This window comes from Thermobia domestica, chromosome 1 (assembly GCF_964235325.1).
Source record: "Thermobia domestica chromosome 1, izTheDome1.hap1.1, whole genome shotgun sequence".
In the NCBI taxonomy this organism is placed as follows: domain Eukaryota; kingdom Metazoa; phylum Arthropoda; class Insecta; order Zygentoma; family Lepismatidae; genus Thermobia; species Thermobia domestica.
This window is the reverse complement of record NC_137454.1, coordinates 319,681,363-319,734,844: the sequence shown is the minus strand read 5'-3', so window position 1 is coordinate 319,734,844 and position 53,482 is coordinate 319,681,363. Positions and strand designations below refer to the sequence as shown.

At 34.8% G+C, this 53,482-nt stretch overlaps 3 long non-coding RNA genes across 3 annotated transcripts in view; 1 reads left to right on the top strand and 2 right to left on the bottom strand.

The window, feature by feature from the left end:
- LOC145662766 (uncharacterized) overlaps positions 1 to 7,402 on the bottom strand; it is an 8,151-nt gene extending 749 nt beyond the window's left edge. Inside the window, exons 1-2 of the long non-coding RNA XR_014127099.1 lie at positions 7,247 to 7,402; positions 4,202 to 4,351 (exon numbers count right to left, since the gene is read on the bottom strand). This is a non-coding gene — a long non-coding RNA (uncharacterized LOC145662766). The remainder of the gene's footprint in view (positions 1 to 4,201; positions 4,352 to 7,246) is intronic.
- Positions 7,403 to 16,838: 9,436 nt separating this feature from the next.
- On the bottom strand, positions 16,839 to 24,883 carry LOC145667903 (uncharacterized). The gene is made up of 3 exons (XR_014127924.1): positions 24,758 to 24,883; positions 20,865 to 21,020; positions 16,839 to 16,987 (listed from the first exon to the last, which is right to left on the bottom strand). It is a non-coding gene; the product is annotated as an uncharacterized LOC145667903 (long non-coding RNA).
- Positions 24,884 to 29,280: 4,397 nt separating this feature from the next.
- Positions 29,281 to 34,078, top strand: LOC145667898 (uncharacterized). Its single transcript, XR_014127923.1, has 3 exons — positions 29,281 to 29,374; positions 32,195 to 32,352; positions 33,929 to 34,078. It is a non-coding gene; the product is annotated as an uncharacterized LOC145667898 (long non-coding RNA).
- Positions 34,079 to 53,482: the final 19,404 nt, after the last annotated feature.

Below are 53,482 nucleotides of genomic sequence, written 5' to 3'. Positions count from 1 at the left end.
GTTAAAAGTAATGGAATTTAAAGAATGAACGCCGGTTTGCAATTTGCCAATTTTCAAATCGTTATTGATATATCTTAGTAGGAATGTTTGTTTAAAAAAAAATCTCGGTGTGTTTGTTTTATAATTATTTAATGCACATCTATCAGTTATTTGCACATTAAAAAAACAAAAAAAAATGTGCATTATAAAATTATAGTATATTCATCAATTATTGCAAAAGCATTATCGTATATAGTATTAAGGCTTATATTATCGTATATCACAATAAATTATTGTATGGTTGGCAAGCCTGGTTTGAATATCTACTGCATCTTTACTCTTTAATCGATTGATTTATACGGGGAAGTATTTTCCTCTTTTCTTTGAAATTAACTGGAATTTTAATGATCTGATCTTCCAGATTTCTTCTTCAAATTGATGTAAATGCCCCTTGCTTTGTGGTAATAGAATTCCATGTTATGTAATTTTAATATTTATACACGTAATTATATAAATATAGAGATAGATATAGACATAGATATAAATAAAGGTGCATATATAGATACAGATATAAATATAGGTACAAATATATCAGGTAGATATAGATATAAGTACATATATAGATATAGATATATAATGCAAAGTAATTCTGACAAAGCAAGGAACATGTAACTAGAACTTGAAGAAGAAACAAGTGAATTAAAATCATTAAAATTCACGTTCTTTCCAAAGAAAAAAAAAACTTTTTCGACATAAATCAATGGTCTAGAACTCAAAACCGGCATAAGCTTAGATGTTCAATAACATTAACCCATCTTTACTATTTTTTTTTTGTTGTCTTTGATGCAGTTTATCATGTTATTGAATGCTAATTCCCATTCTGATTGATTGGAAATTAACGTCTCTTTATAACACCGAGGCTATATGAAACAGGGTTTCCATTCTGGAACCATCTATTTTCATGCACCTTGTCTTCACATCATAAGAAGTAAGAGTGTTTTTTTTTTTTAAAAAAAAACGGAATATTAATTGGCAAATGTAAATGAATATATATATTCTCTTTCATATATACATATATGTATGTATTCTAGAGCATAATTCTGGAACACCTGAAGCAACTTCAATGGAACTTGGTATAAATATGGCTTACAATCTGAAAGAGAAACATTTGAGGGTAAGATACCGCTATAGGAAGAAGTAGAAATGAAGTTACGTCTTTTATAAATTTAAACAGCAGCCCCTAACTTATTAGGCAACACTTCATAACCTTCAGCATTATTAGTTGCCTACTCAACGGGGAAACAAATTCATGAAATGTGTATCGTACCGGGTAGGTAGAGGGGGTTCAAATGCTTTCCAGCAGCCTATTATCGAAGAACGGACATTTCAGACAGTGGTAACGCAGAAGGCATTGCTCTTAGTTATTTATTCTGTATTCTACTCTGTTCTTTATTTTCAAATATTTTGAGTAATATTATCCTCCCCATGCGAAGAATGGTCATTTGAGGTATTAAATCTATAAATAGTTATTTTATAGATTATATTTCTAAGCATAATAGCCACAGCTACATTATTCATTCACACTTTATCTTTTTAATTTTCATTTTGCTTATATCCCCATTCGAACGACAGACGAAAGAAAACTAGTCACCCCCCCCCCACTCTGCTTCACCGGTTTACTAGATCGCTCAACAATATTAGTAAAAAGGAGTTAAACCCTTACTCCCTTCCAGTAGAACACTCAGACAAGTAAAGTATACGAAGCAAATTCAAGTTCCTGTAAATGAAGTTTCCTATAATGTATATTTAAAGTAGTATATGTGTCATTTTAGAAGTATATGTGTCACTACTAGGACTATGGTGTCACTGTTAGGAGTGACACCATTAGAAAAAGATAAACATCAGTAGACACAACCTGATATTTAACTAAGTGTTTTTTTTTACATATGATGTTAATAAATAAATAAAACTTTCGGTCTAGGGGAATAGAAAGTATTTACTTTTATTGATAACGAACGATATACCGTTTAGCCCCACAAAATTAGTTTTTTCTCGATTTTCACGGAAGAGTGCGCCTGGGAATTCACTCTGAAGCATATTCTTTGCTCAGTTTGTTCGGTAATACCTATTGATTGGCATATGTCTTATCTTGAACATTTTGTTTTCATTAAAAGCAAATAATATTGAAATAAAATATTTCCGTTTAACGTACCACGATTATGCACTTTAGGCTAACAGAGAGACGGATGATTCATGGAAGAATTCGTGAAATTAGAATGTGGAAGGAAATGGGAGTACCCCGGGAAAACCCACATATGCGATGTTATCCACTACAAATTTACTTGGCCGGGAATTGAAAGAGGGCACCAGAGGTAAAAGCTCTACCATTGAGCTACCATGTCTCCCTAGCTAATAATATTATTGAATGTTATATATAGGGTCATGCACCACCTATAATATAATATACAGGGGCTGTTATCTTTCAACCTACGTTAATCCATCAAAGGAGAACCATGTGAGATAAAGCAAACCATTACATTGGACGTCGTTCACCAATCGTTGTGAAGTAGCCAGCTTGAAAACATATCGAATACAATCGAAGTACTTGTCCCGTCGCCAAGTGTAAAACAGGTAATATAAATTGATTTCTCTAGCGTTAAGGGTATAATACAGGTACAAATGAGTAACAAATATAATTGGAACTTTATAAGTGATGGCTGTGTGCAAGAAAGAAAGACTTACCGACATACACTACGGAAGCGACCAAGGAAGATTTTTTTTTCCTGCGGCAGACAAACTTGCTGAATATGTGATTCGTGAAAGACGTAGATTACGATCTATGAACTGTGTGTTGAGTCTTCAAATTTGGAAGTCGGCGTCTGGAGAAATCGAATTGGTGCTTCGATTGTAATCCGTATATTTTCCAGCTCGCTCATCCAGAACGATTGAACTGCTGAATTTTTCTAACAGTTTGGGACTCAACGATGTCGAATGACGAGCTTTGTCTTATACCCCCTTTCGTTATTTCACGTTGCACTCCTCTGATGGTTTAGCGGAGGTTAAAAAATAAAATAGTTCTCACATATGCCTTTAATTTTCATATATGGGAATTTTTACTTGTTTCTATTAAAAATATTTATAAATACTTGTCGAAGTCGTGCTTTACGCTAATTGTAAAAGTCCTCAGTTTATGGGTTGTGGAGAAAACTTGATTTGGTTTGAAAACTCGGACACCAATTGTCGTCAAACGTTTAATTGAGAGATAATCATGAACATGAGTGATTGAATGTTAATATCTGAACGTTATGCAACCTGCGTTACATAATTGTGTTTCAAGTTGTATAATTTCGTGAACAATTTAAAATATCGTAAATGCTTTTTTGACTTTTTGTTTAACATCCCATGATTATACTCTACGTTTAAAGAAAACGAAATGATAATAATGAGCAAAATCATCGAATGAAGGGAGTAGGAGTAAACAAGAGAACCCCGAAAAAAAATAAAAAACGATATTTGTTCACCACAGTGCTCACTTGGAGAGATCGGGGATCCAGCTACGGATCCCATGCATAAGATATGAACGCTCTACTATTGAGGTCATTCGCAGCCCATCGTAGATGCAGTGTACAGGAAAGATTCTCAAGCGGTGTGACAAACGAGACTATATGTGACTTTTTAAATTCGAGAAAAGTCACGAGTTTTGTGGGCAATACTAGTTCACCCAAGTCTTAGACCTCAAACATCTTTTTTTTTTTTTTTTTTTTTTTAGTATTACGTGTTTCATAATACAAAAACTATAAATTGATGAAGTAATTGTACGAACACAATGATCAACGTTTAAAAATTTGTAAGTCATTGCACAATATACCCCAATAATAAATAAAGTTTAAATGTAGTTATGTCACACCCTTCATGACTCTCTGGTAACACAGAAAGCTTCTTATTTCGTCAAGATAAAATTAATTAAATAATCCAGGGATTAAATTTTGTACTTAAATTTAAGAGACGAAATTAGATAAGATTGAATTCTTCCACAATCAACTCACTTCTTGTCTCGTCTCGTGGAGAACAGTATTCTCGAGTTCACAAAATGGTTTAATAGTACCTATATATGAAAGACACATTCTCTGAAGTTTGTCCCAGTAGAAGTTCAACACTCTGTCATATCTAGAACGAAAAAAAGCATGGCATATGCATGTTTTATTATCATAATTTCACTTACCCATCATCAGCGTCTTCCATAATAGAAACCAGCATAAGGATAGCCGTAATACCCAGAGTACGCAATACCTCCATAGTAAGGATAACCGCTGTAGATGAACTGGCCGGTGGAGGCAGCGATCAAAGCCAAGATGGCCAAAACAAGAAGGATCTGTAATTTAGAACAATAGAATTCAGACTAGTACCAAAATTTTAAACCACAATAAGGATAGCTTGAAAATCTGAAATCAATATGAAAAGTTGTTAAAAACAATTAGCTTTCTTTATATAGTACCTGGGCTACAGCGCCGCTGTATGTGCCTCCGCCACGGGAGATCCAGGTCCAATTCCCGGTGGAGGTTCATGTGGTTTGTGTCCTAAATTAAGTAGTAGATCAACTATAAATGTCTCTAGAAAGACGGAAGTTTATATTCTAGACAGTAGATAGATTTAGATTTTGCAATTTTTCTAGATTTAAAAAATGATGAAGAAATGAGTTAAAATATTCCCTATTTTATTATATTTCTGTTGATGTACTGGGCGCGTAGACACGAATCTAAGGATATGGAAAATTTCTTATACACAAAATATGAACATTTTAATCGCATGCATGATTTTTGGAACATATAGTCTGTTCGTTTGAACCGTTAGACGTAGAGGATGTTAAATGTTTCTGTAAATGTTCTACCCTTATCAATTATGAATGTTAGAAAACATTCATAATTTACAATAATGTGACATCAATTTTGATAGGCCCACTTTGTCCCTCAGCTGTTCAAATATAGGCAAAAGTATCCTCTGTACTTTACTATAATTGTTGTTTTAACTCGAAATTTCTTGAAGTCTTAAAATTTTCAAATTATCAGTAACAAAAGTAGTTTCACTTTTAATCATATTATTATTATTATTATTATTATTATTATTATTATTATTATTATTATTATTATTATTATTATTATTATTATTATTATTATTATTATTAATAATAATAATAATAATAATAATAATAATAATAATAATAATAATAATAATAATAATAATAATAATAGTAAACATCTGCCAAAATAGTGCACATAGAGTTATGACAAGCGAGAAAACACATATTCAACTGGGCGATACGTGATCAACATTGTTTAAGGTTACTTACGACTTTTCAATCCCGAATTCATTCATGGCTCTGTGGATAGCGTACGTGCCATCGACATGGGAGATCCGAGTTCGACTCTCTGTGGGAGCTCAAGAGGATCGGATCCCACTTTAAGTTGTAGGTCTGTGTCTCATATACTTTCACTTAAAACTCTTAAGTTTGAATGTGTTTTATATACAAAGTATTGTCCCTTCTAAGAAAAATTGACTAACCAATGGAAACTAGTGGATAACTTACAAGTTAGTTTAACAAAATTACTACATTAAACAAGTAACATTTTAAGAAAAGTAGCCTAATTTGTATGTTCAGTTGTAGTGAACGCTGTACCCTTGTGAACGACATGTTTTGTTCACACTATAAGTCTTTTATCTCTGAAATATTTGATGAGTGCAAGCGAATATTTTGAAAAGTAGCTATAACTGTTCAATTTTTGTAATCATACTATTGCTATCCTAATTGTCAGCTTTCTTATATATCTTTTTAAATCACACGGCAAAGAACTGGCCGAACTATCTTACTCCATGAACTAAACTGCGGGCTCTACTACCTCCGTAAGTAGCTGGACTATAATTTGGCTTCGGGTTGCACCGAAAGATAAGACAGGAATATAATGTCCAATTTTAAACAACGATTGGTCTTTAAGAAGAGGTGAAGGTCTTAAGAAGAAGAGTTGCTTTGATAAAGTTGGTCAAGTACTATATATGGAGTTGAGTTAATTTTGAGTTTAACGTTCCTTTCAGCAGCGAGGCTGTATGAGACGGAACCTACTAATTAACGTGGAATCCGAACCACATAAGCTGTCTCCGGGAATCTAACCCGGGTCTCCCATTCGAAAGGCGCGTACGCTAACCGCTTAGCTACGAAGGAGCTCTACTACATATGGAGTATTAGACTGTGTACTTCAGAGACTTGAACATTACGGAAGTTACAGAAGAAATATTTAGAGAGTTTCGAAATGTGGTGACGGAGGAAGATGGAGAAGATAAAATGGACAGAGAGAGAGCAACAAACGAAGATGTTTCAAATCGTATAGGAGAAAAGAGGATTTTTTTTTTTTTTTTTTTAGCCAGCATCCTTTGTAGGAAGGCTAATTGGATTTGACACATCTTGCGGAAAGAAATTGTTTTCTTCATAACGTCGTAGAAGGAAAGTAAGGAATAGGAAGAAGAAGAACATAACTGATTGATGATTTGAAGAATAGAAGAAAATGTTGAGAGATAAAAGAGGAAGCTGAAGATCGAGGACTACGGAAGAAACATTACCAAGCCCAAACCTTAAAAAAAAAACAAAAAAAAACTCATTAGTCCCAGTGCATGCCAAAAGGCTGCTAAAACAAAAATAATAGGTGCAGAAAAGACTGATAAAAAACATTTTTATGGAGTGTGGCGTTGAATGGATGTGAGACATGGACCCTAGAAGAATAGGAAAAACGAAGAACAGAAACCACTGAAATGTGGTGCTATAGAAGAATGTTGAAAACTAGTTGGATGGTTAAGATATCAAATGAAAGAGTATTGGAAATAGTACAAGAAGAAGTAGAATGTACTAAAGAATATTTAGAAAAGTAGAAATGGGATATTTGAACACATTATCAGACATGAAGGAATCACGCTATTAATAATGTAGGAAATGATAGAAGGAGAAATGCTTAGAGGAAAGCCGCGATTGAAATAAACGAACCAAATAACACAAAACGTAATTAAGAAAATTTATCGGTATTTAGAAATGAAGCTTAGGATTGAAATGAGTGAAAAACTGTGGCAAATCCATCGAAACAATGTTAACCTGAGAAGAATTTGTTAAATACAAATATCATTATTTTCTTGTAGGTCGAGAGTTAAAATTCTAAAGCAGAAGTCGGACTTGATTGTAGACTAGAAAACAGTGCTGCTATACAGTACTGGAAATAGATCTACTCACCAATTTGTACATGGTGATGATAACCTTCTGAATCTGCAGCAGAAGAACTATACCGTGCACTTTATCTGATGCTCATTATATACCTGTCGCCAACAAGGAAAAAAAAAGTGCTTGTCCTTGCAAAGGAGGCTGGACAGGTGAAGAAGACCCACAGAGTTCCTTCCTAGGGAATCTGTTTTCCCTCGCACATCCCCTCCCGCACCTGTAAAGCGTCCATCAAAACACTCTCACAATTTCAGTAGAGCGTTAAAAAAGATAGCTTTCTACGTCACACGTTGTGTGCTGTTAGTAGATTTTTTTTGGATGGACTTTCCTGCCATTCTGGCTAGTGGAGGAGGGATACCACGCCCCCATGTCTGGGTAGCCCCAAGTAATAATAATAATAGTAATAATATTAACAATATGTCTTCATTGTAAATGCAAGTCTCACACGCAAGCTACACGCAAAGGTATGTCTCTAGCGATAATCGCTTCCTTGACTTTGTTACGTAATCGAAAAGCAAAAAACCAAAACAAACTCTTTTTTTCTCTTTCTTTTTGGAAATAAAACCTTAAATTTATTTTACTGCTTTTACTGTTACTTATATTTTTCAGCGTCCATGTTTTTAACACCTTTACTCCTAGCTACTGGACAGTTTTTACTGCCATGTTTTCTTTTGTTCTTTCTTAACCATCATGTTGGTCATTACACATGTATCTTGCTATAGTATTAACCTTGAGAAAAAGTTTTTGGTTCATTATGTGTGTGCGTCATAGAAGTAAATAGATTCGCTACATAAACATCCATGCATCACATACTAAATTGAGGCTTTCGGTTTCCTTAATTTGGAGTCCATTTTTGCAAATTCCGAACTGACATAACCAGGAAACAGATTAATTTATACTACAAGTAATATTAGCAAATTACTACACGTGCCACTGCGTGTAATTTTTAAAGCGTTTTCCCTTCTGCTTCTTTCATCCAAAATTTATCTGAACTCGAAGTAAAAAAAATACACTTTTTTAGTTTAACGTCCAACGTTTATACCCTTTAGGATAAAGGACACATATCATAAATGAAATAAATGATTGTGAAATTAAATTCTTGGTGCTCTCCCATGAATCGAACCCGGGACTGGACCTCGAAATCTTTGCAAGGAAATTTGAGCGTCCTGCATGAGCATCTTATTGAATTGCGCCCATCCCATTTCTTCCATTTCACGACAAACATCAGAAAGAGCTAAAACATGTTGTTAATTATTTAAAATGAAAAGTCCACATACCAAAGTTCATGTCTCCAACTTTAAGAAATTTCAAAATATTTGCATCTTATTATAATCACAAGTTCCATTGACCCATCCGATGTTCATTTTCCAAAAATTCTTCCTTAGCAGCTACCTTGCACTTCAAATTCCATGTGTTGTCCAATTTTTAAGTTTCTAACCTAAGCTGTGAGTTTCTAACAATGCAAGATTGAGGCTTATGGAAAATATTGAAAGACTAAATTTCGGCTATTTAAAGACTTTGCCCCCAAACCCCTGCATTTGCTCGGTCTACGGCATCGCACCTCGTATTTCAAGCTTTGGTTCTGTTCTTCCCACGGCAAGAATAGGGAGGGGGGGGGGCGAAAATTGTAAATCCTCAGCTCCCCTTAGAATATGCATTTCAACCAAATTGAAATGATAAAATAACTCATGTTGGCCCAAGTGCTGCCTGTGTTCAAAAATTCATTTCAAATGGTTTACTCGTTTTCCCCTGATTATGAGACTGATAAACTCGAAGTCATTTTTCTATATTGAGATAAACAATAGAAACTGCACCCTTAAAAGCAGAATTTCCGAAAACACTGTAGCATATGCCCACTTGTTTTGAATAAGGAATATATATAGCAAGTTTCATGCCCTTAACACGTACCTAATGTTAAGAAATTACGAGATATGGTCATCATATTATATCAATCGTAGCCCCATTCTTTCTTGTTCCCTTCTAAGGGAAACATCATGTCAAAGATCCATTTAGAATTATTTAGTGGGTCCTTGAATGAAGAATTTTGAAATAAAGGCTCATACTCCTTATAAAGTATTGCGCAATATTTGGGGCAGAATCATTACTCAAAAGCGATGGAAAAGGGCTGAAAGCTTTCGAAATGTTGGTGTGGAGAAGAATGAAGAGAATAATCAGCATGGAATGGAATGAGAAAATGTTAGAAATGGTAGGAAGAAAGAACAATTTTAGATGTAATCAAAAAGAGGAAGAGAAACTGCTTGGGGCATTCGTTGAGATGAAAGTTTATTGTGAGGTACTTGGCAGAGGCTATGGTAACAAGAAAAAAAAAGGAGAGAGAGAGGGTGAAAGAGGCCACCTTGGCGGATGGTATCAAAACAGAAGAATTGTAAATGAAGATGAAGAGATCAGCTGAAGATCGTGAAACATGGAAACTTCTCTGTTTCCCCCCATGATGATTAGACAGAAAACATTGATTTCAGTCTGGCAAAAAAAAAAAAAAAAAAAAAAAAATTTAGAATTTGCCTCCCTTTCCCTAAAAATGGAATCTTAGTAAACATCTTAAGACGCTTTTTTCGCTTATTTTTAATGAGAAGTTTATATACCGGATTACATCTCATTAATTTAAGGGACTCATGAGACACTGTTTTCGGCATAAAGTTTGAAACTCTTTCTCTTTCCTCTTTAATATATTCATTTTAATCAAAGCGACATTACATAAACAAGGGACTATATTCAACAATTCATTTCAAACGTTCAGCCGTTTTTCCGTGATGCGGTTACAAACAAAATGACCTCCGTTTTCATTTAGGCCTATATAGATGAATGTCTATGAATTTAGATTATAATTCTCTTTTTTTCACTTTATGTAATTTTACCTTATTCACAATTTGAGAACTATAGACAAGCAAGTTTACTTTATCTACATAAAGCTAGAAAAGCAAGAAGGAAAATTGTTTTTAGACGGAAGTGTGTCATACGATGAAGGATTACCGCATCAGTAAAAAGTATCAAAACACCGTTCCAAGTCTACAGTTTTAAATATACTTTTCCGAAGATTTTCCGCTTTTCCACTGGGAAATTGATGACTTCATACAAAACGCAAACTTCAGAATATGCATCTCAACTTCAGATTCATATTAAGTAGCTATAGAGGAGTAAATTTGTACGACTAGATTTGCTTTCAGAAATGGTTTCTTTCTTAAATATGACCTTATCAAACAACAAATGTTTACTACCGTTAAAAATGTTCTGGTGTTGAAGAAACGCCTACACTAATAAACAGTAATTCATCTTCTTCAAAGTTTGAAATGCCCTGCACATAACAATGTTAGATGCCGACAAAAGGGAACTGTAAACTATAAATTGACCTGTATTTACCGGTATTGTGTCTAACCAGGGATGCTTCCAAAGTTGAACTTTCAAACTGGGAACAACCTATATATTTCCTGAAATGGTTTTTTCGAGCAAGTTCCAAAACAGGTTTGAATTTCTTGACTGGAAGTGACCCCGCCTTTTCAGGGGTCGAAATATAAATAGAACAGCTTCACCTATAAATCCTAGGTTTCAAAGTGCTCCGCATGACTAGTAGATTAAGAATATAATATGCACTAGCAATTAAATCCTATATCAAGGTAATAAAACAAAAAATGATTATTTCAATATAAATATTCTATATTAGTGGAAATCTATAAAGTTGAGAAAAATCTATCCATAATATCCAGTCAACAGCAAGTCATTTGATATCACAATTAATGTGAATCATTGTTATGGCTAAATGTGATACATTCAGTGTATTTCAATTTCTAAATTTTCCTCAATTGCACCTATATACGTTGTCAGATCCCTACGTTCATTATATATTCGTCAACTGCTCATCTAGACGAGTTGTTTAATAGGTCACACGATACAAAAACGTTCAACAGATTTTGAGTTACTAATTAGGGAAAACTAGTCGTGGTGGTAATTTGAGCTCATTTACTCGATCCGAAAAGCTCTTTCTTTATAACTATGTAAACCCGATTGGTCTCCCTTCAGGGTTTAAGCCCTCCCGCAACAAACAAGGCTCCGGTAATGAGAAGGAAGAAAGCTCCGGGTGGATGATTCTTTGGCGGAGGTTGTCTTTTGTTTTTGGCTATGTGTGAGAGCCATGTAACTCTGACGTCACGGTCCTGGTAAGATGGTGCTGCCAGGACTTGGCTTTTGTTTTTAAGGTGTGAGGGCCACGTAACCCTATTTCGTTTTTTAAAAAAATATACGAAGATATGATCAAGTTTGAAATCTTTCAATTATAATATCAAACAGGGTGCTAAATTGATAAATTATATTTTACGTATATATACTAAAATTTGGTATTCAGTTTACAACGCTGTTGTGCATATGTCCTCAATGAAAATTTTTCGTGCGTGTGCTTTGGGTGCATGTGGCCTGGTACGATTCCCGTTGGGAGAACACAAAAAGTACTTTCACAATCACCTCTCTTTTAGCTCTAAAGAGCATAACCGTGCGATTTTAAACTAAAAAGAAAAGAACAGTTTGTGTCAGGCATTACTTCTTTTAGATGATGGTAATCTGCCCCTTCTCCCGTATATAACAAAGTTATACTTTCCCACGTTTGAAAAAATAGGATTGAATTTATGAAAGAAACTTGAACAAACTTCAAGTTATTCTATTGAAGTAAAAAGTTTCAAGGTATTTCTATGAGTATTTGAAACGTACACACCGATTTTAACCCCCGAAAAATATTCACTTCAAAATCCATTTAGCCTTGTTTATCTGCCTCTGCTTTTTCTGAAATCAGCTGGAGAAACATTTTCAAACATGAGAACTCCTAAAATACACCTATTCCTAGCTTTGTGTGGATCATCAAAACTAAACAATAATGTTTAAATTTTTAGACCAAAAAAGGGTCATATTTTAAGTAAACAAGCACTATGATATTTTGTTGATAATAAAATCATATTCTACAATAGTCATTTAACAAAATGTAGCTATATAAATTCAACATTGTTTCTACCAAAAGCGCAAAAACAAAACAAAGCAAAAAAGTCAAGCAGAAGCGGTTCTTCCAGATCGGAACAGTTCTCTTCGGCACTGTATGAAGCAAATTGGAAGTAATGTCATAAATAATACTGCATCATAAAATAATGGAAATTAATAACAACAATAAAATTTAAACATGATTTCTAAGGAGCAAACGCAATTTGAATAAATATTATGTTACAGGTGGATGTAACAACATTTAAAGTTTAAACCTAAAATACTGTTAAATTTCTCTGAACGTTGATATATTATTTCAATTCTACAATAGTATTAAGTTTAAGAAAAAAAATGTTCAAAATAATATATATATATATATGCTATTCTATAGATCTGATTGGGTTGAACAAAATTATGCGGTGAATGTAAATCTTGATCCTGCAGTTTTCCAGAAAATCGAGAAATGAATCTTTTGAAACCTAAAACTTGATACTGAACGATAACAGCGCCACCTTCAAGGATGAAACTGATACTTAAATATGATACGTACTTAAGTACGTATAAAAATCAAGATTTTCATTGTGGCATTGATAATAAATGACAGTACGCAATCTGGTTAATGAGTTTACAAAATTGAAAGTGACCATATTTGTGACTCCTTATCTCTTGAACCACCCGACTGATCTCGATCGAATTTTCAGTATTCATGAAGTTCGGGCCTGAGATGTTTTTTTATCATTTCACTTTGACGGTAAACTCTAGGGAAAGTGGAGGGGAGGGGGAGATACATAAAAATAAATAAAACAATAGCTTAATATATCTCGATCAAATTTTCAACTTAAGTTCGGACCTTAGATTTTTTTGTCATATCTCTTTGACGGTGAAACTTAAGGGACTGGGAGGGGGAGAGACATTTAAAAATGATCGAAAATGATCGATATTAGTGTCGAATATATAGTTTTTGGGGTCGCTGAGATGAACAGTGACCTTCCGATGCTGTTTAAATCTAAATTTAGCTCCTTAGCTTAAGAGAGGAGGAGGGAGAGATATAAAAATGATCTAAAATGACCGATATTAGTGTCCAATATGTAGATTTCCAGGTCGCTGAGATGAACAATGACACTACCGATGCCGTGGCTTGCAATATTGCGAGAGGAGGAGGATATATACGAGGCGCATCTAGAAAGTAAGTTTCCCACGCGTCCCAAGCTAGGAAACCGTATGTTGCGTGAAGCGACTGCGTGTACGTGAGAGAGTAAGGTCCTAACATGGCGCATGCGCCAGCAGAACTTCAAAAATTCTCTCAGTAGCGTCGTGGCAGTGATTGAAGATTGGCGTTCCTATTCCAGCTCCCACCGCGTATGAAGTGCGAGCAGTGATAAAGATTTTGAATGCACAGGGCTTAGCACCAATTGAAATCCTTCGTCAGCTGTGCCAGGTCCATGGCCTAACGGCATAAGCAAGCAGTTCCGCTCCTTATTGCACACCACTGTCACGGCGTGCCTGTTGATCAAGAAGTTTTGTGTTGAAGCAACTGACCCTAGAGCACAAAGCAAAGCGCGCAGGGTCAGCATTGACATTTTTGCAACGATACAGCTGACGATGGATTTCAATCGGTGCTATGACCTGTACATTCAAAAACTTTATCACTGCTCGCACTTCACACGCAGCGGGAGCTGGAATAGGAACGTCAATCTTCAATCACTACCACGAAACTACTGAGAGAATTAGGGAAGTTATGATGGCGCATGCGCCATGTTAGGACCTTATTCTCTCACGTACATGCAGTCGCTTCGCGCAACATACGGTTTCCTAGCTATGGGACGCGTGGAAACTTACTTTCTGGATGCGCCTCGTAGAAATAATCGAAAATGACCGATATCAAAGAGCGCTTTACTAATAGTAAAGAGTGACTAACTAATGGAACGTATTAGTATTTTTTTTCTTAATTTAACCCAGCGAAGCGGGTAATTGATGCTAGTTAACGCTAATTCTGATTCTTATGTGTTATTTTTTCTTTAATTATAACAGTGCCCGAAGATAAGACATATACCAATCCGTAGATCTCATTGACCTGAATAAAATGTTATAGGTAAGAGCAGTGGTGTATTTAGGGGCATGGCTATCGGGCTCAAGCCCCTTTCCCCTGAAATAAATTTGTTATATGCAAAACTTTATTAAAATTTGTTCCTTATTCACGTGTTGTGCATAGCCCTTCCCGAAACCAAATCCTAAATATGCCAGTGGGTGAAAGTAAAATTTCAAGCGTAGATTGTGAGAAGCTCGAGGAAAACGAATTTGTTTGTCAAAAAAAAAAAAAAAAAATCGATGCTTTACAAGAACCACGCCATCTATCATCGTGAAACTGAAACTTCAGTAAATTCTCGACTTACGGACATAAGTAAGATGATTACATAATGTGATTCATGGGATACACTTCTATAGCCCCAAAAAAACTATGATTAATTGTTAAAATTTAATTCCTGTTAAAATTTAACGAAAACAATGTCCAAGGTTAATATGTATCTGGTGTATGAAAACTCCGGGCCATAGAGTAACTCCCTTATGAGTAACGATACGAAGAAATAAAAACAGAGAAAATTTATTAGAAATAATTGGTTTTCAATACAAAATGGTGGATTTTTTTTTTAGTTACATCAGCCATTTGAACTTCACACTGGTAAGGCTCTCCATGTTAAATGAAAAAAAGTAACGTTGTCATTGATCAGGCTATTTCATTGGGTTCACACTAACCAACAATATATCATTGCCATGAAACTCATTCTACACGTTCTACGTTCCCTCATACAATAATGTTCATTCTTTGTGTCATTTTTGCGTGCATTTTACGTTCCTGTTGAACAGTTTGCTGAACTAGATATGTTCCTTTTTCATTAATTGTTGTTGCATTTGTATTTTCCTCGTATTTCAATATGCAGTTCTCATTACTTTCATTTAGTATATTTATTCTCATTAATTATATTTATTTCCTCCGTTTATCTTCGCTACCCCTAAGGGTCGCTATCTCCATGTTGAAAAACCCGGTGTATTATGTAAGTAAAACAATACGCTGTTAACTAGCAGATTATTTCCATTGTTTCGTTCCCCTAACAGTGACACACCTACTCCTAATGACACCCATATTCCTACTAGGAATGTAATGGATGTACCCGATTGCAATGAAATGAGCTGAGCGAGCTTAAACTACGTAATCATTCCTGGCCATTATGCAATAATAAATGCCATTTTTAATTGTTGACAAAAAAAATCGCGTGAAAACTTTTTCCCCATGTTAAGTCTATGCAAGCGTTTTTCGGTGATTATTCCTCGATGGTACATCGGATTTTTTATTTCAACCTATGTTGTCACTCACGTGCTAAGTTTGGTTGAGATCGGCCAAACGGTCTAGGAGGAGTTCGCGGACAACCAAACGGCTAACCCGAGTATAAGAGCTTCGCTTCGCTCAGCTCAATTAATGAAACAGGTATTCCCAATAGTTAAGAACTTACTACTTTTGTAATATTTTGCACAAAATGTTTTCAATCGAGATATACACGGTGCTGTACATTAAAAATGCAATACTAAAAAGAACAGGCAGCAGCCCCAAATGCGACAGGACATAAAAATGTGTACAGATTGTATATGCGTATGTATGTATACACGTATATGCATATGTATGTGCATGTATGTGTGTACTTAGGTGTACGTATATTGATATGCATATGAATATTTCTTTGTAGTATATGCTACTGCACAAATACATGTGGACTATCAGTTCTCTATTGAAGTTTAGTATACTATGAAGTACTTATTTTCATTTAATTTTTGTATTTTATGTTTTCAACATTTATTTATCTTTCTTAACATGTAACTAAAAATATGCTAAGAAAGAATAATAGATAATAAACTATGTAAACTTTCAGTAGATGGATTTTTTCTGTTGTAGGAAATAAATAAATGGGGCGCTCAGAACACAAAGGAATCTAGTCCACTTTTGGTCAAAGATCTTTACCTAATGCCCTTTCAGTGCTTAAAACAATAATGTGCAGATTTTTTAAAAAGCTCTTATAATGTATTTAAACAGAACGTACTTTTTTCTTTTACAACTTTGCTAACTGTACTTGAATCCCTTATGCTCTGAACACCCCAAATAATATTGGATCTTTTAGAGACAAAAAAGTAGTGTTTTTTTTGGGGGGGGGGATATTGTAGATTAGTCCACGTCATCCGAATTGGCATGTGGCATCAGGCAATAAGTTCGCAATGCCCTGTTACTAAATCTTCCTGGAGGAATCTAATCATTCATAACTGTCCACAAATATGACCAAAAACAATTATGAATGATTAGATTCCTCCCTGAAGGTTTAGTAACGGGACACTGCGAGCTTATTGGCTGATGCCACACGCCAATTCGGATGACGCAGACTATAGTGTCCCGAGAATAGGTTCCATCTCCACCCTTCTTTGTATATTGAAACCGGAAATAGTAAATCTACCCTTTCCGGTTTCAATATTGAATCACCATAATTTGCAAACTTTATCGCAGTTATTGGAAAGCTTCGTTGTTAACCTGAAGTGAATAACAGGGATATAGTGTTGAAATCATCTAATGAGGAAGAAAACTGTCAGATTTATCGAATATAATATTTATTTGCGATTCATATTTTAAATGTCAGGAACTGCAGTGTACAAGGAAACAAATACATTTATTTGAGGACAGGGTCTAGATGAGCGGTTCATTCAGTCGAGTATCCGGATCCAGTAGATTCGAAGGAATACCTAAAAAAGAATGAAAAGATGAAAAAATAATAAGAAAAAACACCTTTCTAATAAACTTAAACCTTAAATTACTGCTAATTAAGTATGTACTATACGGTTAAGGAAGGTGGTGTTTGACAATTGAACAGAATACGTGGTGTTTTAATGGCGCAGTTGCCAACGGCTGCGCAATAATAGAGACAGCAGCACTGTTGACAATCTTACGACCAACTCACGTAGACCGTTTAAGAAGCCGTAGTTCTGTGATCGTAGTAATATGACAGGGTGGTTTGTAACGCTTGTTTTCCATATAACAAATATGGTAGTACTTGGAATATTTGACGATGGATTCAGCATTCAACTACTAGCAACAGAGCAGTCAGTGACTTTGGTTGTCTAGAATAGGGAGAAAGAATACTGCAGCGATTGGCGAACAACCCTTTATACAGCATGTATAACTACTTGTCAAATATTAGCTTTCCTTAATCGCAAAATAAAGAAAGCAATGTCTTGCAGAATATCAGAATATATATATATATATATATATATATATATATATATATATATATATACAGTAAAGTCTCGTTAATTCGAACAGAAGTCCATTCCTCTTGAAAACTGTATTGAAAACAATAGTAAAAAATCGTGAATAAATCGAACTTTTGAACCTATGTTTTGGATAATTCGAAGTAAATACAGTTCAGAATTTTTAATGTTGGACAGATATAAACAGAGAAATAGAGTTTTAACGTGTGTTCAGTTATCCAGATGCAGCCATAGGGAAGAGTAATACAAAAGATAAATAGAAAATCTATGTAATGATAAAGATGAAGGTGAGTTGGGAAAGAAGTAAAGATAGAGAGCGTGTGCCAATCTTATCTTGTTTCAGAATTGGTTGAAAGTTTAAGATGAATTATTGATAAAGTCAACTAAATGTTATTAATATCGTATTCCACTCAATACATGAAATTCAAGATTTATTGACCGTACAAAAACAATCAAATTTAAACAAATGAGATTTACGACTTCTTAAAAGTGAGAACAGAATATTCAAATTGTTACTGGTGTTTAATTGCCTGGGCTATTCAATGTGTGTTGTAGTGTTGTACGTAAATATATTTTCCATTGTACATGTAGTTTGAATTATGTGGAATCGATATCATTTGTTAGTTTGCGGTATTCGATCACGCAAATAATAAGCTGCTTTAAAGGTAAAGTCTACACTATATGGATATGTTTTTGATGCACAGTACTTTGGTTTGTTTGTTGTTATATATGTGAAAATGAATGTTGTTGAATAATTCGAATTTTGGATAATTCGAAGTTTTTTCGTGTCCCCTTGGACTTCGAATTAAAAAGAGTTTACTGTATATATATATATATATATAGATAGATAGATAGATAGATAGATAGATAGATAGATAGATATAGATATAGATATAGATAGATAGATAGAGGGAGAGAGAGAGAGAAAGAAAGAATAGGTGGATAGATATAACTCTCTTAGGAAACAAACCATGCAAGATAGACAATAGCAAATTCTTTACTGAATACCAAAAGTGACAAGTAGAAACGTACACAGCATCCTAATACAAGGTGGTGAGGTGGTGTCACGAAAATTATCCAAGACAGATGGTTGTCAAAAATTATTGGAATGATCTTAATGGATCGACAATTCTTGATAATAGTATATATGAGTTACAAATATTAGTAACCCTTATCACTACACTCACGTGATCACAGTTCTCATTCTCGATATCTGAGCATTTGAGATTAAGAAACAAACGCTTATACTTTGTTCTGAGAGATCATATGTTTAACCCTGTGACTGTAAGAATTTATTGAAACACAAATAGTTAAACTAAAATTTACTGTTCCTGGGTAAAATTTATTGTTATATCTGGGTATAACAAACGGTTCTGCGAGCTCGAAATAGTTCAACAAGTGGTTCTAGCGAATCGGCTGAATAGTGCCACTGAGGATAACGAATTAACTGCAAGGACTTGTGCATTATGTATAAAGAGGATAATTTTGAAAATCTTCTGTAAAATACCCTTTAATTCCATAGTTTCGAAGCACCTTGCACTTTACTTCGATGGGTAGTGGCTCTTCTTCACGTGGATTATTTTGTTTTAAATGTAAGTCAAAATTAATGATTATCTCAAGAGTAATGTCATTTTACTAAAAATGACACAAAATCAGTTAGTAATTATTTTTCAAACTTTTCTTTCATTTTCATGAATCAGTAAGTACGTAGACTAGGAAAGTGCTTCTCAAGTTGTTTTCATTAACAATACACTGTTCAGAAACGGTCATAACGTGGTGACACTTAGGTGAGGTTAAGTTAGATTATGTTTAATTAAGAATAATTGTAACCGTTGGCAGGTACAGTTTATCTCAAAACTGAATCAAAACTTCATGGTGGAAATAAAATGTGTCTCATAAAATCTAGACTTACAGAAATTATTTTTAGATTATGAAATTTCGCAACAAATACCATGGTGCTGCGCGACACATCAACTGGAACCTCTTGAATTAGGGTATTAGATTCTACAATTTACAGAATTTTCTGCTATTGACTAAAAACTTTGAAAACATTAAGTTGATTTTAGTAGAATTTTATCAAGTAAGATAGGTCAACCTGTCATTAGGAGCATCCAAACACAAAGGAATCAAATTCTATTACAAAAGTTCTGAGTAAAATAAACATGAAGTTTGTCAGGTACATGGAAAAGATAACACCATTAAAGTTAGCTTTGCTATATTGAATAACTTATACTAAAAATACAAATCCCTGAGTAAAGCAATGTTTATTTATAAAATGATAAATGAGTGACCGTTTCGCCAACTAACTGAACATATTGGTTTTACAAACACTAATGAAGCTGATCAGGCGTGATCAGTGTCTGATGAAGCCAATGTGTTCAGTTAGAGCCTTTCTATTTGAACTGTGCCCCTTCTGGCGCTACTATCGATGTGTGTTTTCCCGCACCTTCTTCGAAAGAGGAGGGACAAGTTGCTGCGGCCGAGATCTTTCAGTTGTTAGATGACGAAGCAAGGATCTTATAAAATAGAGGATCTGCCCTTACAACAAAATCTTGAAGCCATACGTCACAGTTTCGCCAGCCCTACTCTGGCCACTCCGCCCAATAGGATCGCAATGTTTTGAGCCATCAATCATGGCGGAAACGAAAGTAGCCAATCAGACAATGGCAGAAACGAGAGTAGCCAACCAGACGTGCCGATGCTCAGTTTTGTTTTTTTTTTTTTTTTTTTTTTTGGCTTCATCGATTTAATAGGATGTAGATACATATGGGTAGATCCTTTACTTAAAACATCCTTGTGCGGAAGCGTTGCCACAATGAATTATTTCACAGGCTTCGCTATGCACTATCTTGTTAGCCATTCTAAGTAGCCTACGATTTTCACTCGTCAAGAACAAACGACTAAATGACAAATTGGCAACACGGCTGAGGTCATTCACTTCTTTTCCGTAAGCAAAGGGGGTGGGGCCGAAGTATAGTTCGCATAGTTTCCGAGGACACACCTGAGATATACAGGCTCTAGTTGGCGAAACGGTCACACATTTATGATTTTATAAATAAACATTGCTTTACTCAGGGTTTATAAGATAAAAGTTAGTTATAATAATTGAAGATGAACATTTTTTGTTCTACGCGGAGCTTCAGATAGAGATCTCAAAGATGACATATGAGCCTAATTACCAGAAATGGACTTAATTCCCTTGTGCACTGAACGCGACATATTTTAATACGAAATATTAGGGAGAAATTTTTGTTAGGTATAGAAAAGTCTTAACATTAATACGAATTGTTTACGTATCTCCAATTTCATATTTTTTTTTACGAAAAAGAAAAAGAAGTGTATATTTGCATACCATACTTGGGTGTTAGCGCCGTCCATAGAAGTATCCACCATAGTAAGGGCTTGCATAACCATATCCAAGTCCATAACCGTATCCTAAGCCATAGTAAGGATAGTACTGAGCAGAAACAACAGAAAGGACAGCCAAGATAGCCAGTACGAGGAGAACCTACAAGATAAAACAAAACAAAAACATTATAATACAAAACGTTTACTTTTAGTTAAAAATAAATAATTCATTCATTGTCAGTTATATGGCTTAGTTCTAAAACTATTGTTTTTGGTTTATCATTCTAGTGTTAAGGGTACCTCATAAAGAAAGCAACTTTTCAAGTGCCCGCCATTTCTGTTCTAGTAAGTTGGCAGCACTGAATGTTACATGTTTCTCATCTGTTGTCGTTGTGGTCAGTGGCCACGGAGCGCCTAATAGCGCCTGGTAGGAATGCATGATTTCATGACGGAACAGCGTGCTGTCATAGTGAAAACTTATCACAAATGTGGTGAATGTTGTGAATTCTTACCCGTATAGAGAACAGATGACGATCATGCGCTATTCAGTGCTCCGTCACTATTAACCACAAAGACAAATGAAAATAATGTAACGCTCAGTGCTGCCAACTCACTAGAAGAGAAATGGCGGGTATTTCAAAAGTTGCGTGATGGAGTTGAATACCTTTGAAATCAACTTAAATGTTAATGGTTTGATTTTGTTGATTTCCTTTTCTATGTTATTTAAATGTTCTTTACTTTGTGAAAATTAAGGTGTACAATTTTAATATTTAATAATGAAATTCAGTTTCAATATTTATTTTATTTAATCCAAATTCTTTTTTAAAAAAGAGAAAGGAACATTTAACTAGGCATAAAGAAGAAATCACTTTAAAAAAATTCAAGCTCATACAAAAGAGAGAGAGAAAGAGAGTTCCCTCGTGGCTTTATGGTTATGTGCGTGTCTTTGACGAGGGAGAGTCGGGATTCTATTTCCGGTGGAGCCTTGTGTGGTTCGGATCTCACGTTAAGCTGTAATGTCTTATACATCCTTGCTGTTGAAAGGAACGCTAGACACCAAATCAAACCAAGTAAAGCCATAGAAAACGAGAATAACTCCACATTAACACCAGTGGTGGATCTAGAAAGTAAAAGCGAGAAGAGGGGGACAGTCAGAACCCAGACTATGATAGGTACACCATGATTTTACTATAAACTTCCAAAAAATGTTTAAATAATAGCTCAAATTATTGTGTCACTCAAAAAACTGGGAGGCTAGGCCCCCCGTCTCCGGGCTAGACCCACAACAGATTTACATCAGTGGTTTAAAGAAGAAAAAGGTACTCAACACAGTTAACAATACAGTGTTTTTGTCCATTGTACAACCAAATTTGCTATTGGCTTAGTAGTACTATGTAGAAATTGTTTCCACAATAATTATATCCTTGGCAACAATACTCAGGGATCAATTAAATACAGGTTGAACCTACACTGTATGTGTACTGCTATGGCGTAGCGGTTGTATGATCTCTTTAGATGATAGCACATTTGGCATGTTCAGTGCAAAAGAGAATCAAGTACAACTTATGGTCTTTATATATATATATCAAGCTCTTTTCAGAGCTTAAAAGATTCATGTTCAGATATTGTAAATTCTGAATATAGAAAATAGAAACAGAATATAGAAAATAGAATATAGAAAAAAGAATATAGAACAATATAGAAAAAGCAGTGTATACTTTCTCATGTATTTGAGCATATCATATTATACTTCATGTTTCTCTTTCTCACAAATTTGGTGATTAGACTTGATTTATTTGTACTCTGAAGCCCTTCCCCCTTATAACGTCAATGCAAAATGATAATATATCCACCAAAAAAAAATTTGAAATCAGAATCCAAAAGTAAAAGAAATATATTACCGATATTTTCCCATTTGCTCTAGTCAATATCTTAAGAAAACATAACGGATTTTACTTCACTCGAATTCTAACATTAATTTAATATACAGCAAATAGTCTAGAGAGGGTATTAGCCATTTCTTAAAGAATTCAGGCCTACGGACAAAAAAGGAAACAAACCATCGAGCAAAATTTACAGGGGAGTCAATTTGAAAGGATTTAGCGCATTTTGGACCCACCTAGAACGATAGGAGTTTCAATTTAAAAGACTGCAGTTCATTATGAGCTCACCTAAGATAACTAGGTACGTCGACGCGGACAACCGTCCACGAAAATGTTATCTCTTTTTATAGGCTTATTTATAAATTATTGTACTGCTTTATCTTTATTTGATTTAAAACTCAGTATTTCAAACCTACATTAATTGATCAAGAGACACCCTTCAATATGACTCTTCTGGATTTGCTAGTGCCTTGGACGACATGAGAAGCAAATTAAAAGGCTTCAACGCATTTTGCACCCACCTAGGACGGCAGGAGAGGCAATTTAAAAGGCTTCAACTCGTTTTGTACTCTTCTAGGAGAACAGGAGACAATTTATAAAGCATTCAACTCATTTTCAGTCACTTAGGACGACATGGGAGGCAATTTAAAAGACTTAAACTCATTTTGTACATACTTAGGACTACTAGGTGAGTAGGCGAGGGTATCCGTTCCAGTAAATGTTATCTTTTTATAAGCCTACATGTAAATTATTGCACTGCTTTATCCTTATGTGATGTAAAACTCATCATCTATCCAGAAAAAGATCAGCTCCTCCATACGACCCTTCTGGATTCACTAACTCCTAGAAGGACGGGAGAGGCAAATTAAAATATTTCCACTCAACTTCGCACAAACAGAAAGGTAAGTGTTGAGAATATCTTTCTCTCTCGTTTTTTAGATTTTAAAAAATTAGTATCTTCCCCTAAAATCCGAGCTTTGTTTAATTTGGTACATGTCCCGTTTTCCGTCGGAAGGTTCTACTGTTTTCATACCTGACAGTGAATCTTTTTAGTATAAACTTATAAATGAGTAGTGAAGAAACGCACTTTAATTGAATAATTGATAGAATCAAATTAAGTTGTGATGGTAAACTGTACATTAAAAAAATATTTCAAATACGATGGTAGTTTTCTAACAAAACGACTTGTAGTAGGATATATGATTCTATTCTTTACCTATTTGGCTTATCAGCTTGCTACTATGATCTGTAGGCTAAAAGAAATTATAACGTACAGACTGAGAATACGGACTACTGGTAAAGACACTATCCAAATGCCTCCTATACCCATTCTTTTGTTAGTGGATGCACTTATAGCCCGCTTGGCACAAGTAAGCTTGAGGGGCGTGGACAAATATTTGTTAAAAAATTAAAATTATTTCACTAATTATCTCCTAGTGCCTTCTAGACTGTAATTTTCTTGGGCCACAGACTGCGTACAGATTTATAATATGTCTAAACATGTATATGCTATAAATAACATTTCTACACATTTGTATGCCCAGAAATAAATAATATGTCTGGAAAAGCATATACCGTAAAAAATGATGAATAAGTAAACGAAGAAAACATGCACTAACGAGTGCTAGGTGGTCATTACAAGCTAGCTTTATTGTAATGGTAATGAAACATTCTTTTTAACGCTGTCTTTATGTTCTCAGATGGCTTGTGTGTTTGACGTTAAGTAAATCAGTTCATTATCATTCTTTAACAGATTTTACCTCTAAATTATATATGTATTAACTGCACCAACTATATTATATGCAAGAGAGTGACAATGAACCACTATGAAAGCTAAAATATAATGAAGCGGAATACTTCCCAACATTGTGTGTTCACTGTATGATTAGGATTGATTTGCCTAATAATATTAAATGTTCTACAGTTTAGTGATCCACTTTCATAAACAAAACTCCGGTATCACGAATATTTTGCTTGTTAAATTATACGATCAGTTGCTAATGTGTGTACTTACAAGTTGACTGAACATCTTGTTGGCGTTTACGAGAACCTTCTGTTACTACTGAACGTAAGGTACTACGTTTGATTCCAAAGAGTGCAATGGTATTTATATAAGAGGATTCCCTCGATTGCTTCACAAAGAAAAGACAATAAGCATCCAAAATGCTTTGTTATTTATGTGATTTTTTTTTTGGCATTACTTATGTGTTTGTATGTGAGAAAAAGTGAAAGGTAACGTGAACTTTGTAAAGTCCAATCCAAGACATACGTAGTTACATCCTTTTGTGCAAAAATATACTTAAGCAGATTTAGAAGTAATAACCTGTTCTTGTCATGTAGATGTTGGTCAAGGTTAACATACTAAGTTATAAGATCATTTCTTTTACCGTGGGCGACGACGATTCTTGTTTCTTTAAAATTCTGAAGCATATTCTTCCGCACCACACATTCCTAAGCATCAATTTATTATGAGTGAACCATTCTTCTCAGTGCGTGGCATCCATTTGCAACAAGACGGAAAAGTGTTCACGAAACTCGTTACTATTCCGTTGGAGTAAAGATCTACGTAACTCATGCTAAATCTACTGTTGCAGTAATTCCCTTTCCTTTTTTTCTTCCTTTTTCATTATGATACTTATTCGTGATTTCATTGGGTCGCGTGCTTGAAAGGATTCATGCTCTCCTTATTTCTTTATTTAAAAAAAAAATCAAACAACAATAACTTCTTTAAGAGATGATGTGAGCTAACAGAAATATTATTATTATCATGTTAGTCACGTAGTGTATATATAACAAGGATATTATCTATTTGAGGCAAATTCTAGTAATTTCCCATATTCTAGCATTCACTTTACAAGAAGATGCAGAAGTGACATATCCGGAAACGTTGTAAAGTGATCTTGAAGGATGTCCTTTTTCTTTAAATTCTTTTTTATGAAATTCAAATGAGTTGCTTTTTAAAATATCCATTTCTTTTACCATTTCCATTCTTCTACTATTATTAGTATATATATATATCATGTTCTTCTTTTATCTAAATTTTATGCTAATGTTTATATGAAAATCAAGTTCTTACATGAATTATGCTTTTCATTCTTTGGTAGATAAGGCTTTTTTCAAACTAAGCGGATCTGCTGTTAATGGAAGAACAGGATATAGCTCTTTTCAACAGTTGTAATTTCTTTTTCGGAGTGTGATAAATAAGGATAGATACAGGACAAAATTTGCAGGCAATTAAATGTTTATTACTTTGATCTCTCACACTCTCACCCTCCAACACAATTGTTCCGAGTCCTCTAGTCCACCCTTATACTCGAACTCCGAGCTGACAAATGCCCTCCACTCGTGCTCAACTTTCAACTTCTAATTGGCATTGGCTTATCACTCATTCTCATTCTCCTGGTTGAGGATACAAAATTTTCCTTTTTTCTCATCAAATTTTCCCTAGTTTCCTAGTTTGTTGAGTGTCTAATTCTTATGATAGAAATTATATGACTAGATGAATTTAGCTATGCTAAAGGAAGTGCCAACTATATTTGTTTTGTTCATGGTTTTCTGCTTCTAAACACAACTACACTCTCAACAATGAGTGCAAATTATGCTACTTTGAACACACACATACACATAAATGCTATTGTATTGGTTATTTGTGAATATTTATTGTCAATCACTCAGCACCAGAATTTCCCTGGATATTTGTTTTATCGAAAAATCCCTTTTTCTTTTTTTGCTAAATTTACGTATGAACTTTTCGTAGATTAAGGAAATTTTACGCAAACTACGAACACTGGTTCAAATGGAGTAACGGTATAGAATCCACGGAGTGACTGCACTCAAAGTAGTAGACCATCTATAGCACTTACTTTCGTATCTCCTAAAGTTTTCTCAAACTTTTAATTTTGGACTTCCAACTTATGTGGCCCTCACCGATGCTGCGGTAGCAAGAGTACGTACCTTTGGTTCACGGATCCAGATTCAATTCCCAATTGGAGGGCCTCGAAATTTGAATGCATAATGGTAGTTCGAGTTCCACCTTAAACTGCAGATCCACGTTTCATGTGGCCTCGGTGCTAAAAAGAGAGAGAGAGAGAGTAAGCTTTAACAAACCAATCCAAACTCTACAATGCGTAAGTATCAGAAGTTCTATTGAACGTCTGTGCCCAACCGTAGGTCTGTTTCTGGACAGGTATCAGACCAGAAATTACGTATAAGAAACTAAAAAACGGTCTTCTGATATGAATTCACCTTTCCGTTCTTGTCTTTCTGTAACTGGAAGGATAATTAATCCAAGCAAGAAGTAATGTATTTATTAAAGAGTTTTTTTTTTTTTTTAAATAACACATAACGAAAAATCTAATAAGAAAAAGTCAGAGAGCGTTAGTTATACCAATTTCCGAACAAAATTAAGAATACGGTCACAAAGTCAGATTATCCACACGCATCTAAAACTTTCAGTTTTCATAAACATTCTTTCAGATCTAAGTATTCAGTGCAATCTACAAAAATGTGCTGAATATTTAATGGAACATTACAATATTTGCAAGACGGATGGTTTGTTTTGATATGAATCGAGTGTCACTAGAATAGTCTGGCTTTAATCTCTCAATTGGAACGGGAAATTGTAGAAATATGTTTCTTCCGTTTTTATTATTCAATTTTCATAGAGCAAAATTGGTAAGAAAGATAAAGAAATTACTTTTTGACATAGACTCAAATCCCAACAGTCAATCTTCGTCTTTAAGCACATTGAAAATGGAACTGATATATCTATCACTTCTAGTTAGAATATAGGAACACTATAGTTTGAAAGTTTATCACCTTTTGCTTGGAAAATGCGCAAGTGGAGAGTGGGGAAAGGTGCTAATTCCAATACCCAAATGGTATTGGATCTGGGAATATCTCGACGTGTTCGTGGTATTTCTACGCGGAAAGCAGTGGCCATTAAATGATAGAGATAGGCAGGGCCGGAATGATCCCCCCCCCCCAGGGTTCGCGTAGGGCTCCCGGATTTGGAATGGACTCTTCTGGTCTGTGGTCAAACTGTGAGATTGGGTAGCTGGTACTTGTACTGGCAGAACGCGAGCTCGCCTTATAACGCTCTGGTCCCATACCCACAGAGCATGGTAGACCCTGACTCGCTAGCAGAGCTGCCACGAGGTAAAACTGGTAGGCAATAAGGACTTCGATCTGGCCACACAGTGGGTGTATCCTCTTTCCTAGCCTGATATAGTGGTTGCATGCCTAAGATCAACAAGATCGAGGGCCTAACCTTGTAGGTTCACTAAGTGCGCAACAACATAGTGTCCAGTACAATGCAAACATTGGCCTAGTGGTTATCGATACCGGGCCATTAACCTAGGCCAACAGGCTATGTCTCTTGTCCTGCGAGGCGAGGTAAAAGTTCCAGAAAACCACTTTACATCTAATTGAATTTTTTGTTGGGACGCTAAATTGATTGTAGAAAACCACTTCTCGCTATCTATAAAATTACCTTTTTACTTTATGGTGATCTACGTTAAAACCGGAAATAGTTAATTTCTGCCACTTCCGCTTTAAATAAAGGTAACACATATTCTTAGAAAACTAAGTCGATTCCAAAATACCGCTTCTTGCTATCTCTTACCGTTTTTCCTCTATATGGATCAATATTGAAACCGGAAGTTACAGTGGATTTCAGTCACTTCCGGCTTAGTAGAGAGATAAGGACGGAGGTGATGTGTATTCTTGGGACGCTTAATCTATTGCTGGAAATTGTTTCTCGCTATTATTGTTTTTGCTATTTAATAATCAACGCTAAAACCGGAAACAGTTGATTTCTACCACACTTCCAGTTTGAAAATAACATTCAACAACAAACTGATTTATAACTTTAGACCTTTTACATCCGGGCCCAAATTGATGCTGATTCTTTTTTTTCTTTTTTTCTTTTTTCTTTTTTTTCTTTTTTTCTTTTTTTGTCTTCCGTGCGGACAGAGTAAATATACAAAAAGGAGTTTTGGTAATCCAAACTCTTTAACTAAGCAATTTACCATATACCTAGCTATTTGGCGTGATTGTAGGAAGAGAATCCATTTAAATTAATATGAAGGTCAGGGATCTCAATGTTATAGACATTTCATTATCTTGGAAAGGGATGTATTTGGTAACAATCGAAGACCTTCACTTTTCTGTTACATTTTATATGCGGATGCTGAAAGCTAGGTTGGTTTATAACATTAAAACAGTGATTAATACTAATAATTATTTATCCTTTAAAGGAGTAAATATAATAATCGTTATGCAAAATTATAATGTTTACAGTAATGCTTGCAAAAATAACGATGCATCGCATAAGATTAATGGCGGTTTAATATCTTCTGGTATTTATACACTTCGAAATTTACTACGCAGTTATATCGTCTTCTGAACAATTTCAATCGACATAACTGGAAGTGGAAAGTGCGAGGCTTAGTGAATTTTTATTAGATTAAAAAATAATAAAAAAGAAAATAAACTAGTTCACTGCGTCTTAACAGCAAGGTCATCCAAGACCCTCGCCTCTTATATAATCCCAGCCCAGGAAGTGAACTTCAATCTGTGTTATTGCGGACGAACGTAGACACAACTTTACCAATCAACCATGCTGAAGCTTGTGAGTAGAGTTTATTTTATTATTTCTGGGCGTTTGTTGTTTGAAATCTTGATGCTTGAGTTAACATCTCGAAGGATGGAAAAGTAACATACACTTTATTGTTTTATATTGAAATATAAGTTGACATGTATTTTTAAGTGGTAGGTGGACAAAATAATCTTAGACTGTGACTTATACTAAATATATAAGGTTTAAAATGTTTTAAAGATACGAGCAGGGCCGGATTTATCGTTTTGTCGCCCGTAGGACGAAATGTATTTGCCGCCCCTCGTTCCGACCAAAATTTTAACATAGAAAATTTAAAAACCAAATGAACTTTCGAATCACAATCAAAATTTTCATTGAAAATGAATCTTTGTTTCAACTTTCTTAAACGATAAATTTAATGAAATTTAATGCTGAATTTGGCATGAAGAAAGATTTGAATTGTTATAAATTTAAGTTGCTTAAAGTAATGTACAGGTAGGGGTAAAAGTGGATCTGAAAAGGTAGGGGAATGATGACGTTACGCCATTCCCTATGTCTACCTTTGACCACTGTATTTTTTTTAAAATTAGGGGGATGCCATGGATATTTTTTGGAAGTAGAGGAATGACCTCCTCCCGCGTTACCCCTCACTTTTACCACTGCGTACAGGGAATAGTTAGTAAATTTTTTACAATATGCACTAGTGCAATAATGAAAGAAATTCCTTTTGAATTTTCGTTCTTAATAGTTTTGAATGTTCAAACACTAAAAATATCACTACGCGAATAGAATAATTGGATTTTGTTTCTATTCTCGACTGTAACACAAAATGATCATATTGATTACAAGAAATAAAACCACTATTATCTATATCACATTCTTTTAGTCACATTAAAAGTATTATAAGTAAATGAAACAGGAGAAAGGGTATTATGAAACAGTATAAGAAAATTTGTTGTCATTGTCCAGAATTTGTGCTAGTATATATATTCAGTTTTATAATAAATTAAAGATGATTTTTTTCTAAATTTTCGTGCAACGTGCACCCTGGCGGAAATAGTGGCTCAGTAGTAGAGAGCTTACCTCTGGTTATGCTGAGTCCCTGGTTCGATCCCCGGTCAAGTAAGTTTGTAGTGGACAAAATGGTGTTTATGGGTTTTCTCGCAGTACTCATGTGTCATCTCACACTGTCATTCTACCAATTGTTCCATCATCATTCACTTGTCTTAATCATTGTATCCCATAACTTCACGGGCATAATATGTTTCGTTAAGCTAAAAGATTTAATAAAATTTCATTTTCTGCCAACGTGTCAAAGCCTGTGAGTCTACTGTAAATCCGACCCTAGTTAAACGGGTTGCATAATCTTCTTGGCGCAAATGTTTAGTTATACTTAGTCCTTACCATAAACGCAAGACGCTTGACTCTGTCAATCACATTAATTTATAATAGTTCACAGTAATACTGTTAGTTGTCACTAGCAGCACTGCCTCCTACCTGATGCCAAGTGATGTCGCTGGCGCACAGCAAACTTGGAGACGAGTCGAAGGCTTGCCGGGAACAACTAGGGGTATTAATGTAGAAGAATTTACTTTAGTAAGGAGATTACTAGATCCAGGAATACCTTAAATTGTCTCTAAGAAATGTCGGTGATATGCAGAACCACGTTGTTTGATGTCAATTTACAATGGGTTTAAATTGAACTTATACACCAGAAAAAATATTAGGGTTAGCGTACGCGCCTTTGGCGTGGGAGACCCGGGTTCGTTTCCCGGCGGGAGCTCATGTGGTTCGGATTCCACGTTAATCAGTAGGTCCACGTCTCGTATAGCCTCGCTGCTGAACGGGACGTTAAACTCAAAATCAACTCAACTCAAAAATATTAGAGTACTATCAGAAGTTTCCGTTCTTTGCAAGGAAAGAATAAGGTACAATAGAAATGATATCAGTAATTTAAATCTTATAGAAATTATTCCTGTTTCTCTACCCAGAAACGGAATTTTCGAAAACATGAAAACACGTGTTAACTGGTGATAGCCTCGACGCCGTTTAAGTAAAAGTTCATCTCCCAATGGGGATAAGACGCCCATTGCGCCCTTTGAGGTGTACTAAGAGGGAGACATGTAAAAAATAATAATAAAAAATTATTGATATTAGTGTCGAATACAAAGTTTTCCGGGTCTCATACTTTCTATACCGTTCAACTTCAACTCTCATCGGCAAAATGTGGAAAAATAAGATGTGTCTGATGACTGAGATTACTGCCGAATCCATAATATTTTGGGGACGCTAAACTGTTAGGTGCCATTCCCGATGACAATTTAAGCCAATTAGATAAGGATGAGGATTTCAGCTGTCAGGGGCAACGCCGATTATCTTGGTTGTGGTTTTATATTTTACCGAAATTTTTACTTTTGACAGAGAAAACGCCGAAGGCTTTCCTTGTTATTATTTATACTATTCGGTTTCTTATTTTTTGACAGGGGCAACGCCAGTGCATTACATAAAACAACAATTATTTGCGCACGTATCCGTAATAACTACAGTAAATAAACTACAGTATTTCATATAAACATAGTATATGAGAGCAAATTAATATGTTTGAATTCTTCAAAAATCCAGAAGATTCACTGATCCCCCTTGTCCACCGCTACAGACATCCATGTCTGCATGTCTTATATTAATATGTATGTTGCTGTAAATTCAAAGCCAAAGATTTTCAGTTGATGAGTATTTTATGCAAAGTACTTGTAGTAGTAAAATGCCTTAGGATATGTAATTGTAAACCAATGTTTAAAAGTTTTGAAAAATAATACCTAGGTATAATATGATTATTTCTTTTTTGTGTTGAAGATCCTTCTTATTGCTGCCATCCTGGCTGTGATCGCCACGGTCTCTGCCCAATATTATCCTTACTATGGCGGCTACGGTGTTGGATATGGCTATGGCTATGCCTCTCCATACTCCTACGGTGGATATTACTACGGACGGCGATGAAAATAGCTAATCATGTAAGTTAAACCTAATATTCAATGCTATTAATGTAAAAGTATTAATGTAAATTTATACTCAATGCTGAGTATAAAATCTTATGCGCAGTTTTCAAAAAAGTAAAGGAAAAATTATAAGCCTAAAAGTTGATTCTGTATGACAACCATGCCACCTATTAAGATGCAGGGATTAGGATTAGTAGTTAGATTTCTGGCCTTTTGCCATCTATTATCAAGTTAGCCCGTCATGTATGAGGGATAATGTCAATCAGCGATCACACTATCTGAGGAAGGGTAAGGAAGGAAACGGAGTGGGAACGGTATGTTAAGTACCATCCTGGTATTTTCATGTTCGGAATGAGGAAAATCCTGGAAAACCTCAGTCAGGATGGATGAACCGATTTTTTTTTTTTTTTTTTACAATTTTTCAACCGTCTATATTCTCACCAGGAATCAAATCCGGGACCCCTCGCACCAAAGACTAAAGAGTTAGCGACTACGCTACGCATGGTCATATTTTTTAAGATGAAACTGAAACGAAGATGAAGGTGAAGTTCATATCCTTATGAAGCTACTCATTCTGACACATAATTAGAGTTGAACATGAGTTGAAAATATATTTTTAAAAGGCTATAATTTCGTTAGAGAGGTGCCTACGTATGAAAGCGTAAGAAAGACATTGCAGAGAGAAAGAAGCAACAATGAGCAGATGCAGTCAGACACAACCACAAGAGAAAAAGGTCCTAAAGAGTATTTTGCAGAACAGTGGTTGAACCATCCTGCTTTTGCCTTCCCATGCATGGGACTTATCATCATTTAAGAACTCTGTCACTTTTTAAAAACATTCGTTATCCAAGTTAGAGGTGAAAGAACGTAGTAGTAATTTAAGATTACAAAACAAGAGTTTTTTAAGTCACACTAAGTAAGTACCTCATATCTGGATCTCAAAAGGGCCAGATATTTGATACCTAGTAGTACTAGATTTATTCCACGAAACAGATATCAGCTAGTGAATTTAACTAATATAGCCCGCACTGGTAATTCTTGACTGTGATTTGCAAACTGCAGCTCAGTAATTTCCTATTAGGTGTTCTGTGACTTCAAAGTTTGCTGCTGTCATTCATAGTAAACCCCATGGAAAGAACAAGGAGCACAGAAAAGTTAGCGTTTATAAACGGGAGTATTCCGAGAAAATCTACGGATACGACGTTTTCCATCACAAATTTACTTGGCCGGGAATCGAACCAGGGACCTTGTGCATCAGAAGTAAGCACTCTTTCACTGAGCCACCGTGCCCCCTAGAAACAGAAATAAATGTATGTTTAGCAGAGTTTATTTATTCTTGTAATTTTTCGAATGGCTAAAACGTGCTCCGATGTTGTATACAATGAACAATTGCAAATTACCATTATTTATAAACTTTTCGTCTCCTTTAGCCTTCAAAAGGCAACTTTAAAAAAAAAATAATAAATCTTAGAGATGAGAATTTTATTTCTGATGTGACTGTAGAATGACTCGCAAAACATGCTCCGATATATGTTAACTATATTGGTAATGTATGTAGATAATTAAAACAACTTCTTATTCTGTTTTGCAGGTTCGTGCACTCTTTGTACCTGTCATGCCAATCTGCATGTGAATAGGCTTCCTTAACCCGTTATTTCTTCTTCAAATCTCAAAAGACATTTTATGTATATACAAATTGTTTGTTAAAATATTTTGAAAAATAAATTTCACTTCCAAATTATATGTAATTTTACTGTTTTGTGTTTTTATTTCCTCATTAATAATAGGATTGTTTTCACTGAATACATTACAGAGACCAATAAGCTGTTCTTCAATACTTGTTCTAACTTTAAAAAATAACTGTAAAAAACTAAAAACAATGCTTTTATTTTTTTTAAAAAAAATGCACTAAAATAAGTGGATTTTTTTAGGTGTAAAATCAAGAAATATAACCAAGACTATAAAAACATTGTACGCACTTCTTAAGTTTCATAGTCAAAGTTTTTATGTACATAAGCACACCAAATAAGAATTAAATGACTCGAATGCTTTTAGTTTGCCATTTCTTCATTTTACCCGACTAAACATGTTTACCACTTGCGCTGTACAATACATAAGTAGATGACTAATCATACTTATGTGTAAAAACAGTTGCCTTACTCTACCACGCACACAAGTTGCGAATAATAACGAAAGTAATTAAACATATATGATCACTACATGGAATTTATTTATTCCTTTTGAGTCTTTATTTCTATATGATGGTCATAGACTGCACTAATAATGGTAACCAGTAGTATGTGACTTCATTTATGACGAGGTGGTTTGTGTTGGAAGTGTTTTCACGTGAAGAGTACACGGACATGATTCTTATGTACGCTAAAATGCAGCGAAATCCGTCCGAAGCTAGGAGGTTATATCAGGAATGATTCCCAATGCGACGATTACCGTCAGTACATGCATTTAGACACATAGAAATGAGACCTAGAACATATGGCTTATACAAGGTGTAAGCATAGACCACTACGTGACAACGAGGATAATATAGAATGCGTGACTTTTTTTATTTTCAAGAACATTCAACGCATAGCAAGTATGTAATAGTGCTTATTTTGCCATGTTTGTTACATTTCTTGACATTTAAATCGTCGTACTTCAACTATAACGAACTACTGAGAGTTGACAGTTTTGTTTAAATAATCCATGAATGTCAAATTTTGCGTCTAGGTTCTTAGAGGTTTTGTGGCCCAATGTGGGTGTCGTAGTGATTTGTCAAATTTAATTTAAAATGCCGTATTACAATACATTAAACAACAGCTCTTGTCTTCGTGGTGCAGTTACCTCACCATGGATAGTGTTTGTTCCTTTGTGTGAACAGTGCGAGAACGACCCTGACTGTGAACACAAACACAATCAGGAAAATTATTATCGTTTAAGATGTTAATTTTCTTTCTCATTTTCTCTTTTTCTCTCTTTCATTCTCTCCCTTCCTTTCTCTCTCTCTCTCTTTTTCTCTCTGTTGTAAAGCAAAAAGAATTCAATTTTACAGCTGTCTTCGAGAAAGTATCCTTTCTATCGAAGTCTCACTCAAAGGCTGTTAAAATATTGACTACGTACTTTTTTGAGTTGCCCAGCACAATTGAGTCCCTATCTTATTCCCTAGTCTCGTGGGGTATTATCTCGTAAAATTGCAAACAGGTTTCGCGATTGGAGATGTCGATTAACCTGGAAAATAATATTAGTAAACTTACTTTCAAATGAAGTGTTAGGTTCACACGTTGTCAACTTCCCTATCGTGGGGTTTGAGCAACTTCCCGTTTCCAATGGAAAGATAGTAAAGTGCGTATGCACTTGAAACAAATACCAAACATATGAAAACATGTCTTCGTGCTGTCTTTTTTATACAAATATTTGGTCACCTCCTATTGAGTGGAAAACGAAAATAAAAATATAAGTTGCTAGAGACTACAGCCTTAGAGCCTTATTTAGTGGTAAAGCAGCTATCCAATATACAAGAGATTGGGTTTCGATTGCCGTCAGTTCAGTGTTCAATGTTTCTCTGCTTATTTGAACATAATTGCACGCACAATGAATTGTCTTTATAATTACCAGTAATTTTAATACATTTCTAATAGGCCTATTTATTATCTTCGCAGCTCGAATCTAATAAGATAATGAGTATCATTATTGTTGTTCGTTATCATCATTATCATTATCAATTATTGTCGATCCACTGCTGAATGAATGTCTGGAATGATCTGACAAGCTAACCCATACTGCTTCTTAATTTCGTCACACACCCTCGTATTAGGACGTTTCCTAGGCTTTCCTTGACTATTTGTATCCAGTTAAGGATTCTTTTCATCCACATGCCACATGTTCTTCTTATAGGTGTCCCGTCCACTGTCTTTTGAATCCCTTTATACTTCACTCCTGTCATCTTCCTGATCCATGTATTTCTTTTCCTATTTTTCCGGCTTATTCATAGCATATTTAGCTTAACTTATTGTTTTCCTACATTGTAGTAATACAAATCGTCAAAATTCCTATATTCTGTGCACATAGTAGTATAATTACTATTCATAAATGGGATGAACATAAATGTTCAACGTACTGTAGTATACATTATTTTAAACTCTATCTATGTGTTAAGTACAATTGTATGGAACTACATACAATTGGAAAGACACTTATGTATGACATTTCGACACCTGTCTATGATAACTTTGATTCAAATTAAGTTGGTGGTGGTTTTGTAAACGACGCATGAATTTCGCAGTAAAGAATGGTAATGAACATCTACGAATATTCTCCAAATGCTGGCTTGCTAGTATTTTCTATCGTTTGCTTCGATATGCATGCTTCTTTAGAATGTTATTCAAATTAAAATTGTGTAATCTTGAAAAATTGTTTTTTTGATAGATATGTAACAAAAGGTTATTTATTTCAGATGGAACATCCCTTATTTAGTGATGGTTTTGGAACCTATGATTTCTGTTAATTGGAAACTACAGGTGTAGTTTAGGTTGTCTAAAGTAAAATAATTTGTTTTGTTGAATTAGCGAACAAATTAGATTAGTGCTTTGATTACTAATTGCTAGTATATTATTCAAGAATTTCAGCAGGACTTCATTAGAAGAATTCACTCACGATTGATGCTAAACAGACCTTTTAATATGGAGCTTGATTCCACAATAAAGTAATTGCTGAAACACGTAACCAACCTTAGCAATATTTTCACTCAAACTTTTTTTACGTCATTTAGCGTAAATGTAAATTGTTGTTAAGTATATACTTTCTTAACGTTCCAGAATTATGCTCTTTAGACGAAGGAAGATGGATGATTAAGGCAAGAAAATCATTATGGAGAATTTGGTGGAATGAGAATGTGGGAGGAAACGGGAGAACCCGAGAAGATCCACAGACATGATGTTGTCCACCACAAACTTACTTAGCCGGTGATCGAATCAGGGACCCCACACACAAGAAATAAGCACTTTACCACTGAGTCACCGATATATTTACTGTCAAAATCACTTTGACAATTCGAGTTCATGGAATCTAGCAATATATTGACCAAATTCAATTATTTTGAAGGAAAAGAAAACGTTCTTGGATCTCGAACGTGTTATGGAACGGACTAAATTTGGATTCCAAATTATCATTGAAGTCATAGTGCTAAATTACTATACGAGCAAGTTTTGCAGCAAGACTTTCACATAAAATTACCTGCAAACTATTTTATTGTAGTTAAAATATTCTTCATTTCGCTGCTCTTAGAAGCTGTAATTTCTACTGAGCTCAAAACTTTTATCCATATAATCTGAATTATCCCAATTCATATCTTAATAACACCTGTAAGAAGAAATGAAAATATTATATAAATTTAGTAATAATCTGTATATTTATTAAGAATGTCCAGAGAGAGACTCAAAATTATTATCTAATCTCTATGTCAGTATTACTTAAACCTAATTCCAGAAGCTTAACATTAACATAATATCATATTTTTAACTTTCACCTTCCTTTGACCATGCGGAAAGCTACGTGAAGGAAAGGCAGATGAGCACAAATGTTTCTCCAAAATGTGTCTCAAAATTTATGATACTTGACAAGTCGTAAGAAGTAATTGTTACGCAACTATGGCGGAGGATAAAAGCCTTCTGTTTATGTGTGTTAGTAATAGCTTGAAATAGTTGATAATAAGGTCACTGCAGCAATAACAGAAAATAAGCATTTATTTATTAAATGTAAATACCACAATTTTAAGATATAAAAACAATAATCTGTATGACACTGTTGGTTACATACCTCGGTAGAAGCTAAATTGCATAAATTTATCATACGTGACTTTATGAACAATGCCTGACCTAGTCTATGCCACAGTGCTTTCAACCTTCAAGAAGTCCCAGTGCGGTACATAAACACACACGCAATTTTACAATGTTATTAGCGCTGAACACATGTAGCCACATGCGCATGCTAGGCATGAGCAAGTAATATTTTACAAACATGTTCATGAACCTGACCCCACCCACACCCGCACTAATTTTAAAACATGTGCTAAAAATTAGTGCCCAATTAATACCGACAACCTACAATGTTAAAGAAATTTCTGCTGTTCCACAAACATCAAAATACAAGAAAGATTCTGGGTGGGGGTAAGTTCACGCTAACCCAGGCACTATTCCGATTGAGAAGAAACCGATACAAGAAGATAGTGTTAAACTAGCTAATGCTGGCTATACCACACAGACAGAAAATTAGTGCTATTATCGGAAGGTCAAAATATATCCGAAAATCTTTTAAACATATAAATTAGTACTATTTATCTTATCATTAAAGTGAGGAATCGATTGTTTTCTTCGATGATGCCTCCATTAGGGATTTATCGAATATATTTTGACCTTCTGATAATAGTACTGATAATAGTGCGTCATCGTCAGCACTAACTTAACACTAACTTTGTGTATGGGTTTTATCTCACTCGGATGAATGTATGGGGCTAACGCGAACCTTGCTCCACTCAGGATCTTTTATGTTTTTTGAAGTTTGTGTAACAACATGATTTTTTAACATTGTAGGTCGTCGGCACTAATTGGGCACAGATTTTTGGTACGTTTTAAAATTAGTGCGGATGTGGGCGGGGTGAGGTTCATGGACATTCTTAAAACGTCCTATTATGCTTATTAAACTAATATGAGTGTGTTTGTATTTCATAAATGTGAAGAAATTATTACGAAGAAATTTGATATATAAAGCTCGTATATTAAAGTAAAATGTTTAATATTTTCACTTTCTTAAAATAACTCTAAAAATGGCTTGGTTTCTGGGTTATTGAATATTTAAAAACATTGGAACTAATGCATTAACAGTATTGGTCCTAGTTAGGTTCGTATGCATGAAGAAGTACGAGGAGGAAACCGGGTCCGAGTCCTTAATTAGCGCGAGTCTTACAGAGGATTGGGAGTCTCAGCTCAGGCGAATGCGAATTTTATTGAGGACCAGCTGAAATGCCCGTTTTTTCGCACGGAAAAAATACATTTACGGAATTATTATTGTTAACGAAAAATTTGATGCCCCCTTTCCGTCGTTACCCGGCTATTTATTTATCACAATCTTCTATCAGATAGGAAAAGAAATGAAATCTTTCTGTACTGTAAAATTGAAGTAAATTTCTAGAATATTCTGTTTAGTTCTACTCGTTTCTTAAAGTTTCAAGAAGTTTTTATAGAGTTCTATTCGTTCTATTAGATTAAACCAGGGCTTAATAGTTAATGAGTATCACCAATCAGCTTAACAACACCAAAAACTATGGACTAGGTATTAATTTCGATCATTTTGGACGTTTTATTTTTCACCCCTTCTCACCCAACATGAAGATTTGGGGGAGGGAGTGACAGGGATCTAAACGGCATATGAATGTCACTATTCATTTTAGATTCTGATAACTATGGATTGAATACTAATACCGGTCGTTTTTTAAAATTATTTTTCGCATTTCACTCCTTCCCATCCCACAATCTAGTAATGATAGTATTATTTTCTACATTATTGTAGTCATATATCTACCAAATTTGGTGAAAATTGTTCCAGGTGTTCCAGAATTACGCTGCATACAGACAAATACAAACACACACACATACACACAGAGAGAGAGAGAGAGAGAGACAGGGAGAGAAGATAATATTATATCGGTAAATTTGCCCCTTACAAATAAGGGATCACAACATAAACATTTGTGCAAGTTGGGTTGGATATCTTCCAAACTTAAATTATTAAGTTTTTCGAGGGAAAAAGGTGTTCGCTCCTCTAGGAGTGCTAAGGGTGTCTTAGTTCAGAGTTGTTTTTTTTTCAGATTGTAAATCATATGTATACGAAGTTTGTTTGAAATCGCTCGAAGCGTTTCAGAGTTATGTTTGAACATATACATGTATGTGTACTGCTAGTCTGATCTCAAGAGAATGTCAGTTTCAGATAGTGAGAGCGTTACTGAGATTAGTGAATACAAGTCCATTTTAAGTATACGAAGCCTATATTCGTGAGAGCACCAGTGATCCCCGCTTGCAAAAGGTCGTTTCTAGGCTAACCATTACAGAAATTGTATTCTCTACTTGATAACAAAAATTATTATAGTTTTTGACCACTGAAAACCTATAGATTATATTAAAGAATTCTTAAAACGTTGCGTAAGGTTAAATTCTAAGAATGTAGTGTGGTAATTTCTTCCCAAAGCAAGTACACAATAATATATAAATCAAAACGAGGATCTAGCCATAAAAGGAGCAAAAGCATTTTGCAATATTTTTTAATACACTAAGTGGACAGTGGACACACGTGGAGTTAGCTATGTCATTGCTCAGGCATCCGAGAACATTTATGTCCTATTGTTCTTTAAGGGCAGTTCACACGTTGCAGATAGCAAACCGCGTGTGGCACGTGAACAGAATCATGTCTCTCTTTCTTGCAACGAGGTGAAAGAAGGCAGAGTAATAATTACCTTTTTAATTGGTGCAGATATAATTTAGTGCAGGAAGCATGAATATTTTGAAAAATGCACTAATAGTAATGGAATCTCAAATTAAATCAATATTTCTATTAAGTTAGTAAAGTAAAGGCTTTACTTTACACATCTGAAGCAGATATTTCCAAATGAATGTTTTTCTCTCCTTCTTCGTAAAATACACGGAGAAAGGAAGGAGCAGGTAGGTAAAGTGACATTGTTTGAAAGACTGTGCTGACATGCAAACATGAACAGTGATATCATAGTCGATGATTTTACAGACATTGTACTTGTTGATTCATTAGTTTGCGTACACTACGAACACTTGATTATTCTTCCACCTACATTAATCCCTCTCTTCTTTCTCATTGTGTTTCTCTCTGTTTCTCTCCGATTGTAAAAATGTGATTCTAGGTCATGCTTTGTCTACTTGGAACAGACTGCTGTAAAGTTTTAATTTGATTATTTATGATATTTTCTTAAAATTTAATATGGACTCTTATTGTCATCATTATTTACTCTACCCTAACAGATAAAAGAAAGGTATGTGGCGTACGTAAAAGCGTAGCTTACATGTGTAAATCCTGGAGAGTTTGGACTTAACGTAGGACTATATGTAACATCCTGCACCGAACGTAGTTTTATAATTCTTTCCGTATGAGTGTTCCATCTATACGCACTTTCCGTATGTGTATTCCATCTATACGTACTTTCCGTATGAGTATTCCATCTATACGTACTTTCCGTATGAGTATTCCATCTATACGTACTTTCCGTATGAGTATTCCATCTATACGTACTCTCCGTATGAGTATTACATCTATACGCACTTTCCGTATGAGTATTTCATCTGTACGTACTTTCCGTATGAGTATTCCATCTATAGGCACTTTCCGTATGAGTATTCCATCTATACGTACTTTCCGTATGAGTATTCCATCTATACGTACTTTCCGTATGAATGTTCCATCTATACGTACTTTCCGTATGAGTATTCCATCTATACGTACTTTCCGTATGAATATTCCATCTATATGTACTTTCCGTATGAGCATTCCATCTATACGTACTTTCCGTATGAATATTCCATCTATACGTACTTTTCGTATGAGTATTCCATCTATACGTACTTTCCGTATGAGTATTCCATCTATACGTACTTTCCGTATGAGTATTCCATCTATACGTACTTTCCGTATGAGTATTCCATCTATACGTACTTTCCGTATGAGTATTCCATCTATACGTACTTTCCGTATGAAAGAAAGAACTGTATATAGGCGATAAGGATCCCACATACAAATGGATGTATATAACATATAGCTAACGTATATAATATATGAAAGACTGTTAGATGTCAGGCATCCTACAGTGGCATGATGCAGCATCTAAACGGGAGAAAAGCAGTACGTATGTTGCATATGGATAACGATGCTCCGTATATAGATTTCAGTAGTAAACATATGGATTTCATATATTTTTACAATATACCGCTGTCCGGATAACATATTTTTCTTCTCAGTACATCATTGGCAATTTCTTTGTTACAAGGCCATAAAATTAAACATACAAGGACTGAACTGGGATCAATTCATATATGGCAAAATGGAGTAGCTCTTGATGATATTCCCGAGTTCGTGAACGTGTCGTAGTACAGTGGACTGAGATTGCCGAGTTGGTTTGACAATCGTCATGTACGGTGGATAAATTTTCCTCAATATAATGTCGTATCACCTCAGAATCTGTTACTCTGAGGCGGCCGGACCTTGGCTGATCTTCGACATATTTACAATGAGCACGAAATTTATAGTAGCAACGAGCTCCTGCTGTGATTCACTGCACTTTACCGTTTCGCATGGCAAGTGTTTTAGGTGTCTGCAGCAGAGCTATTCCCGGGATCGAACTCATCCAATAACAGTTCACGTATCAGACGTTGTTAATCACTCATCGTCATTGCTAGTGAAAAGTGACCGAAAATATTGACGGTATGGCGCTGGCCTCCATGTTAAATAGTCCGGTTGCCACACTACCTCTTGGGCCAGTTGGACCTTGTACTTACGGTCGATCACGACATATTACACGCTCTTGTCTGGGTTGCGGAAATATTGCAAAACTTATTAACGTTCTTTGTATTATTATTGTTGGCCCTGTACATTAGTTGAAAATTAACAATAGAATTTATGTAAGAACGAGGAACTCAAAACACTGTATCAATATAATTAAGTAGATAGATCTGCTCATACTTCATGTATGAACTTAAACAAAACAACAAGTCGAATATAATTTATTCCTTTACTATCTGAAATGTATTTTCTTTGTTATTGAAGAATAGGTTACAGAAAGCATTTGAATTCCTTTCATCTTAGGATACGAATTTCAGTGCAAGCGTAATTATAAGGACTCATAAGTTCTATGTATGGCATAGGTTTTGAACCTGCCTACCCATTTAGGATACACCGTTTAATCAAAGTGACGTGATAAAAGTCCAACTTGAGGTCAGTGGCGGATCTACAATGTAAAAACCGACGGGGACAACCAGAACCCACATTATCATGAGTTATCGCAAATAATCATGCAAATCGCAAATAATTTTAATTTCAAATCCGTTTCCGCACTTCGTTAACAGGAACTAGGAATAAATAATGTATCATTCCTTTCACCAGTTAGAGTTAGACATAAAGCACGAATTATCAATGAATAAATTGTAGGCATTTTCAAGTACGGTAGCTCAACAGATTAGTCACAAGACTTTTGCGCCTTATATAGCAAAAAAAAAAAAAAAGTAATTAACATTCAACTAAATGTTGAATATAAATATACAACTCACTATTATTAATGTTATCCTAGAAGTGTTCAATAAAGAATAAAATGGAACACTTACTGTAAACTTTCAAAAATATACCGTATAAATAATAATTTTGTCAGTCAAAATACTGGGGGTTGGCGCTAAGCCCCCAGGGCCCAGGCTAAATCCGCCACTGCTTGAGGTCTATAATTCATTTCAAACGAATCAGCTGTTTCTCCTTGATGCAATCGCAAACAACAGATAACGCCCATTTCAACACGGTGAAGAAACATGGAAAACGATCTCTGTCCCATCCTTCTTTAAAACAGGAATTTCAAAATCACTGGGATATGTGTCCGCTTATTTTTAATTAAGACTTTATATATATTAAGTGTCATGTTCCTAGCTTGAGGTATTCATGAGATTGTCAGTTTCCCCATATAAAATTTGACTCCCGCATATGGGTGTTCAGAAAGTAATTATGTAGTGCCATGTTGTGGTGTGCTAAGTGATTATATGATTGTCAATTAGTAATACAACATTTTCCATTGTTTAACATATTTGAATCATATTTGAACCCTATTTGACCAGGTATTTGTATTTGTTCACAGGTCCGGTTCGATTGAAGACCAACGTGATCCAGGTCGTCATGCTGACGATTGAAAAAAAATTGCTTCTTGTGGAGCATGTGCTCCGCAATGGAGACAAGTTTACCTCAGCAGTAGAAGCTGAGTTTGCAGCAAAGTTCCCAGGAGTGAAGATGCCTAACCGCAATGCTGTACAGAACCTCATCACCAAGTTTCGAAAGCACTGCTCCAAGCTGCACTGACACTTGACATTCGGAACATCACTCCCGATGTTCTGCACAACGTCTTTAAGAACATGCAGAAACATGTGGAACTGTGTCTTCAAGTGCAAGGGAATCACTTCCACCATCTCTTATAACTTCCATAACATTAAATTTTAGGTTCGAGTTAATTTTAGCTGTTTAAAGTGGTTTATGAACTGCATAAAATACGAGAAGTTATGAACTGACTTATGAGTTATGGTTACTTTCTGAACACTCTATACCTTTCAGGACACGTTCTTTAATTAGAGTAACATAATGTAAGTATAGCTTTTCGTGGTTACTATGCTCTAAAATTAATTTCAAAGTGTGAAGCCGTTTTCCGGTTTTCCAATCATCAGACAACGCCTTTTTCAATATGAAGAAAAAAATATTAAACGCAGCCTTTCCACTTAAAAAGGAAATTTCCAAAAACGCTGGAACTCTGCCTGTTTATTTGTAATGAGCACTCAATTCTAACTTCACGTACTCGTAAACTATTCAATTTCTCTCATAAATTATGACCCCTGCTCCCCATTAGGATATGCATCGTAAAAACTCTGTTCGAGGTAGATCGTAATTGATTCGACTACAAAGCGAAGGAATGACAGGTGTAACAATTGTGCTTTGCTGTAGCAACAAGTACTCAGTCGATCGAACAGAAATTTAGTGCGTAGATGGGAACTAAAAGTGCCAGGTCTTAAAGAACGCTACTCAATATAGGTTAAAGCGGTGTTTAATAAATTAAAAAAAAAAACTATGTATAGATGGCGCCACTTACATGTGTGATACATATTTTTCATAAGTTAAAAGATACATAGATCAGAATGGCTCACGTCTATATTGATCCATATTATTATTATTGGGGTGTTTGGTTTGGTGTTGATCATTTATAATTAAGATTAATTATTGGTTGTTAATATTATTATAATTTGGTTAATTTGGGTTTGATGATAGTGAATTAGATAATTAAATAATTATATTAATTATTAATGTATCCACCACATTGTTATTATTATTATTATTATTATTATTATTATTATTATTATTATTATTATTATTATTATTATTATTAAGTACTCTGTCTTTAGGCAAGTCTTGGGACTAATGAGGATTTTTTTTCTTGATTTTAATTTTGGGTCTGGAAACGTTTCTTCCACGTTTCTCGATTTTCAGCTTTCTCTTTTAACTTCCATTATTTTCTTTTATTTTTCAAATCATCGAGCAATTGTGCCGGTGCTGTGTCATCAGTTATAGCTCAGAATATGAAACAAATAAATGCAATCAAATGGGATGGAACTGATGCACAACACGGTACTTAACTGTAAAATTGTGGTTGAATTTAAATGAAATTCAAATGTTTTTAATTTAGAAAATGACTAGTTGGGGAAAAGGGTAAGAGAAAGAGAAAGGTTGTAATTAAAGAATAGGAATGAGCACTAGCCTGATTGATCCATCAAGACTGGCGTCGTCCTGGTCATCTGGCACGATGAAAGGTTTGCCGCGAAGGAACCTGGATCTTCTGGTAACAGCCAACAATTGGAATTCAATCCTGCTGGACTGCTAGGGGCGTCGAACTCTCTCCGTGATGCGTCTCTATGATGTCCTTTTACATTCCCATTCTACTAATCGTAACTAACAAATGTATCTGCGGCGATGAACCAGCAGAATGGTATTCTTTGAACTTGGAGTCGGTGGTCCTCCAATGGTGGGATCCGCTTCTCTCCGATGATCCTGCACCTCTCTTGATCGCGTGTCGAATACCCCTTGTTGTTCTGTTCCTCCTAGTTTTGTCCAACTCAAGAATGATGACTTAATCGGGAAGTATCAGGCTGTGCTCGAAGGTATGCGGAAAGGAAAGAAGGAAGCTAGTCGAGTTTATTTAACAAATATGCATTTACAACAGGTGTCTGAGAATGTACACTTCTAGTCAAAGTTTTCTTCAATAAGTTTCCAAAAGTTCATGCTTCCTTATATCAAATACACAGTCACTTCATTTCCAATAGACAGATACTTCACACAATTGTGTTCTCCTTCTTCCTATTCCTTACTTTACTTCTATCTTTCCTTCTTTGGCGGTATGAAGAAGACAAATTCTTCGCAAGAAGAGTCCAATTCAATTGGATTTCCTACGAAAGATGGTGGCTACAAGTGTCCTCTTCTCTCCTATCCGATTTAAAACATATCCGTTTGTTACTCTTTCTGTCTATTTTATCTTCTCCATCTTCCTCCAACACCGCATTTCGAAGCTCTCTAAATACTTCTTCTCTAACTTCCGTAATGTCCAAGTCTCTGATTCATACAGTCCAATACTTCATACATAGCACTTGATCAACTTCTTCCTTAGTCCAACATTAAGCCAGTTAAGAGTCATCTTTTCTTGTTGAATGTTTCTTTGACTATGGTAATTCTTGGCCTAATCTCTTTGGAAAAGTACACCTCTTTCGTGAAAATACTTCCCAGATATTTGAAATGATCGACCTCTTGAAGTTTTCTTTGTTATACTCTGACATGTAAAAGCCCGTTTCCATGAGATATTCTCATGACTTTAGATTTTTCGATATTGATTTCTATTCCATATAGTTTTCCAATGTCAATTACTTTGTCAATCATCTCCGTTTGTCTTCATCCTGTAGTCCTTTTACGGTTCTAACTACGTATAATAGCCGTATCATCTGCATACCTAATCTTGTTAATGATTTGTCTTTCAATCTTGAAATATCCAATTGGTCCAAATACTAGAATAAATACGTAGTTTATTCTCGAGGTGAGATCTTTTTTTAAAACTATTTTCTCAACAACGATTCAATTCATATTTTATATATATACATATTTTATTATTAACCTTGCATATGTCATTTCTTTTGAAAATTCCAAAATGGGTAGTTTACTTTTGGGGCTGAGTTTTCTTAGGACAAAATTTTCCCAAAATGCCTTGTAATTTGGTTCATATTTCACAACAAAATGTTCATTATTACCTACAGCACAACATGATTGATTCGACTGTAATGAGATTCTTCCCAGGGAATGATGAATGTAGCTAGCTTCGATACAGCAAAAAAAGTACTCGATACATAGAGCTGAAATTTAGTACACAGATAGAGACTAAAAGTGCTAGGTTTAAAAGAACTGGTTGTTAATAAATCTGGGTTATTAATAAACACAAAAAGAGGATTGTTAATAAATCGCAGAAAAACTCATTAATAGCTGTCGTAAGTTCGATACATTAAAACATTCCCTTTATTTATTGAGTTAAACAATATACTGTATTAGTTAGTATAACGTATATAAGAGAGAAATCATGTAAATTTGAAAACAATAATAATAATAATTGATACCAATATTGATAACAAGGTATATAGTCTTATTAATTGAGACATGTGTATGGGGAGCAAAAAGTGAACGGATGTATGATTACTTTGTATTATCTTAATTAACAATTTATATTCTGACTTTAACTTGTACCTTCATGGCTTATTGCACCTCGTCTCTCTAATAACCCCAACCGATTTCTCAAACACTAGAACGTGGAGCGAAGATGGTAAAACTTTATCTCGACGACAGATGCCGAACACTATTTGTTACGGTATAACAATTCACTCATCCCGCAAGGTAAGACATTGCCGACAGCTGTTGTTGATCTCCGAGGTTTCAGAATTCGTTAATAAGAGGTACGATAAGGAATAAAATAGCGCTTCCGTATATACATAGAATAAAAGTCAATTACATGATTTCCCATCGTCTTTTATACATTACAACACTTTTACGAAATGACGTGGCAAAAGCACAGTAAGTGTAAATGCAAACTACTTTTTTTCCATAAGTGCGTATTTTTTATCAATCGAATTTCAATAATTTTAAAGCTTCCGTTTTTCCATTGATTTATTGATAAGTTTGTGTAATAAAATTTGTTCCAAAGTGTCTCTTCATATAAATAATGTATTAAACTATTTTTATAATAATAATAATAAATAGTATTTCATTTAATGATAACAAATAAAACACAAAGAACAAGACCAGCCTATGTTCTGATTTCATATCGCCTTTGCGTCCATGAAATAACTTGGAGTATGGTCGCAGAATTGTAATCTCCCTGGAGCTTCCCTGGTGACAAAGAAATGCCTCTCAGATCACACCAATGTTCCTTTATAAAAGGATCTCAATCGACCACCATAAATGTTCAAACTGTTGAGGACTTGAGAGATTCCGTCTCCAGACTCTAGGTATCGGAATGTCTGATTCTCAGCACAAGCATGACAAATATTTCACATCTACTGACGGAGGTAAGAGTATTTGTAATTGAGACTCTCAAGGTTAAAAGTTCTTGTGCTTAGTCATCTCGAGCAAAAGAACGAATACAATAAGCTGCATTAATTCTATACAAAGCAAGACAATTGTAAAAGATGAAATATTGTGAATGATTTCTATGGTTTTCTAAAGATTTTTTTATCGAAAGAGTATAGGGCAACGTATGACTGTGTTTAAGTTTATTTTCGGTAACCGTAACAAAGCTTCATAAAGTTATAATTCTGACTATTGAAGTTGTGTAAAATAACATCTCATAAACTCCAATTCACAAAAATGCGGTCAGGGTTAAAGATATCCCCAACTTCATTCGTTGTTAGCTTACGAAATAATATTTGTAAATAATTTCCCAGTGTCTCTAAGGTATTGATTCACATTAAGTAACGTTCATTTTGTCACACAAATGCTCTTCAGTGATAAATAACTTCTCATATAACTTCTTGAAAATTTATATACATTATAAATTTTGATTTCTTGAATAATTGTTCTCAAGCTTTTTCTGGTTTTCTTAGATCTGTATTTCATTTCTCTGTCATTATGATAACAAACTGTGTAATTAAATATAACTGTGCGTTATTAGCGTATTGTCAGGATCACTTGTTACGAAAGTGTAGTCGAATATCAGCCGACGGAACACGTTCCAGACACGCGTTTCTCGAACATATTAACGTTTCAATATTCATTACAACAAATTCAGACATTTTTCCGTGATTCGATCAGCCAAAGATCAGTTTCATTGAGTTTAACGTCCCATTCAGCAGCGAGGCTATATGAGACGTGGACCTTTTGATTAACGTGGAATTCAAACTATTTGAGCTCCCGCTCTCAAACCCGGTTCTCCCATGCCGAAATGTGTACGCTAACCGCTTATCCACGAAGGAGCTCATTTTAACATTTAGATTTATGGTTAAATATTCTGTTATAAAGGTACGGTAAGAGAAAAAAAACGATAATTTTCAGACTTTTATAAAGGCAAGGTGAAGGTATCACATATCTTTTCAATGATAATAGATGCGTCACAAAAATAGTTAAGTTACTGATTACTTTTAATGCTGTTCTTCCCTTTCCCTTTTTAAATATGTTTATTCAACTTTGTAAGATTCTATTACTTGTATACTCACAAGACTTGTAAATTTTCTTCTCTTTCACTTGTTTTTTACTCCTACTAGTTTCAATCATTATTATTTAAATGACTCAATTTCCAACATTCCATATTAAGATGGCAAAAAAATATAGCAATTTCATCTGCCACGTCTTTTGAAATCTTTCATGATGGTAACCTTCATTGGTTTCCTGTAAAATATTTAAAACTATTCTTTATGTTATTTCATTTATTATGATCATTATTATTTAAAAAGTAATCTATAAAAGAATAAAATTTGAAAAAATCTACGATATTATTTTATAAAGCAATGGTTCACAAACTTTTCTGACTGACAATAATTGTTTGATTTTAAAAATTAATAATAATATAAATTACAATAGTGTAAAACTGTAAGTTCTACAAAGTAGTAACTATGTAGTTCTTAACATTGTTTCTGCCGCTGGAGAAGTTGATACAGTATTATCAAAATTGATTTTAATTAATTTTAAAGGGTCCATTACTTTTAAAATCTAAAATTTCATGACACATTGTATAGGGCTGGTGCAAGGGCACCCATCAGGGGGGGAAAGGTGGGGCGCTCATCCCCCTAGAGGAAATTGTACTTGGGGATATCGAAAACCCAATAGAATTTTACATTAGTTACAGAAAAATTTGAAACTATACTTGAAATTTCGCTTATACTTGCCCCCCCCTTGGAAATCACAACATGGGCGCCCTTGGGCTGGTGATACGCCGACATCACTGTTATAAAGCATTAAAGCAAAATATGATTAAATTATACATATACATATTTAAATTATATGTAGAAACTGAATTACATGTACTTCCACTAAGAATCAGAAACGAGTCTTCCGCTCCAAAGATAAAGCGCTAACAATTTAGTCACGAAGGAACTCTTGTTCGTTTTCAAGTGTATATAAGAACCATAAGGTAACTCAATTATGGCCAAAAATATACGAAAAAATTTGAAAGGAATGGAAATTCATGGAAACAAGACATTGTCAATCTAAAATGTAGCAATTTTGCAACCATACCAACTGTCTGAACTCGGCATTGGTAAGGAGTCTTATGCTAGAAAAAAAAAAAAAAACGCGTGTTCAGCAGGCTGTTCCCTTAGGTCCTCACTATAGCAACATTACAGTACCTAACTAAAAAAAGGGGGGATAACTCTGTGGTCTATGAAATCCGGAGAAATGGAATGGTGCGTTCAAAAAAGCTGTTCATTGACTTCTGTTCTTAGCCAATTGCATCCAGTTTTTACTTTGTATTTGTATTTCTGAAAGATTCATCTTCGTAATATCATTTCATCTGTGCCTAGGTCTTCCTAATGGTCGTTTTCCAATTGGACTTCTAGTTAGAACTTTGAAAGCGTTCCTACTTTCTTCCATTTCATGACCTGTCCACCTGAGCCTCATAGACGTCATGATAATAACAGTGTATTGCTAGGGGAAAAAAAAGAATTAGAGATGTTTTAGATTTTCTCACAGAACAAAGTGCACGTTCCCAATGTCATTTTCCCGTGCCAGTACGTTTCGTTCGAACTGAAAACATTGCTTTTTCACTTAACACAGATTGTCTTACGAGTGAGCATCCAAAATGACTGGTGCATTTGGAAAAACTCCACTATTTAAAATTAAAAACCATCTATTTCCAACAACTTTCCATTTCTTTGTGTCTTTATTCATAAGTGAGTTGGTCTATGTTCCCGGACGTCTCAAGCACCCGATATATACACTTCAAAACAAAGAAGAGTTCACCCTTAACTAAAACATTAGTGCTTTATCTTTGGTACGAAAGACTCGTCTTCGATTCCTAGTGGAAGTGCATGTAGTTCTGTTTCTACATTAGTAGGGAGGAAGACTGAATACAACTAGTGTGAATTGGGAGCTTCCATGTAACATAGACCATAAACACTTTTCTTTAAAGAAACTGAGGTCTATGAACTTTTCCCTCTATTTTAAATGATACAGTAGTTCAATGTAAACACTACAGATACGTTAATTCACTTGCATTGGAGGAAGCTCCATGAACACTCAATGTATTAATTTAATACATTAATAATCGAAAACTTCGTAAGAAAATCCAATTAATGTAGAATTATTGGCTCTCTCCTAGTTTGGGAATCCATAGATTTGTTTAGGCACCGTAACATTCCATAAGGAAGAGAAATTAACATGAGTTCGTATGTTAATTACAGTTGTAATAAAATTTACTGCCCCGAGAATTGAGGATACACCTAAGATGAATTGAATTCGTACGTCAATGCAGTGTATTTAGTCATGATCCGTAATGTTACACATAAGGCATCAAGTAACACGAGGAACACAATCTTTCCACTATCCTTGGTTCGGTGCATACCCATCGTCGCTGACGCGCCTGCTCTCTTTGGACCAACCCAGGTTCAGCAACTTCGTCCTCCCCTGTCCCGGTTAGATAGCATTCGTGCTTTTTAGTGGTCACCCTAGTACAAGATGATTCATGTTTTTGGACTGAAGAAAGAGGTAGTAATTCATTAATCCAGCTCTAGATACCTACTCTGCGATAGTACCGAATTATTAATCTTTATTATTACCCATGAGAATAGTTTAATGAAATGACATGTGAAATTGTCTTACTTTACTTATGATGAAACAACCTTGTTTTAGTGTCAAAAAACTGTAAAAAGGTAATGAAAATCTATGTTTATTCATTCCGAAAAGGTACTTAGAAACTATGAACGTGTCTTTTGCTGTGTTCTACGGAAGTGCCATAATATTAAAACTTATTATAAAGCCTTGCGTCATGATATTAAACTTTAGGCCCATGTATCCCAGTGCTGAAACGGAAACGTTGAAATTCGAATAAAGAAACAAACATAGTAATCTTGTCCCAATTATCATCGTTAATGACATTGGTCTACTTTCGCTTTCAACTCTTAATTTCAGTGTTTTCGTTTCTATACAGGAAAGACTATAGACTAGATCTTGAACTTGAATTCTCTGTTAATTAACGTAAATTATCTCTAAAGATCTCCAAGGATATCAAGATTATTATATTTAAGAAGAATCGTTAATAAATATAGCTTGTTTTGTTTATTTAAACTTACACTTTTCATGAATGAGCTGTTTTTTCATTAAATAAATGTAACGTTATTTCTTTCGTTGGACACACGCAAACTTGTTTTTCTACTTCCCTCCCCTCTAACGACAATGGACATCATAAACTTTCCGTGGCTTCTTCCTGATTCTTACCTGATAGAAGAAAAAACTGGACAGTTCACTTTCGATGTCAGACTCACTACAGTAGATGAATGCGTTATCATATTAAATTTTGTGTCAAATGTCGTCTGCTTCCTGAAGAAGCTTCTTCTGGTTTACTATGCGTCCGCAAAACACATGACTTCCCCGTAAGAAATTTTTACCTTGGATATTATTATTTAATGCCCTTATTTGAGACAAACAAGTTCTCTCTCTTTTCGTGGTTTACTTGATTCTGAAGGTTGGTTTAAAGGGATAAGTTTTGCCGATAGATGTCGCTACAGTCTTCGTATCTCTCCCACGTATTTTTTACCTTTCACGAAAATTTACAATTTCTCTTACAAATTTCAACGTAGAGACTTCAAATTTTTAGAGAAGGAATTTC